The 70493-nt window shown below is 33.4% G+C and overlaps 7 protein-coding genes, 1 non-coding gene and 1 pseudogene across 15 annotated transcripts; 5 read left to right on the top strand and 4 right to left on the bottom strand.

Annotated features, from left to right (window-relative positions):
* Positions 1 to 14594: 14594 nt before the first annotated feature.
* On the top strand, positions 14595 to 18651 carry LOC144562853 (serine/threonine-protein kinase STY13-like). 5 transcript variants are annotated; one of them, XM_078312161.1, is made up of 5 exons: positions 14600 to 14774; positions 15214 to 15734; positions 15816 to 16276; positions 16916 to 17371; positions 17853 to 18651. In XM_078312161.1, exons 2-5 carry the CDS (start codon positions 15302 to 15304, stop codon positions 18126 to 18128), a joined length of 1626 nt encoding a protein of 541 aa, XP_078168287.1. In that variant the 5' UTR covers positions 14600 to 14774; positions 15214 to 15301; the 3' UTR covers positions 18129 to 18651. The 5 variants fall into 5 exon arrangements, with proteins under 5 accessions (XP_078168288.1, XP_078168287.1, XP_078168283.1 ...); XM_078312162.1 differs by having other exon boundaries at positions 14595 to 14774; positions 15214 to 16276; positions 16916 to 17422; positions 17853 to 17990; XM_078312157.1 differs by having other exon boundaries at positions 15214 to 16276.
* A 116-nt stretch (positions 18652 to 18767) lies between these two features.
* Positions 18768 to 20901, bottom strand: LOC144562854 (uncharacterized). The gene is made up of 3 exons (XM_078312163.1): positions 20640 to 20901; positions 20333 to 20564; positions 18768 to 19292 (listed from the first exon to the last, which is right to left on the bottom strand). Exons 1-3 carry the CDS (start codon positions 20808 to 20810, stop codon positions 18886 to 18888), a joined length of 810 nt encoding a protein of 269 aa, XP_078168289.1. The 5' UTR covers positions 20811 to 20901; the 3' UTR covers positions 18768 to 18885.
* A 1607-nt stretch (positions 20902 to 22508) lies between these two features.
* On the top strand, positions 22509 to 24537 carry LOC144562880 (large ribosomal subunit protein eL36x-like). Of its 2 annotated transcripts, none has more exons than XM_078312208.1 (4): positions 22509 to 22651; positions 22770 to 22873; positions 23960 to 24159; positions 24346 to 24537. In XM_078312208.1, the coding sequence occupies exons 2-4, from the start codon at positions 22772 to 22774 to the stop codon at positions 24386 to 24388; spliced, it is 345 nt and encodes a 114-aa protein (XP_078168334.1). In that variant the 5' UTR covers positions 22509 to 22651; positions 22770 to 22771; the 3' UTR covers positions 24389 to 24537. The 2 variants fall into 2 exon arrangements, with proteins under 2 accessions (XP_078168334.1, XP_078168335.1); XM_078312209.1 differs by having other exon boundaries at positions 22624 to 22651; positions 22763 to 22873.
* A 1064-nt stretch (positions 24538 to 25601) lies between these two features.
* LOC144563754 (U2 spliceosomal RNA) lies at positions 25602 to 25797 on the bottom strand. The gene has a single exon (XR_013514421.1). It is a non-coding gene; the product is annotated as a U2 spliceosomal RNA (small nuclear RNA).
* A 10737-nt stretch (positions 25798 to 36534) lies between these two features.
* On the top strand, positions 36535 to 42051 carry LOC144562770 (tRNA (met) cytidine acetyltransferase, putative (DUF616)). Its single transcript, XM_078312042.1, has 9 exons — positions 36535 to 37360; positions 37781 to 38029; positions 38585 to 38801; positions 38898 to 39007; positions 39523 to 39722; positions 39941 to 40044; positions 40309 to 40496; positions 40984 to 41183; positions 41634 to 42051. Exons 1-9 carry the CDS (start codon positions 37075 to 37077, stop codon positions 41838 to 41840), a joined length of 1761 nt encoding a protein of 586 aa, XP_078168168.1. The 5' UTR covers positions 36535 to 37074; the 3' UTR covers positions 41841 to 42051.
* A 2076-nt stretch (positions 42052 to 44127) lies between these two features.
* On the top strand, positions 44128 to 46912 carry LOC144562881 (dihydroorotase, mitochondrial-like). The gene is made up of 7 exons (XM_078312210.1): positions 44128 to 44470; positions 44562 to 44743; positions 45350 to 45486; positions 45564 to 45729; positions 46099 to 46215; positions 46316 to 46476; positions 46563 to 46912. The coding sequence occupies exons 1-7, from the start codon at positions 44265 to 44267 to the stop codon at positions 46755 to 46757; spliced, it is 1164 nt and encodes a 387-aa protein (XP_078168336.1). The 5' UTR covers positions 44128 to 44264; the 3' UTR covers positions 46758 to 46912.
* Positions 46913 to 47278: 366 nt separating this feature from the next.
* Positions 47279 to 48720, bottom strand: LOC144562882 (pentatricopeptide repeat-containing protein At2g27800, mitochondrial-like). Its single transcript, XM_078312212.1, has one exon. The coding sequence runs from the start codon at positions 48599 to 48601 to the stop codon at positions 47450 to 47452; it is 1152 nt and encodes a 383-aa protein (XP_078168338.1). The 5' UTR covers positions 48602 to 48720; the 3' UTR covers positions 47279 to 47449.
* Positions 48721 to 48761: 41 nt separating this feature from the next.
* LOC144562883 (RNA-binding S4 domain-containing protein) lies at positions 48762 to 52503 on the top strand. Of its 2 annotated transcripts, XM_078312213.1 has the most exons (10): positions 48763 to 49069; positions 49152 to 49283; positions 49385 to 49458; positions 49556 to 49661; positions 49781 to 49849; positions 50248 to 50312; positions 50409 to 50507; positions 51042 to 51141; positions 51353 to 51458; positions 52101 to 52503. In XM_078312213.1, exons 1-9 carry the CDS (start codon positions 48824 to 48826, stop codon positions 51413 to 51415), a joined length of 954 nt encoding a protein of 317 aa, XP_078168339.1. In that variant the 5' UTR covers positions 48763 to 48823; the 3' UTR covers positions 51416 to 51458; positions 52101 to 52503. The 2 variants fall into 2 exon arrangements, with proteins under 2 accessions (XP_078168340.1, XP_078168339.1); XM_078312214.1 differs by lacking the exon at positions 52101 to 52503 and having other exon boundaries at positions 48762 to 49069; positions 51047 to 51141; positions 51353 to 51422.
* Positions 52504 to 64311: 11808 nt separating this feature from the next.
* On the bottom strand, positions 64312 to 65612 carry LOC144563206 (VQ motif-containing protein 4 pseudogene; annotated as a pseudogene). The gene has a single exon (XR_013514282.1). The product of XR_013514282.1 is annotated as a VQ motif-containing protein 4 pseudogene (transcript).
* Between the last annotated feature and the right edge of the window lie 4881 nt (positions 65613 to 70493).

Here is a 70493-nt window from a genome sequence, read left to right as displayed (position 1 = left end):
TCAGCCTAACTATATATATATATATATATATACTAGTATCATACCTGTGCGTTGCAACGGAGACATATTATAAGAAAAAAAATATATCAATGAAAATAATAATTATCTAAAAATTAAGACACATGTAAATAGAAAATTTATATGATTATGTATTTTTAATTAACTTTAATCGTGATTTCTGATAACAATTTGATGATGTGATGATTCTTTATTTTTAAGTTCCAATGATATCAAATAATAGCTCGATTCAAATCTAAAATCAAATATTGTACAAAAATTCAATATCGACATATAATATGATATCAAAAAATATAAATAAAAAGTGTTATCGTGTGTGTATATAAGATATATATAGACACACACATACATACTATAAGAGAAATATATATTCACACACACGTTGCAATTTATATTCTTCTTTGTTTCCAATTTATATTCTTCTTCTTCTTCTTTAATTTGTTTCCAATTTATAATACACACACATTGATATATTCTATATTGGAAATATATTCTAAATTGCCCACAACAATATGTATAGAAACAAAAAAAGAGAAATAAGGAAATATAAAAAAAAATTATTTTCCATTGTGATCCGTATAGAAACGAAGAAGAAGTAAGGAAACAAAGAAATAAGAAAATGGAAGGTGGAGTCTTCTCAATTGAAGAGGAGAAATATGGAAACAAATAAATATTTCGCTAAATTTCAGAGTTTATTCAATTTTAATTGTAACGTATCGTGTGACAGAACATGTGGTGAGTATGTTTTTCACTAAATTTAGATTTCTATACATAAAACATATGCATTTAATCAAAACAAGACAAATTATGCAATTTGATGGCTGAGATCTAATCCGAAGTTTTATCTTTCAATCGTAGCCGTTGGAGGATCGGACACCCAACGTGCTTAATAATAGAATGGAGATATGTCGTACAATCCTAAAGAAAATGCATTAAGTATTTTGGGGAACGGTTCACTGGTTTTATGCAAAAACCGGCTGTTTTTTTTTTTGGTTTTCTCATGTTTATACCTTGGCTTTTATCTTAATCAAACCGGATAAGTGACTGAGTACGGTTTCTTTGGTCTATCCGTTCGGTCCGGTTTTAATAATAAGGATAGGAAGAGTAGATATCACACTATCTCATTTAGTCGTCTGTCCCTTTTTTAGGTAATGGTATGGTCCAAATCAATGTTAGGTTTTCTCATTACATATTGCACAATTTCTATTAAAAAGACAATCAACCTAGCTAGACTCCAAGCAAATGTTAGGTTTTCTCATTACATATTGCACAATTTCTATTAAAAAGACAATCAAGCTAGCTAGACTCCAAGCATTGGTACCACGGCCTGTCCTTTTGATTTTTGTTACTTGTTCCTTTCAAAACATAGCGGTACCATCTACAGGCTCCTCCATACAAATCCTCAAGATTTCAATATTCTTTTTTGTCATATAAAAATACAAGCTGCTTCGCTTGTACCTTTAATTAAGTACAACCATTTATCCAAAAGACTTGACTTTTAAACTATATATCATATATGATTACCATGATTGTGTGCATTTTAAAAATATCTAAAACGTAGCTAAATATATATAACGCGTTGAATTGTGGGTACCACATTATGAAACAAATTCATTTTTTTTAATAGTATATCGGTATTATCGCTTTTGTTATTGAAGAACTTCATGCCGGCTGAAATGTGGCAATTTTTTTATTTTTAGAAACAAAAAAAATAAAATTTTGGTGAGATTATTTTTTCGTTCTCATAGATGAGATCGAATCAATAATTTGATCCAACCAAAATGTTTTGACGGTCTCAATAGTTTTCTTAAGTTGCAGTACGTCTTCTCGTAATAAAATCTAAAAACTACTGAGACTGAACTATTGATTCAGTTCTAAACTTCTAATAAAAACTGTGAAATATGCAAGCCCTCTCATCTCCTTGCTCTCCTCGAACTTCCGCTGGGAGGAGACCAATAAAAATATAAGAGTGAGTCTATGGTACTATGCATATCACGGGCTGTTACCGTGCTACGGCTCTATATTTGAGTTTTCAAATCCTAACGGTCGATCCAAACCATTCATCTTGTTCTCCATATTAATATGTGTTTGGAGACCAAATTTTACATTTTTTGAAAAAATTTTACTATTTTTTTAGATATTTAGAAAATCACTTGATCTGAAAATTCTGGATCATCTCAATAAATCTAAAAAAATAGTAAAAAAATTTCAAAAAATGTAAAATTTGATCTCCAAACACATATTAATATGGAGAACAAGATGAATGGTTCAGATCAACCGTTAGGATTTGAAAACTCGAATATAGAACTATAGCACAGTAACAAATCGTAATATGCATATTACCATAGACTCACTCAAAATATAATCTATCTAGTATTTGACAAATTATTTTTTAATTTCTGAAAATAGAAATAATTGAAACTATGGATGACCTTTGTTGTTAAGAAAAAATAATGGAAAACGAAACAAACAAACAAAAGAAAAGTCAGAGAAAGGTCGTTTAATATTCTCTGCTTATTATTTACTTCCCAGGTCAAAACAGAGTAAGGTATTTGTGTTGATCCAACTTTAAAAATATCTTTAATTGGAAACCGATTTAAGTCTTGAGAAAATTGCACAACGGCAACAAGTGGCACGCAGGAACAATTTTCCGAGTCAAACAATTGATTCTCTTTTCCGTGTTGCAGTGTCAACTAAGGAACTAAATCTGCTACGATCCTAAAAGGGATTGTAGGGTCCTACGATTCCAAATCCAACCTTTTATTTGTTTTGAGATTCGTGCATAAAAAACAACTTTTATGGAGATTTGTAATACTTAAAAAATAAGAGGTTGGATAATCGTAGGATTCTACAATCCCTTAGGATAGTAGCAGATTTATTTACGTCAAGGAATATATTGCAGTTTGTATTGCACGTGGTAATATTTATTTTAATAAAAAAAATAGCTTAAATGATTGAAATAACAGAAGAATCTCGGATTATTATACGAGGAGATGCTGATTCAATTTTTATAAAATGCATTTGAAAAGAAACAAATGTTGAAAATAATTAAAATCTTCAGATATAAAAAAAATATTATAGCTTGCAACTGCTCATTTTAAATGTTGATGAACAATATCTTGGAATCGTATAGAAAAAACTATTATCAAGATCTGCAAATTAAGGAAAATATAATAAACTAATATATTGGTGAAAATAAATTAAGAAACAAAAAAAAATGCTACAGCCTTGTTACTTGTTGTTTGTAATATATGATGATATATGTAGAGTAGAACTAGGGTTTTTTTAAGTTCATCAAGCTCATAGTGAACTAAACTCTAAAACCTATCGTAATGACTTTAAACGACGAATTCGAACCATTGAAATCCATCTACTTTACGAGTGATGTGCCTAGATGTGAAAATTTTAAACTTTCTAATTAATTTTGTATAAAGTCAAGTAATCAAAAAACGTTCAAAAATAAATGCGTTAAAATTAATTTCTAAACCTTCTAATTTTGACCATTTGACTTTATACTAAATTAATTTGAAAGTTTAAAATTATCGTATATAGACGCATCACTTGTAGGTTAAATGAGTTTCAACGGTTCGAATTTGTCGGTTGAAGCCAATCCGATAAATGTTAGAGTTGAGTTCATAAAGAGACTTGGTAAATTAAAAAACACCCTAGTTCTACTCGATATATGTAATCATTTTCATAAAAATTAAATCGGTACATATGTTAAATATTTCTTTTTGTGTGGTTCACAATTGCTCACAAACTCAAAGATACAAATACAAATTTCATCAAAATTAATAAAAATCTGCTATTAAATTAAGAACTTTATTAATTTTTGGAATTATTACTATAAAAAAGAACAAAAATCACTGAAAATATCAGTTAAGACGATTAAAAAATCAACGCGCAAATTAAATCAAAATTGAGTTATTGCGTCTGTTATGCATTATTAGTTATACAGAAAGCATTATATTAAATCAATTCGGGGCACGATTTGCATTAAATTAAATCATCGTGCATTGTATATACAAAAATACATTACTTACAATTTAATTTACAGAGAAATTTCATATATCCCCTTCAAATTCTTCAATATTACGTATTTCCCTCTCTAAAATTAATAATTACATATTTATCCTTCAAAATTGTAAAAACTTACATATTTATTTAATTCATCACATTTAACATTAACTTTATATAAATTTTCATTTTACCCTTGTAAGAATTAAAAACTCCGCCCTCATGAATTGGGCAGAAGTAATACTAGAAATGGGTGACTTCCTGGGAAGTCCCTGCATTGTGTTGTGTTGCTGATTCCAGTTGGGTTTCATTTCTAGTCTACTCCAACTTGTTTGGAAATAAAGACTTTGAAGAAGAAGAAGACCCTTGTAAGAATTAAAATAGATAAATTCTTGCCCAGTCCACACGGATGACATCAATTAGTGTTATCTACACTCTATTTAAGCACTTTTACCCTCACAAGTACTCACAAATTCTTGTAATTAATTATTTATACATCAATTTGCATTTGGTACTCTGTGGCTTAGTTGCAAGTTAACTTTATGATGATGGCTGAAAATATGTGTGTAAGTGTGTTCATGTGTTAAAGTAGTATTATCAGGTGGAGCACTTGATACAGGCAGTTGCTATATGCAAAGATGACTTTTTTAGAAAACCAACTCAAATTCAGCAGGTTGTTGAGTAATTATTTGGTAATAAAGTTTGATTCTTTGTCTTATTATTTTTTTATAACCATGAGATATATTTTATAGGCCATTGAAATTAATGGAGAATCTAAGCTTTGTAGTAGGAAGGCTTGAAAATTCGGAGGAAAAAGCCGACAAGGTTCATATACAATAACAGCTTAATTAGTGGGTGCTGGTACAAGCATCTAGGCTATGCTTGTGCTTTTTCAGTGATATTTCAATACAAAAAAAAAAAAATGAAGAGAGCTCAAATGTTTCATTACTTCATGTTTCAATTGTACTTCAATATTTTTTTCATCAATTTCAAAGTTCAAACAGATGATCTGAATTTCTCATCATGATATCCACACTAAAATATCATTGGAGACTAAATTTTATATTTTTTGAAATTTTTGTACTATTTTTTAAGATAGGTACAAAATTATTGTTTTTAAATGGTCCACAATTTCCTGAAGAGCAATGATTTTGTACCTATGTTAAAAAATAGTAAAACATTTCAAAAAAAATATTAAACTTGATCTCTAAGCACATTTTAACGTGGATACCATATTGAACGGTTTAAATCTTTTATTTGGATTTTGAAAGGCATTGGGATACGATTAGAGAATGAAGCAATGGGGGCATTTGAGCCCTCCTCATTTAAAATAAGGTGAGGGAGAGAAAAAAGAGAGTTTAATGGTCTATACTTAAATTTAAGAATATTATTATTCAACTGTTTTTGAAGATATTTGGTATATTATAGAGTTATACAACTTATACTAGATATGTGTGTGTGTGTGTGTGAGTTTTTACAATTTTGAGAGATAAATATATAATTATTGATTTAGAGACGGGGGCGGATCATAGTAATGGCTGGGGGGTGCTAAGCCACCCCGAGTTTTTAAAATTTTATTACTAAGTATATAAAAATCTTACTAATTTGTTTCTTTCATATATATAATCCCCCCTATAAATATAACAAAGTTAGAGGGTCTCAATGTAAATTGTAAAAACAAAAATCACGAACCGGCTGTCTCTGACTTCATTTCTATTTGAATAATTGAGCCATGTGTGAGCAGTGGAAAAAAAAGAAGTAAAGAACCCTTTTCAAATTGGAAAGGTCATACTAAAAAATTAATGATAGCTTTTTTTTTTTTTTTTTTGAGGAAAAAGTCCGCGGGCTTTGAAATTTCATTAAGCTAACAAATGTAAAATTACATGCTAAGTTCCTACCAGCCTGGCAACTAATTTATTAGTAGCTAAGTGATTACAAAGTTCAAATAAGAAAACAATGAAAGATAGTACAAAATCAAATACAAGTTTTAGCTATGGAAATACAAAGGCTCTAACTAAGCAATTATTCGAAAAACCAAATTAATGATAGCTAATCCTCTGGGATATCTCAACTTTTGTGTGACAGACATACGGTGCCTTTCGGGGATAGTGCAGCATTAGTTGTGCTTTGAGATTCGTGCATAATGTATTTGAACGGTTAAGATATTCTAAAAAAAAAGTTTGAGATATCTTAGAGGATGCGAATTCTTATTTAGCCCCCCTATACTCCAATCCTGGTTCTGCCACTGTTTAGAGAGGGGAATATGTAATATTGAATTTTTTTGGGTATACATTAAATTTTCTTAATTTATAATTAGATAAAAGTTGGAACAAATATGACAAATCTATTTACATAGACATCTAATTTATTCACGGAGCAAATCACATAGAAAAATTTGAAACTTTTTATTCAGCTTGATGCAAAGAACTCTTTCATATAAAAAAAATCCAACGCTCGCAGAAAACGTGAAAAACTTTTGTTTTAAGTGTTAAAGATGGACCCTACGGAGATTCGAAAATAAAGAGAAGTCCAATTCCGCGTTTATTTAAATACAATTAATTTAACATGCGAAAAGCCTGCTAAAAGAATCTGTAGGTAAAATATAAGTGGAGCATGATCCATACAACAACCAAGAAATCCACTAGCTGAATTCAGATCCACTGCAGTACCTGACCGTGTAGAATGAGACCTAAGCTGTCCGTTTTAATTTACCATGAATCTCTAATAAGTTAAATTGTTAATCATATGGTCATATTATAAAATGAGGCAAGGGTGGACACAAGATTTTCGTCAGGAGTAAAAAAATATTGAATCAGATTTAAACTCATTAACTAATTAGATACTCGATTAAAAATAATTATTTAACTTATACTTTTTAATACTCTGACTTGTAATTTATGATTCTCTAACCTATAATTCTAATTATCAATCATAATTCAAGACATTTATTTTAATTTTAATCCTAAATTAAACCTGAATTACAAATCAAATATTCAGAGAGAGACAATTTTTTTTTTTTGAAAAAAAATGCAAAGTCGATCAGAACATTCCGATTTCTACTAAAATTAAAAATCCAAAGAAGGACGGCTGACCCCTGACACCATGTGGGTCCACCCCTAATATGAGGATACTTATTTGATGGCATGAGTAACAAAAACAATGAATCCCATCAACCTATGCACAATGCAGATAATACGCAATATATATCTGCTTGACTGCTTGTTAATTTTACCCAGTTATTTTTAAAAGCAAACGTAACAATTGCGTCTTTTATTGCTATCTCAGTGTAAAAGTTTATTAAAAATATAAAATTCACTATGCACTTAAGTATATTTTTACATAATCAATTACGCATGTTCACGTCATCCGTACATCGCGTTAATAAAATTGCAATCAGCTAAAATCTCAAAAAGCAATACAAAAACGAAACCGCAAGTTATTATAAAGTCAACAAAACGGATATTCGAATCATTTCCGCATAAATTACGTCATCATCGATTAAAAATGTAATCCAATGTGCAGTGTTGACAGAGATTGGCCAACAAGAACACTGTTGGTGCTCATGCTCCAATGCAGATCTAATCTTAATCCAGGACTTGTTCAAAATAATTTTCTCAAAAGATTAAGGTGTTGTTCTTCTATTCGCTAGTTGTTGATTTTACCGCAGAGCAATTATTTTATTGATTTTATTTTTCCTGATTCTACTGGGGCTACCTGTTGCTTAATAGTTGGACTGATCAAAATAATATTTTGAACAAGTAAAGCTATGTAAAAAATATATTTTTAAATAGAATTTTGGACGAATTTTGGACGGTGATTTGCATAATTTTCCGATCGTAATCCGACGAATCTCGTGTGGTTCCAACCAAATTCTAACTTTATTTTGCAACGCAAGAAAATCTGTTTAAATGCTGAGGTCTAATAATTTATTGTCTAATTTACAAATTTTATTGTTCATTATGAGTTTGGTTAGTGTGCTATTGATAGTGTAGCGACATGCTATGTTATTGTCTTCAAAGTCTATTATATAATTTTTAAACAGTGTTCTAAATAGCGCGCTATTGCGTTTTCAGATCTTAAACGCTATGCTATGGAATACAAGTGCATTATTTCAGCTACGCCTGCTATAGCGATTCGCTATGTGCGCTGCGCGCTATGCTACAATGACTTTTATATAAAGGCTCAAATTGAAAATTAATTTCAAATATCATTTTTTTCAAGGTCCAGATTGCCGATTTTTTTATATATATCCAAAAAATAAATAAAATTTAAAAAAATAACCAACTAGCTGTTGAAATTGCAAAACTACCCAAACCGGTTAACCAGTAACCGGACTCAAATCAAATTTCCGGTCCTCCATTTCCCGGACCCGTTTTAAATAGTCCGGTTAACCATTAACCGAAAATTTGATTTGAGTCCGGTTATTGGTTAACCGGATTTGTGCATTTTGCTTTCTTTTTTTTTTTTTTTTTTTTTTTAAAAAAACAGAATTTTTTTTTTGTATTAAAATATTAGAAATGTTGAATATATTTCTTTGAAAATAGATGGAATACAGTATAATTTGATTTATTAGAAAGACTGCAACAAATAACCCAGATCAATATTTTTCAGGCCGGATTTTTCGCGGTTGTAAGAAAAATTAATATATTTCTTTATGTGCTATTGGAAAAAAATAAAAATGCTTAGATTCTGAGTTATTGATCCTGGTTCAAAAGTCACTTCTAGGTAATCTATAAAATATTGTGATCTATCTAGTACATTTAATTAATAAAAAATTGTATCTATTTTGAGAATTCTTTTTGAAAAATAATCATTAAATAAATTAAAGTTTTTGTTTTTTTTTTCAAAAATAGATACAACTTTTTATTAATTAAATGTACTAGATGGATCACAATATTTTCTGGATTACCTAGAAGTGACTTTTGAACCGGGATCAATAACTCAGAATCTAAGCATTTTTATTTTTTTCCAATAGTACATAAAGAAATATATTAATTTTTCTTACAGCCGCGAAAAATCCGGCCTGAAAAATATTGATCCGGGTTATTTGTTGCAGTCTTTCTAATAAATCAAATTATATTGTATTCCATCTATTTTCAAAGAAATATATTCAACATTTCTAATATTTTAATACAAAAAAAAATTATGTTTTCAAAAAAAAAAAATGCACAAATCCGGTTAACCAATAACCGGACTCAAATCAAATTTCCGGTTAATGGTTAACCGGACTATTTCAACAGGTCCGGGAAATGGTTAACCGGAAATTTGATTTGAGTCCGGTTACTGGTTAACCGATTTAGGTAGTTTTGCAATTTCAATAGCTAGTTGCTTATTTTAAAATTTTATTTATTTTTTGGATATATATAAAAAAATCAGTCGAGATTGATTTTGCTTTTAAATAGAAAAAAAAATAGATAGTTTATTCCATAATGCTTATGGTTTTTTTAATAGAAAAAATATATAGTTTATGCCATGATGCTTAGATTATTTTGAATAGAAAAATATAGATAGTTTATGATATTATTAGGGATATTTTGAATAGCAATTTAGACTTTGTACTAGTTCGATATGAATATTCTAATTCCTTGATCAATTTTGTGTTACTTATTACTCTATAAGACTTTAGATAATGTTGATAATTAACATAAGTATAAAATATAATTTCTTAAATAAAAAAACGCTATGTAGGATAGCTTTTGTTGTAGCTTTTTCTTTAGCCTTTCCACTACGATGCGATAATCACTATTTAAAACCTTGGTTTTAAATGATGAATTCAAACTGTCGAAATCAATTTGCTTGACGAATGACTTGTTTAAATGCAAAATATATATATTTTGGAATTCATTTATTATAGAGTCAAGCGGTCAAAAATTGATAAAAATATGTATTAAAATTAACTTATCAATTTTCATTTTTTGGCCGCTCGATTTTATACTAAAAGAATTCAAAATTTATAAAATTTACATGTAAACACATCACCTGTGAAGTAGATTGGTTTCAACCGTTTTAATTTGTCTTTTAAGATCTATTTGATAGGTTTTAGAGCATTTATAGTGGGCTTGCTTTTTAAATTTTTAATCTAACATGATTTTTTTTCAATTTCGGATATTTATAATAATTTCAAAATTAGTAAGGTGTCTTTTAAATAAATCACATTATAATTCTTACAATTCTCACGTTGATAAAATCATGGATTCTCATTCACTAATTATTAATTACGAATTCTACATTATTTTTATTTTTTTCATTTGCGACCTTAACAAACAACAACAGCAACCCTTTCTACTTGTAAAATCCAGCCATGGCGGCGGTGGATCTGAGCATCAGCCTCAACACGCTCTGTTGCGACCAAAGTGAGGTTCTTCTTCGAGGTTTCCATCGAAACAATTTGAGCTCGAAAAACAGCTTTTTCCTGGTGCGCTGAGCCGTTGTTCGCCTTCTCAGCAGCAGAGATGTAATTAATTTTAGAAATGAAGATGGTCTAATTAGTTTCTACTATTTCTAAGGTAATGGTATTTAATTTAATTTTAATTTATATTATTTGCTTCATATTCAATTTAGTATTTTTAATGTTTAATTTTGTATACTTTATCTGTTAGTTAAACCGGTTCATCTGAATAGTCAATGGCTACAATATTGCTATTGATGCGTTTCGTAATCGAATTTATATCACCTAAGGTAGCTACGAATCTTAAAAAAGATTTTTGTGCATTATAATTTTTCACTGTATTAGTCTAAATTCTGATCAAAGCAAAATTTGAAATGAAACTCTAACGCTACATTAGCTCGGAAGATCCGGACTCTTTCCTAATTCCCCATCTTGTCCGAGTGCGTATCCTCTGAGATATCTCAACTTTTGCGTGACCGACGTGTTCGGTGCCTATTCGGGGTGATGTAGGGGTCAATATTTGTGTGCTTTGAGATTCGTGCAGAACGTATTTAGACAGTTGGGATTTTCCATAAAGTCACGCAAAGTTTGAGATATCTCAGAGGATACGAATTCCATCTTGTCCATCTCTCAGGAGACCGAGTGTGTTTCCTCTGAGATATCTCATACTTTGCGTGACCGACGTGTCCAGTGCCTATTCGGGGACAGCGTAGGGGCCAGTATTATTTGAGCTTTGAGATTCGAGTAGAAGTATTTGAACGGTTGAGATTTTTCAAAAAGTCGCGCAAAATTTGAGATATCTCAGAGGATGCGAATTCCAAGAGACCCAAGGGACCCGATGCTAACATTATCAGACATGTTTCTCATGCACCGAGACCATTTCCATACGTATCACTCTCTTAGGGCCTGTTCAGGCGAATCACTGTTCACGTGGAAAAAAAAAATTCAGTTGAATTTTTTTTTCCCACGGGAACAGTGTTTTTCAGTTCAATTCCCGTGTCCATGCCCAGGCCCATTTGTCGGCTGAACAGGCTCTTAGGGTCTGTTCGGCGGAGTCTTTGAGAAAGTAAAAGGGTATGGGTTGTAAAAAATTTGAATTGACTTTTACTGTTCACATGGGAAAAAAAAATTCAGTCAGCTTGGAACTATGGTCGAACAAACCCTTAGTCAGTTGATTGGTCTCTAGAAAAATAATCGATCCCTCATCGAGTGCGTATCCTCTGAGATATCATGTATTTTGCGTGACCGACGTGTCCGGTGCCTATTCGGGATAGCGTAGGGGCCAGTATTATTTGAGCTTTGAGATTTGTGCAGAATGTATTTGAACGGTTGTGATTCTCCAAAAAGTCACGCAAAATATGAGATATCTCAGAGGATGCGAATTCCCCCTCATCTCCTCCAAAGGTCCCACCCTATGTACACAGTACACCGTGCGAGAATTGTTTTATGAGGAGGGTTCAAATGCCTCCATGTTTTTGTGCCTCCATCATGCCTCCATTTCTCTCTATCATTTTCAAAAAACAGTCGATTTGAACCGCTCAACCTAACCTCCATACTAAAATATATTTGGAGACCAAATTTTATATTTTTAGGAATTTTTTTACTATTTTTTTAGATAGGTACAAAATCAGTAAATCTGAACCATCTAAAAACAGTATTTTTGTACCTATCTAAAAAAATAGTAAATTTTTTTCTAAAAATATAAAATTTGGTCTCCAAACATATTTTAGTATGGAGGTTAGGTTGAGTAGTTCAGATCGACTATTTGAACTTTGAAAATGATGAAGAGAAATGGAGACATGATGGAGTCACAAAAACATGGAGGCATTTGAACCCTCCTCTTGTTTTATTTTTTTTGAAACCTTGTCCGTGGCCTCCTCTTGTTTTATACTTGTACCAATTTGGTTAAGGGTTTGAATTTTTGAACCGAATATAATCCAAAATAACCGACCCCTCATCTGCTCCCAAGGTCCCAGCCTATGTACACCGTGCGAGAATTGTTTTATACTTTATACCAAATTGGTTAAGGGTTTGAATTTTTGAACCGAATATAATCCAACTAGCGTGAGCGCACGGCGACACCACGAGCGGAGCATCTTCTAGTGGAAACACACGGGCGTGCTGAGCTACTGCTGCATTGGACGGTGCAGCCCAGCGTACAGAGTACAGACACTGTTGTTTTGTACTTTGTAGGAGGCCATTTTGATGTAAATCTCAGCGGTTCAGTACGAATTTTAATCAAATCTGAACCATCAAATGCTGTGATGCTATGTATAGCACAGCAGAGGATCTGATATTCTGAATGGAAGCACACGAATGCGGAGCATTTTATGTCATCCCACTAAAATTGGGCCCCAATTCCGTTTACTTTTAGTCAGGCCCGTAGGCATGGAACATCCTTTTCTGCTTTACTGTATTCCAAGTGCACGCCATAATTTTGTCTGTTAGCTGCTTATTGCTGTAGACCGCGCCTTTAGTGGATTTCTCGACGCAGCTTGGGCCTTGCTTTTCGTTTTGCCTTTTTCCTTCGAATACTGGACGGAACTCTTTCTATATGCCTTTGATTGATCTGGAGCCCACCATCAGTCTAAAAACCCGTGAAAATGGTGGACCAGGTGCAGTCACTTAATCCTGTCTTTATGACTTTTGGAATTGACACGTAACCAAGTCGGGTATTTCAAGCCAAACGGTCACCGCCAGTAATCCGACCGCCTTTCCGAAAATGCCCCCACCAAAAGGACTTGTTACCTCACGCCACCTTCCAATTTCTCCTTTGTTCTTGTCTTTTATTGCTCGCCCTTTTTTTTTAAAGTAAATTTTATATATAGAACCATGCAAGTTTCAGACTTTAGAAATTAGGTATGTTTAGGAAAAGCATTGTTCCAAATTAAAAACCCTTGTTTATCTTCCTCGAGGATTTGTATTATATAACCTGTAATAATAGCCATCTTATGCATTTTTTTGTTTATGTTTATCAATTTCATTGGTAGATAAACTTCTAAGAAAAGATACTTGTCCAAATTTAAATTTTGCTTGATATGGGTAAATGATTTTTTATCTTTCCATGAAATGAGATAACCTTTTGGAACTGTCATTTTAAATAATCAATTAATTATTTGAATGACTAATTTACATTTATTTAACCAACATGATCAATATTGAGAGATAAATTAAACATGTCATCATATTTCTCAAGAGCGCAATCATAGAGAAAAAGGTAATAAAACTGAGAACTTTATGTTTTATTACAAATAGTTCACTTAATAATAATTAAAATAATTATGGAGGAGGTGGTTTTGGATTTTAAGAAGTGCGTAAAATGGAAATGTTATCGTATTATATATCTTTCATTTTTATTATGATGTGCTTCTATAAAAATCACAATTATGTTTAATAATGCAAATTCGATTGACAAACGTGACAAACGTGAATTGACTTTGAAAAAAAAAGAAGTCTCTGACTTGAGTTTTCACTTAATTCCTTGAAAGTTAAAATATTTTCTCATCATGTTTTAATCTTGTCTATGACTGTGAAAATTCATTACAACAATATTTTGGAAATATACAATGCTTTATAAAGTATATGCATAAAAGTTTTGAGTTTTTTTGGACAATTTATTTTTTTGAGAACTAAAATTCAGGCCAGCTAATTAATCGATTGATTAATTATAGTATGTATAATTGGGTTAATTTTCTTTGAACCTTTAATAAAGATCAGTTTTATAATCTATTTTATATTTTCTTAAAAAATCTCATCTATATTAATCTACTTGAATAATATGTAACAAATCGCTGTAGTTAATAAATTATTAAAAACCCAGACACAAATTATGCCATATTTTAGAACAATTATGACTACAAAAAAAAAATCTATGTAATATAATAATTAGTCTTCTACTTTTCAAAATGGATGTCGTGTCCTGCATAATTCACATGTTGAATTTAAAAGTGCAAATTAGGTCATCATCTTTTTCTTTTTGCTAATAATCATCTCATTTTTAGACAGCCATGGATAAAGAACGTTAGCCATAATTAGACGTAATTTCAGAATATTCCAAGGACATGCGTGAAAAATTCCTCTTTATTTATATAAATCGTCACCCTCAATTATTGATCGATAGAAATATAATATGCAAATATGCAATCAAGTTCAAGCCATATCAGCAAATGCATTTTATTGAACATAAATAATAAATTCACAGGGGGGGTCTCTCTCTCCCTCGCTCTCCCTCTCATACCTTACAAAGCCAATTGTACGGAATTTAAAACGATTGCTAGTTGCCACCACGCCTTAAATTTCTATGTCCGTTTCTTTCGCCTTTTTGCTTCTGTTCGCGGGTCATTTGTTGAAGGTGTGCTTTCATCAACTCTTCGAATTTATTTTGGTTTGATTTTGGTATCGTATCTTTGTCTCTTTGAGACTTTTCTATCGATTCATTCCCTTGAGACTCTTTGGTAAGATACACGTGATTTCTGATTATAAAAGACGCGCCTTTTTTTGGTAAAGGAAAAGATTCTTGCATTCAATTCCGTTATTTTCTTTGCTAGTTGCCAAAAGTTCTCAATTTGAAGTATCTCTCCCCGTTTTTTTGAAGTATTCAGTGTATGATATCCAGTTTCTGATCACGATTAGCAACTGGGAAAGTTTCTGAATTGGGTAGTTCGTGGCGCATACTTTCTCCTTATCTATTGCTAAATTTTCGTGAAATTTTCGTTTTTTTCTAAAGATATACTGAATACTAACTACCTCAGACTCCATTAACACAATATCAGCTTATCTTGAATTCTCAGGCTTAATTAGGTCACTTACAGTACAATTGAAGCATCTCTTCAATATTTAGCTTTATAATCTAGTGGAATTGCGTGAATTTGGAGTGAAATGGAAGAAGAAAGCTCCTCCTGGGTTGCAAGAGCAAAATTTTCACATTCACTCGTCCGGTCAAGCTCAGGCCGAGAGCCGGGTGTTCAGCATGGAGCTTGCTTTGATCCAAATTCAAGATCCAATTTTCAGAAGTCGAATCAGGAATCTCAATTGAGAACAAGGAGCTCTCTTTCAAATTCATCCATGCCTCCAATTCCACTTCCCTCCCAACCCAAAATGAAGGTTTCAAATCCAGAATTGGAATTGAAGAATCCAATTGCCTACTTTAAACAAACTTCTGTCAGTGATTCAGGCTTGGTTTGGCGGATGAAGAGACATAGTTTAGAAGCACCTAATTCTAAAAAAGTAGATGACCAGAGAAGCTCCAAATCAGCACACTTTTCGTCTGATTCAAGCCGATATCCTAATTCCAATTCAAACTCACAAAGAGGCAGTTCAAGAAGTTCCAAATCAGCACACTTTTCGTTTGATTCAAGCCGATATCCTAATTCCAATTCAAACTCACAAAGAGGCAGTTCAAGTACCAGTTCCATATTTCCCAAAAGCCCCAAATCCGGGTCAAGCTCCTCCAAAATAAAGCCAATGCGCCGATCAATTTCCCCACTTCCGACTTCAATGGTGTCAGATATATTTAGAGAAGCAAGAAGTTCAAGCAAGAGATTTTCCACCCCACCTCCTAGTAGAAAACCATCGGTGAACAAAGCAAAGAGAGACTCCGGTAGAGTTGCTGCACTGGAGATGATGATGGAGAAATGGACGGTGGATAGGTCACAACTGTATCTGGGCCACAGGTTCGCCTCAGGGCTTTATAGTAAATTGTACCGTGGCAATTACAAGAACCAACCAGTGGCCGTTAAGCTTATTCGGCAACCAGAAGAAGAAGAAAACGAAGAGCTGTCTGCTAGGATTGAAAAACAGTTTATGAGAGAAATCATCAATTTGTCTCACCTTTATCACCCGAATGTCATTAAGGTAGCTTTTACTTCAAACTGATGTAATTTAATCTTTGAAAAATCACACACTGTTAAGAGCCTGGTAAAGGGAAATTATTGGAGGGAAAATTCTAGGTATGGAATGGTTAAAACTGGCACCTTGAGGCTCATAATCTATAGTACCTTGTTTTGGTACAATGTAACCTTTCTTTGACTATCATGCCTCCTTTTGCAATATTGCCTTGTCTCGTCTTTCCCTTTCTTCTTTCTTTTTAATTTAAGATACCTTTTGTATTACTGGCATATTTTTCTTATGATATACATATACCAAACTTTGATGATGGACCCCTTTACATGCTGCATTCCTTTTCTTTCTACAGCATTCCATAATGTGACAGTGTTAAATTTATTTAGCTAGTATAGAAGCATTAGTAAAAGGCTCATAAACCAATAGTCCTGTAACAACACTATCAGCCATGAAATTCCCACTACTTAGGAACATAAAATTGATGAAAAAGAAAGTTCTGCAAAGTGAAGTCATTCATTGATACCAGGTGTGAGTACTATAGCAGTACCAGAGTTGCTGTGATTTTCAATTTGGTCTCTCCAATAAAAAAAAAGAAGAAGCTGAAAATCATCATGGCAAAGCTAATTCTATTTTTCTAATATTGTTACACAGCTAGTGGGTGCATGCAAAAACCCCCCCGTGTATTGCATCATTACTGAGTACCTCTCAGGCGGGTCACTGAGATCATTCCTCCACAAGCCCGAGAACAGATGTCTGCCGTTAAACAAAATAATCTCAATCGCCTTGGAAGTCGCACGTGGGATGGAGTACATCCACTCCCAAGGTGTCATACACCGGGATTTAAAGCCCGAAAACATTTTGTTTGACCAAGATTTCTGTGTGAAAATAGTTGATTTCGGTATTTCATGTGAGGAGGCATACTCTGATGTGCTGGAGGAGGAACCTGGCACATATCGCTGGATGGCACCAGAGATGATTCGGCATAAGCGGTACGGGCGTAAGGTAGATGTGTACAGTTTCGGGTTGCTTTTGTGGGAGATGGTTGCTGGCAGGACTCCTTATGATGAAATGACACCTGTCCAGGCAGCTTTTGCAGTTGTTGACAAGGTATGATGTGTGTTGTTGTGCGACTGCCTAGGATAGTACTGTGCCAGAATGGTATGGTGTTGATTTCTATTTTGGAATTGAACCGTAATTTTAAGCAAACCATGTGCTAATTACTTTGCCCCAATATTAGCCGCAGTGGTGCAATTAAGCCCTATAACTAACACATGCTTATGTAATTAAGCCCTCACTGTAACCCAATAAAATTGAGCTAAACCTAACTGCCTAAGATGTACGAGTTTGCATGATACGAGTATCAAGTGTCCCTTCTGTTCACCATTTATAAAATTCCCAAAATGCACTCCTTTCCCTCTTGTATAGGATAAAGACGGTCTATTCTTATAAAAAAAATGGATCAATTTACTTCGAAAAGAGACGGTCAATAATTTATGGAGATGGATGTGAAACCAACATTATTTGATGATATTTGCTTAATACATGCATTATTATTTCTTCTGACGTCTTTAGTTGTTTTTTCTTATAGGATTTGAGGCCTCAAGTTCCAACAAACTGTCCACCACCATTGCGGGCCTTAATAGAGCAATGTTGGTCCAATGTGCCAGAAAAGAGGCCCAAGTTCTGGCATATCGTGAAGCTTCTAGAAAAATTTGAATCTACTCTGGCCCGAGACGGGTCCCTCAATGGGATCCAGAACTCAGTCTGTCAAGACCAGAAGAAGTGGCTGAAGAACTGGGTCCAACGGCTAAATATCAGCGTTCACTCTGATCCTCCGGGTCCTTATGTACCCAAGTTCTCATAACTTTAAATCCACAGTGCTGTATCAGGATTACTCTGTGAAAGCCAGAGATTGCATTGGATTACTCTGGCCTGGCCCTGTGTTGCCAGCTTATTGATGGTTCAGTGTGGACAATACCAATGTGCAGTTTACTGGAGATTGTACCAATGTGGTACTGTTTATTGGCCGGTATGATTTTGTAGAGAAAGTACTGTAATTATCATACACATGCCGGAAAAAGGAAAATTGCCAATACACTTGTTCAGGAGCATTTCTTCGGCTCAAATATTCAAATATTCCCTATATATGTGTAATTTTTGCTCATGATGTGCCGTTTTAGTTGTTACTTTCTTTAGTATCGATTGGCATGTAGAAATTAACTGCCTAAGTTAGCATGTCTGTAAAATAGGGAGATAGTTCTTTTTTAGAACTATCATATACTTGGAGATTTTTCGTCCTTGTTATCTTTCCCTTTTGTTTTTATTGGAGAGGGGAAGGGGGGGATCTACTTTTACCTTCGAGACTATTATTGAGATGAAGCAATCAATAGCATTTCTTTCTTTTGGGTCACTTCCCACAGCTTTAACAGAAGTGGTTTTATTCATCTATTCTAAATTACATTATCTCCTCATCTTAAGATTAAATGATCAATCATTCATGGTATTCTTTAAATAAACCATAAGCACGTGATAATTAAAGCCTCAACCAAAATTTAAATTTAAAAGAACTCTACTTAAACTAGATACTGGAACAATAAACTGTAGTGTGCACAAGGTCTTTTTCACGCAACCTCGACTGCCATACAATGCAAATCAGAAGTCAACATAGAAGCCCTTCTCATCTTATTGGGCATCTCAGAATCTGGCAACACCACTATTGCTGGTACCAACCTCTCTGGTGTCACATTCCACTTGGATTGCATGTACTGGTACTTACGCCATGGTGCCATATGCATTTTGTTCTCCTTCATGCATTTCTTGGCTGAGTCGCACATGACCTTGACGATATTTTTGAGTTTCTCTGATTTCCCGACAAACATTTCGGGCAATGTGTTCACTAGTTTTCTGTACTCTTTGTTTGCACGTGCCATCTCGAACTCGGCTCGTAAATTGAGCTCTATTACAAATCGGATCGGCTTCTTGTTGCGGTGTTTAGACTCCACCACCACATCTATGTAGCTGTGTTCGCCTGTCAGAATTATCAGTGAAAACTAAGGAATATACTATCAGAAAAGTGACATCAACACAAAAGATATTTTTTATTTTAAGAAGGTATATTTATTTTTTCTTGATTTCTCACATGGGAAAGCTACCGACCTAAACTAGTAATACTTGGTTAGAATTTGCTTCTCTATGAGGATATTTTGTGGTGCTTGGATTATGAACAAATGAAAAAGAAATATTAACAAGACAAAGACCACTTTGGATTTTTGGTTTGGTCATACCTCATAAGTCATAATCTAGCTAGCTAACAAGGTAATTTACATGGTGAAAAGGAAACTATTGTAAATTTAACCAATAAATTGCTAGGTGATGTGGCACCACTGGGGACATTGAAATGATCGCCTTTAGTAATATTAACCCTAGTAATTTTTCTTTGCATGTTTTATTAACTTGTACTTGGGGGACCACCCAAGCAAGACAAATTAGAGCACAAATTGCATATATATATATAGTACAAGTTTAATTATTAAAAGAGCTACAATATTTTCTTATTTTTCCAAGCAAATATAATATTTCCACTTGCACATATGGCTGGTTTCTGTCCCTGGATTAACCAGCAAGTGATTTAATTTCTATAGAGATCTTTTGTGCACTTGAAAGATATGTGTACCAGAGTACCAGACTACCAGGTGTCACCAAATTCCACGGAGTGACAACGAGGCAATATTACAAAATTAGACCTTTATACACACAATTTTTGTTATAACCCCTGAATTCCATACAATACTGCATACATAATAGATTGTTTTCTATTACAACATTTTCACCAAATTACACCTATCTGGTATACTGTGCTTTTCTTGTGTGATGCAAATCACCAATTTTCAATGTTTGGTTCTACAAAACCAAGTAGCTGGAGAGGAAACAACCGTTTGTTGGTCATAGATGGAAGTTATTGTAGCTATAACAGTGATGAATGGATCGTGTATTCTTTTTTTCATTGATCAAAACTATAAAATCAGAACTATTATTTTCAAATTTTTCATTTTTTTTTTCAACAAGTACCTGATGGAATTTCAGGTGAATGCCGCCATTTCGACTTGCAAAAGGCACTGTTATATCCAGCCTGCCGCAAAAGTTCTGTTATTTGAGAAAGCATACAATTCCTACAACTCGCAATTGCCAAAATGAGATTGGAGCAACTGCAAGTTGAGTTGCCGGATTTTAACTTCCTCATCACTTCTTCTGTGTCCATTCGTATCCTATTCTCAGTTGCACTGCACTTTTCAAGTGCTTCCTGTAACATACAGTGGAACTTCTTGTCAGATTGGCAATGATAAGAAAAATGTTTTATTTTCACGAAGAAGCTTACATGAAGAAGCTTGTTTTGTGCCTGCCAGAAATCCTTGTCCTGCTTCGCATCTCCGATAGAACTCTCTCCATCATCATCTCCACTCTCCCATTCATTGTTTTTTTCTCTCTCTTCTCCTCTTTCTAACTCTTCCAAGAAATCCAGAACCATTTCCGACAAACTCATCTCCATTTCTATCGTTTCTCTCTCTCTCTCTCTAACTTGTTATTATCCCCTTCCCTTCTTGTTGAAGGCTTGAAGCTTTCAGTTTCTCTGATCCAGTAAGCATATTTTTCTCGGATTTATACAGAATTTTGTTTTTGCTGGTCCCACTTGATGACTTAAGGCACCAGCTGATGTGTCGAATTAGCTGAGGCGCCGAAGGAGGGTATTGGAAATCACAGGTATCTCACCGTTTGAGTTTGATTCCAGTCCGTTCATTATACATTAGCACGCAATTTTAAAGGGATCGGTGCATTACAGACTTGGACCGGGTTGACTCGGATTCTAATCGAACGGTAAGAAATTAAAACTCAAACAATGCGCGAACTCTTCAAGCCAAGCCTGATATCAGCTAGCTTTTTTTTGTCTTTTGGTGAAGCCCTTGGACAATATTGGCTAGCTTAGCTCTGGACCTCTGGTTTGAGATTTTTAACAATTATTAGTTGCACGTGTTACACACTAAGGGATTTTTAACAATTATTAGTTGCACGTGTTACACACTAAGGGCCTGTTCGGATGTAATTCCGAAAATACTGTTCACGTGGGAAAAAAAAATTCACTCAGGACGTGTTCGGCGTTTAAATGGGATGGGGAATGGGAATGGGAATTGAACTAATTTTTACTGTGCTCATGGGAAAAACAAAATTCAGTCTGAGTGAATTTTTTTTTTCCCACGCGCACAGTAGCGCACCGAACAGGCCCTCAGACTGAATTTTTTTTCCCACGTGAACAGTAAATTTTAGTTCAAACTTTTTCTATTCCCGTTCCCATTCCCATTCCCACTATGCAGCCGAACAGGGCCTAAGGGTCTGTTTGACTGTACAGTGGGAATGGGAATGAGAATGGAAATAGGAATAGAAAAATTTTGAACTGAAATTTACTGTTCACGTGAAAAAAAAAATTCAGTATGAGTGAATTTTATTTTTCCCACGTCAACAGTATTTTGTGAGGATCAGCCGAACAGGCCCTAAATTTTAGTTTTTTTTTTTTTTTTCTTGGAGAAAATTTTCAATTTTCGGTCTTAATTTTGCACGGCATTTAAATTAAAGTTCTAGCTATCAAAATTTGAGAATAAGACGGACATACCATGAAATTACATCCTCAACCTATATTATCTTATATGAACTAAATGTTTCCCCCGAGATAAAATATGAAGTTAGAGACGTAATTTGATAAAGCAATCTGTACTGTTTTATATATTAGTGTGTTAAATTCTAGGGACATAATTTTAATGCATACCCATGTAAGTGACAGAATTATATTTTTACGAATTTTCAGAATTTGTCCTTTGATGATCCAAATGCACACAATATCTTTGATATGCACAATTGATGACTACCCTGGCAATGAGGTTGGCATCCATGTACTTGTACATTCAATCTATAAGTCGAAGAGATGAGTACGATACTTGTACATTCCATCTATTAAGTCGAAGAGATGACGGTCACTTAATAAGGTTTGTCGATCCATTGAGTAGCCGATTACCTCGATCACGCGATCCCTATTACAAGGTGGTATCATTTCTATACGTACATGTCACATTCTAGTATACACATCTATCTAATTGGTAGTTGGTACGTAAGGCATACTTGAACCTATTTTCTATGTAAAAGAAAATAAGTACAAAAGGACCGTGGGCCTACGATGGGCTTTTCCATAAACAAAAGGCCTGGTCCGAATTAAAAATGGGTCTCTCTATAATCACGATAAAATCAAGGGCCTATATTTACCAAAGTTGAACTTATATAAAAGGAAGTACCGAAACACACCTCGCGACTCCCAGTCGGCTAGGGTTAGGTTTTGCGCCTCAGGTCTCTCTCTCTCTCAAGCTCTCTAAAGGCTTATTTGTATGTCTATTTGGTTGGATTAGATCTTTCGATTTACTTTTAATTTTAATATTTCTGTTTGTGTGTATGAAATCGTGTGTAGAAATGGCACCGAAGCAACCAAACACGGGATTATTGGTGGGGATCAACAAAGGCCACATCGTCACTAAGAGGGAGCTACCTCCTCGCCCCTCCAGCAGGAAAGGGGTAATTCTTTTGTCACATTTTTTTCTCGGTTCGTTCATTTCGCATCTGAGGATGATCGATTGCTATTTTTTTATGAGAAGACAATATAGCCCAATTTATTATGTAACAAAAGTGATTCCTACAACTGTTCACAAAAATTTAAAAGAATATAAAAATTCCTCCTATATAAAAAACCCATTGTCTCAAAGGTCTCTGTACATGACACTATGTTCATCGACAGGGCATGGTAACTACTTGTTCAACTGTACCAGTGCTGGTACAGGAGCTAGAAGGTGCCAGCTCAAGTCTCACAACAATTTGACATCATTGACCTTTGATTCCTAAAAAACAAACCCTGCCCAAGTAACTCTGCATCTATTTGTCATCTTTTACAACTGTAGCTCAAGGGACACAACTATTACAGCCAAAATACTTGTGACATTTGGCAGATTGTGCAACAAGCAGAAATTGCATTTTAGTCATAGCTTGATCTACTGCCCAACACAATACCAGTAAGCATTGCTGTAGTGGTAGGAGGCACACTTTTAACCAAATCTCGGTTTTGTAGGTTTAATATTGCCCATCTGGTTAGATTGTTACTTTTAACAAAAGCTGGCATGATAGAATAATTTCTGTTGTATTAGTCAATTTACACTGTTGTTGTTTTAGGTAATCTGTGTTATATATTTTTTATTTTAAAATGAATTTGTGATCTTATTGGATCACATCTGTACCTCTGCAAAAATGACGCATTATGTGTGTTCTCTGAGTTGTAGATGGAACTTGCCTTGGCTAACACAAATATTTTGTTAAAAATATGCAAAGCTGAAGTATCATTTATGTTCCTTATACGAGTTATTAATATGATATGTTTCCAATTGAATACATAGGATGTATGTTTTATCTAACCTGTGAGTGCTTTCTGGTAAATAATTTGTTTCTGATTAAGTTATAATTTTTGAATAAATTTGTATTTTGTGTCTGAACTGAAGACATTATTTCTCCCCTGTGATGTCAAACCTATTATTTATACAAGCATCCCTGCCAAGAATTCAGCATTTTCTAATGTAGTTTTCTGCCATCTCTGATTGTTTGAAATGTATTCAGCAAACAAGCAAGAGGGTGCACTTTGTGAGGAACCTGATAAAGGAGGTTGCCGGTTTTGCCCCTTATGAGAAGCGTATCACTGAGCTGCTCAAGGTGGGAAAAGACAAGCGTGCCCTTAAGGTTGCTAAGAGAAAGCTCGGGACCCACAAGCGTGCCAAGAAGAAGAGAGAGGAGATGGCCAATGTTCTTCGCAAGATGAGGTCACTTCTGTCTCAATATTCTCAATTTTTTTCATATTTATGTATCATTGCTATCTCAATTTCATTGAAGGTCACAAATGAAATGATTGTGTACATTTTTTTTACCTATTTACTTTTCTATAAGAGGGAATAAATAGGCTTGTTCAAGTAGCTTGACCTTGCGTATGTTTTGACTGTGGTGTGCAGGTCTGCCGGGCATGGACATGGACCCACAGATAAGAAGAAATAAGTTACTTTTCTAAATTGCTTGGTAGAGAGACAGCAGTGTTTTTGTTTGAACTAGTGTTGAGAAGTTTACTTTTTGTAACCAAGACATATGTACTTCTATTTCGGCTTTTTGTTGGCCTCTTTTACCTTAATCAGTGTTAATCTTGAATATTTTTGCTGTTCTATGTTTGAGTATGGAGATCTCTTATCTGTCAAGCCTTGGTCTCTATTGGCCTGAACTCTGATATGGGGTCAAATTTGATTGGCATACCTTTTGTGGTTGATATCCGCAATATTCTTTGATTACTGACGACCTTCCTATTGTACTAGCCAAATGCCTCACTTTGCTTCGGCAATAATAATAATAATACAATGTATATATATGCCAAATTAACACTATATGCGACAGCATTAGTTTCATGACCAAGAACAAAATTAGTATTGTGATTGAAAGAGGAATAAGTGAGATATAGTTGTAAGTTATACCTACACCACAATGTTGTTACACAATTATTTAGTATACATAGTTTCAGCTAAATAATTACAATTGTCCTCCGTAGGGGTTAATAAACAAAATGTTATTTACAATGAACAAAATAATTCCAATTGTCACTCTTCCGTTTCTTCTGTCTTGATGTTTTCATGACTGCATAAACGAGGATATAAATGGTTGTATGTTGATTGGATGGCTGTTAACTTTTGTTTCATAAATCACCATGAATTCAATTTGTGTAATTTTCTCAGTATAGGTCATGCTTGATTATGTTTTGTTTGCTAATTGGTTTATGACAATAAGGTATCGTTAATTGGTATTTACAATAAAGTTTTCCTTTGAAAAATTTATTGGAACCAAACAACCCCACGCATGTCTGGTTGATTTACAATTTGAAGTTCTTTACTCTCCAAAGTTACTACTCTCCTACAAATGATAATTTAGTAATTCCTCTTAAAAAAAATATTTTGTACTACTAACTGGAGTTACAAGCCCATGCAAATCAATCAGACATGCATGGGATTATTGTTTGGTTCCAGTAATTTTTTAATGGAAAACTTTGCTGCAATCCAATAAATGATAATTTAATAATTCCTCTAAATGCAAATTGTAAATCAATCAGACACGCATGGGATTATTGTTTGGTTCCAATAATTTAATAATTCCTCTACATAATCTTATTTTGTACTAACTGGAATGGCAGTAAAGATAATACACAAGCAATTTTCAAATTTAGAATTGATAGGGGTGCGCCAGGCCCATGCAATAGTGCAGCACAAGGGCGACGCTTGAGGGCCCCAGTAGCAAGCTACTGTAGTGGACCCTCCCCACAAAAAATAAATTTAATATCGTTGTGAGCACATGGCCCACATATCAGATATTAAACTGATAAGAACAGATACTACACTTGATCTTAGCCAAAAGGCCGAGAAAGGTATGATTTGAACAGCTGGCGTGCCTGCTCTTTTATAGGATCTCAGGAGACTTGAATAAGATAGGGATGCATTGTGGGACTAAAAGAGTTATCTGCTTTATTGCGAAGCACCGGTTGTGCCAGTTTACCCTTCGTCTCATTGCCTAGCGCCTACGAACCTTCTAATTAAACTGGGTCCTTCCTGGGCCACTGGATCGGTCTTAGTATGGGCCTCAGTTGGAGATTGCAATTGATCTTAGTTTTTTTTTTTTCCTTTCTTTTATCTTTTGAATTTACTATTGGATATACACTTTAAAAAAAACAGAGAAATAGTCGGTACGAAGTAGTATAAGCTGTATATTTTGGTGATCATAATATATATACATAGGGATTGTCTAATTAATTGTCGGCAGCACTTCGGCGAGGTGCTTACGGGGTCATATTAGCATATTTGATGTTCAAACAACAAATTCAAACTGTTAGATGTTCAATCTATATTAAAATATACTTGGAGACCAAATTTTACATTTTTTGAAATTTTTTTACTATTTATTAAGCTGATTTGAAAACCGTTGTTTTCAGTAATAGGGAGGTAGCCGAATCTATGACCTGACGGAATCAAAAGATATGTATGATATATTTTGTTTTGCTATTATGGTTCTTAATGACTTTAGTTTATCTGGATGTTATTATAAATTTGTCCGGTCCGATAAACATAATTTTTTCAATTACTAATCTCTGACACTTATTTCAATATGGTTAAAATGCGGCAAGGAGGACAGATGGAAGGGGTGAGCAATAATGCTCCCTTTTTCTTTTCTTTTTTAAATGTTCATAGATCTCGTAGTTTTTTCAGAAAAAATTCCATTCCTTTTAAATGTAACTCAAACATGTGCCATCACTTCGAAAATACGCACAATTTCCTTCCGTGATTTTCCGTTCGATAATTACTGTATGTAAATTCTGCGACTACTTCTAATCCATATATTTGTGTTTTTACATTAACAACACCAGCACAATCAAGCTGGTATCAACGCACAACAGCTTCATAACAGTAGCCGCAACATGAAGCATCTAGTTCATATATACAGTTAACTCGGCTCAAAATAATTAACAATCATTTCAACGACATAATAAGTTGCTCAGGGATATGAATTTTATCTTGAAACATTTGAAAGACAAAGTGTGTCTTTAGTTTGACAGATGTTTTCATTTTCCTACTCTCTTTATATTCAAAGGAATGAGCAGATTCAGAATTTTTGAGAGAAAAAAAAAATAACGAATTAGATTTAAATAGCTAATCAAGTACTTGATAAAAAATAATACTCTCTTCTAATTTTCAATGCTCTAACTTCTAATTCTAATTATCAATCTAAAATCAAGGAATATATTTTAATTTTAATCTTAAATTTAACTCAAATTAAATATTAGAAATTCAAAGAAGGAGAAGTTTTTTTTCAAAAAGAGACAAAATTGGTTCGGGCTTCTACCTAAGTCCGCCTTTGACAAAAGGGTGTGCATCTTTATCATACAGTTAGGGGCGGATCTACTGTAGCAAGGGAGCGGGGGGGGGGGGGGGGGGGGGGGGCGCCCCCCTGGATTTTGAGTTTTAGCGGTGATCTATTGGTACCGATTGACTTTGCCTCTCCCTGAAATTTTTTTTGCCCCCCCTCCCCTCTGGATGTTTGATTTGTAATTCGGGTTAAATTTAGTGTTAAAATCAAAATAAATTTCTTGAATTATGATTGGTAATATTAATTATAAGTTATAGGATTAGAAATTATAAGTCAGGGTATTGGAAAATATAAGTCAAAATATTATTTTTTTTATCGAGTACCAAATTAGTTAATGGGTTTAAATCCAATAAGCTATTTAAAACCGATTCGATATTTTTGTATCCCCCTGACGAAAATCCTGGGTCCGCCCCTGCATACAGTTATTTCATACACATTGTTATTGAATTGTGTGGTTTAGACTTTAGACTTTAGACACGAAATATGCATTCAAAGTAATAATTAAGGTAACTAACTTATGTGCATGGGTAAGCTACCAAGTAATAAGTTATGCATAAACGTCAGACAGTTGTTAACACAAAATTCTACTATTGTTTTCAATTTGTGATATCGATTTTATTACTTGGACACATATGTTAATCATACCTTCTGCGTTTCTTGGATGACCTACTGAGGGAAAACGGTGGGTGGGACAGTGGCGGAGTTAATTATCTGAATTTAAAAAAATAGATATAGGTCTATGTATAATTAATAGGGATCGACTAATTATCCCCCAGTCAATTTCCCCCATTCATCCCCCAATCAATAACTACTTGTGGGGACCGTTAACTAACTGAACTTCATTAATTACTTGGAGAACCACCTAATATTTGATAGATTTTATAACTGACACGTGCAAATATGAATACCTATGCGCGCAAGTGTTAATATATAATATATCAAGTATTCATACCTAAGATACCAAGTGCTTTGAAAAAAAAACTGAACATATGACACACACATCTTTTACACGTTTTTAGAGTTTAATTTTTTTTCTCCATTCAATCTCGTCAATATTTCTGACGATCTGTGAGAAAATTTGCAAATTTAAAACCATGGACGTCATCTACGTAATTTTCTCTTTCAAATGAGATCCATGATGACATACTTTCGGATTATCTGTCGTGCAAGTATTCATACCTCGTCATGCAAGTATTCATATCTTATAATGCATGTGTATATAATTCATGTCTGAAGTGTTTGTACCTAATATATTTTATCAAATTTTTTTCATATGACACAGGATGACGTCTGAAAATATTAATATTAAATAGTGCAAGTATTTATACATTGTCATGCAATTGTAAATAGTTCATATGTCAAGTGTTAGTAACTAACATAATCTATGAAATTTTTATTTTTATTTTCATATGGCATAGGATGATGTATGAAAGTATTAATTTCAAATATTACAAGTATTTATACCTTGTCATGCAAATGTTAATAGTTTATGTATAAAACATTTTATCTAAAATATTTTATCAATAGTTTTTTCTTTTCTTTTGGCATCAGATAACGTTTGAAAATACTAATATAAAATATGCAAGTATTCATAACTCCTAATGTAAGTGTAAATAGTTCATGTATCAAGTATATGTATCTAACTAATTTTTTTTTCATATGGCACTGGATGATATCTAAAAGTATTAATATAAAGTATTGCAAGTATTCATACATCGTCATGCAAGTGTGAATAGTTCATGTTTCCAGTATTTGTATCTAACAAATTCTATCAATTTTTTTACATGACATTAGATGATATATGAAAGTATTAATATCAAGTATTGCAAGTATTCATACATTATTATGCAAGTGTGAATAGTTCGTGTATCAAGTGTTTGTATCTAACATATTCTCTATTTTTTTTTGCTTGTGGCACTAGATGACATTTGAAAGTATTAATATCAAGTATTGTAATTATTCATACCTCGTACTGTAAGTATTTATACTTATAATTGAAATATGAATTGTTACGTTGAAAAATATCTTAATTTAATATTTTTTTACAAATTACTCTATTTGGTGCTTGATTGTATTAATACGTAATATGAAAAATATTCACATATATGCATTTATGTACTAATATTTACGTTGTAGACTATGTTACATAGATATAAGTACGGATATCGTATCAGATACGATACAAATACAACGATACTGTAATTTTAAAAAATCTAGAATACAAGTATTCATACAATATTGAGCAAATATTTTTACATTCGTAATGCAAGTATTCATACCTAAGATATCTAACATATTTCTAAAATAACTGGGTGAAAGTATGAATGTCTATATGCACAAATATTAATATATAAAAAATCATCTATTCATATCTAAGAACAAATGTGTAGCTGTCGGATGCAGTGGATCCGTCTAGATTCGTTTGGGAATTTTAGCGAACGCCTTGCGTGCGTGAAGGGACCAGTGATGGTTAGTACACCATTATATCCCATGTGTGGCCAGTACCCACAAAAAAGAGAAATTGCCCAAGCATTTGATCGAACACATCGAAAACAAAATAGTGCCAAGCGTGCATGTTGCAGTACTTTAACTCGAAGTAGCACAATCTTGTAGAAGATAGCATGGCACCGATCGATATCCAGAAGCATTAACACTGGTTGGATACGGTGATGTATTGGTCATATCCGTGTAGATTCATTCAGGAATTTGAGTGAATGCCTTGCGTGACACAAAATAGTTTTTTTTTTTTGTCTTGTATCCCAATCTGTCTTCCCTCGCATGAGATTCCTAAAATTAATTTAAAGCCTTAGCCTAAACAGGATCAATGCTCCATTTAAATCTTTACATTTTTCAGCCTAACCCGAAAACCCATCAAGTTCTAATCCCAATTTTCAGTTTAAACTTTTTTTCAGCCGAGTCTAATTTTAACCTGACAATTTCGCAATACGAGCTGTAGCCTTGCAATTTCGGTTAAATTGCGATTTAGTGCCTGGCAAAACCGAAAATTGCATTCAATGATGGTACTGCCTGGTACCAGTGTACAGAGAGGGTAAAAGAGTGTAATGCAAGGTATTTAGACATACAATTAGCATAACCAGGAAGTAGAGATTCAAGCAAAAGAGGATGGTACGGCCTAGTAAATTCAAGCTATTTGGATAGCAGAGATTCAACCAAAAAAGGTGGTTACTGAAGAGAAAGGTAGCGTTGGTCAATGAAGAGAGGAGTAACGACATGAGAAGAGATCAGAGGTCAAAATAGGAGGTAGAAAGGGCGGGGAAGAAAGTTATGAGATTTATAAAAACAACTATATGATTTAAATCAGAGGTTCTAATTTTGGTAGTTAATAAGTTAGTTATAGAAAGGTAGTTAGATGGGGGATAAATGGGGGATAGGAGATGGGGGATAAAAATCTTTATTCTAATTAATAATTAGGTTGATATCTATTTTTGAAGGAAATTTTGTCTACTCGTGAACAATATGTAGTTTGAATTAGTTAATTTACGGCAGTCTGCAACTCTCTAGCTGTATCAGTAAAAGAAATTGCGTAATCTTGAAAAAAAAGTCCTAGCTATGCCTCCAGGTAAGACTTTGTTGATAGGGGAAATATTTTGTTCATGATTTCTTTAAGTGGAAAGGCAAGTAGGATCACTAGAAAATTTAGCTTCTAACATTAAATATTGGGCTGAGAATAGGCTATTTTTGGGGTTAGACTATTCGGAATAGCCTATTCGGTGTTTGGTTGAGTTAGAATAGCTAGAATAGGGAATTTAAACTTTTTTGTCTTATTAGAATAGGCTATTCCTATTAGAATAGAGAATCCAAACTTTTGGGTATGTTTGGTTGCAATGAGAATATGTTATTTTTTAGAACAAGCTATTCGGTGTTTGATTGTATTAGAATAGTTAGAATAGGGAATCAAACTTGTTTGTCTTATTATAACAAGCTATTCTCACAAATAAATAGAACAAGTTATTCTAATAAGACAAATGTCAATTTTCCTATTCTAGTCAGACAAATGACAACTATTCTTAATTAGCTATTTTAACTATTCCTGTTTTTGCAACTAAACATAAATAATTTGGATGTCATTTGAATGAGGAGTAAGGCTATGGTGCTATGGGTTACATAAAGGGCATTTATGCAACGGCTCAATATTCGAGTTTTTAAAATTTTAACGGTCGATCCGAACGTTCAACATGATCTCTATATGAATATGTACTTGCAAACCAAATTTTACATTTTTTAGAATTTTTTTACTATTTTTTAGATAGATAGAAAATCAAATATCTTAATGGTATAAAAAATTTTAGATCAAGTGATTTTCTACTTATCTAAAAAAATAGTAAAAAAATTCTAAAAATTCTAAAATTTGGTTTGCAAGTACATATTCATATGAAGAACATGTTGAACGGTTCGGATTGACCGTTAGAATTTTGAAAACTCGAATATTGAGCTGTTGCATAGAGATCCTCTATGCAACCTGTAGCACCGTAGCCTTACTCTTGAGTGAGAATATAAAACTTTGGGCAATCCAAGAACCAAAAGATGTACTTTGGTATAAGATGAGTGTCCTCCAGCATAATCAAAGAGAAAGTATAGAGGAGAAAGAGTAGCAAGGGAAAAAGAGGAAAACAAGTAGAGTTTATGAAGACATTTTGTTAATAATTTTAGAAGAGAACTATTTTATTTGATGGTTAAAAAAAAATAGTAGTTTGTAAGGATTTCTGTATAAGCAAGTTAGAAAAAAATTTATATAAAGTTGCTTTTTTGAGATAAAACTTGGGTAAATTTAATTTTTCTATCGAAAGTATAAGAAGATATCTGTGACTCTCTCTCCTCCAGCGGAGTGCAAATCATCTATAAATCATCTAAAAAATTTTAGCAGCTATGATGTGCATAATAAAAGCTGACGTTAACTTAAGACATAATTTGAGTTGACTCGATCAAGATTTTATAATACGGAAACAATAAAATTAAAGTTTCTAATATTTTTAAGAATTCACCACGTATTACAATAAAATATTTATAATTTTAATAAAATTCAGCGATTAAGACAATATGAAAGGTTAGCCATCCTTTATATGATCTTGATAATTTTATATATCGCAATCTTATTATAACTACCTATTAATAAACAAGGTTTAATAATATTTAACATAATCTCATGATAAAAACATGAGGAGGGTTCAAATGTCTCCATTTTGTGTGTCACCACCGCTTTCATTTTTAAAATATTAATGACTCAAAATTTAAATTATAAACATCAAAACTAAAACGTTAGATGTCATCTATATTATTTTCTCTATGCGCTCATAAAAAATTAACAAATTTCAATAATATTTTTATGTAAATCAATAAGTTAAAAAATCAATGTTTAGAAATTATCCATCATTAGTACGTTTTTGCAAACTCTTAATGACAACTAAAACAAAATTGAAATATAACAATTTTTTACAAGTGCATAGATAAAATAATGTAGATCATATCCAACAATTTTATTTTGACTTTTAAATTTTAAATTTTGAGTTGTGAAAGTTATAAAAAACAGAGGCATAATAAAAACATTTAAACCCTACTCTAAAAACATATATTAAGTTTTCTATTTAAATTTGGACTGTTTAAAATAACAACACTACATTAAAGATCGTACATTCTACTTCAGACTAAATTGATTTAAATTTTGATCAGACGGTTCGAATTCAAACTCAAAATTTGAATTAGATCCTGACCTTCCAAGTTGGGCCTCAAAACGGATAGGATGTATCGTAATTGGACCAAAACACAAAAAGACGATCTCATTTCATAGTATCATAACAAGAATGAGAATTGAACTGGGCCCAAAAAAATTTTCAAAAATCTTGCACTTGAAGGACCTGAATTAATATTATTAGAACTTAGTTAGATAATTAAATATTTAATATATGAAAACCACAAAGAAAAGCACTCTATTTTCAGAAAACAATGATTCCTTATGGTTTGGACCCGTAGCGGTCTATTATCTTCTACCATTTATAGAAAAACATTCCAACAGAGGTGAGTTGAATCTTAGTTGGGAGGGTAATCCTGTCATTTTCAAAATTAATACACTTTCAAAAAAAAAAAAATAGAACTCCGTCCATTTTTATATGTTCAAATTCAGATTCTAACATCTCATTTTAGTTTTGAACATGTTCCAAACATGATTTAATAGATATCTATTTTCTCTCTTCCAAAAACAATGTTCCTAAAACTATCACTAAATATTTGATATTTCTTTTTATCTATTGCTCTTTCGACGCGCGCGGATGAAATTGAAATGGGAGATGAGAGATCAATTTATTGCATCACCGTAGAAACAATGAATGGATCCTCTTTGGGTCTTAGATCATCGAGCTTTGGTTCGCTACAACTAGCACATAATGGAGGAGCTGCATTGCAAATTCAGACGCAACCTGTCTCCGTCTCTTTCTCGGTGAGAAAAACAACTAAAATGCTTTTGCCGGGGTTGAGGGACAAGGATAGATTTATCTCACGCATTTGCAAGATGGTTTGTCGGCGACGTATCGGTATGCTGCTTCTCATTTTGGTCTGCATTGGTGTGTTAGGCTCGCTTACCTTCTTTTGTACAAAAGGTTTGATTTCAACTTCTTTTTTTTAATGTCAATGGTTATGTGCTCAAATTGTTTCATTAAAACTGTTTGCCAAAAGATTTGATTTCAACTTTTTTTTTTTTTTTAATGTCAATGGTTCTGTTCTCAAATTGTTTCATTAAAACTGCCAAAAAAAATTAGCAAAATGATTGAGGAATTTAATGAAATTCTTTATGAAGGATTAAATTGAAAATCGAATTCTGGGCACAATGGTGAATTCTAGGGCTATTGGGGGAAATTGAGATTTTGAAATAGTAGAAGGGTAATAATGGAAATTAAAGCCCAGTGCTGATTGTTTTCCCATGATTATTGTATTCCTTTTAAAAAGTCCGTTAGTTCATGACTTCATGTCAACAAAGTTATTTTCGTTTTTCTAGCAAAATGCATGTTAATTGTTTCTGACAAAATCTTTAATTATGACTTCTCACCAATTTGGTTGAGTCGTCAAAGCTTCATTGCTTCAATGCGTTCCTTTATTTATTTTTATATTAAAAAAAAAACACTTTTTTTATTTGCTACCATCCACTTAAAGGCAGAGAAAGTGCCATCGTGCCACGTGGCATCACGGATTGATTCTCCTACCATTCGATACTCCATTAACATAACCACCAACTAATAATCAACAATTAGTAAATCATGTCCAAACCTGTTCCACAGCACTCGGTTCACGGCACTTACTGGGGGTCCCATTTCTCGCTGGTTGGTGTTTGCTCTATGGTTCATGAGCTTGGTTCACTCACAATCAATGACGATCGGAAAAGTTATTAGGCAAACTTGCTCTTCTCTTAGACCGGGTCACCTGCTAGTTGCCCAGTAGATCTCTGGAGAATGATTGCAACAACCTAGAATCTTTATCATAGAATGCATATAAAATACAATTTTTGATCAGCCACTGTTGCTTATCGCACCTGGTAGAAAAAGGGACAGGAGTTTGAATAAATTTTAAAAATTAGTTTTGTGTCATATGAACATATAAAAATCTTACGAGGAGGGTTCCAATGCCTCATTTTTTTATACCTCATCATACCTCATATTTTATATCTTCATTTTCTTCATATTCAAAATCTAAATTGTCGATCCGAACCGTTCAACATAATATCCATACTAAAATATGGTTAGGAATGAAATTTTATAATTTTTGAAATTTTTTTACTATTTTTTAAGATGGATAGAAAATCACTGTTTTTTGAACGGTTCAAAAACAGTGATTTTGTACCTATCTTAAAAAATAGCAAAAAAATTCCAAAAAATATAAAATTTCATCTCCATGCATATTTTAGTATAAATATTTTGTTGAACGGTTCGGATCAATAATTTGGACTTTAAAAACGAAAATATAAAATATGAGGTATGATGAGTTATGAAAAAAATGAGGCATTGGAACCCTCCTCAAATCTTACTGAGTATAAAAAAAAACAAAAATTCTCGTTACTTGAAATTATAATGTGAATTGGATACATCATATATGCAAAAAGGTGCATCAATTAACGCAAAAATTTATTTACAATATTCAACTTTGTAAAATGGGGAGCTAAAATAATAAGTGAATAAATATTTTTTTTTAAATAAAGAAACTTTTTTCAATATTTAATGCAAATTAAATACCAGTTGATGTCATGAACATGCAAATTTCAAATTAGTTATGCACATTTTTAATACGCATAAGTATAGGTATGCCATACAAATAAAATAATAGTGATTAAATATATATTTAATAATCTAATGTCATGACTATGTTTGGATTTTTTTCTCTCTATTATAATTGAAGAAAACTTGATTGTTTTTAAGAATATGTAAAGTTGTAAACACATAAATATTTTAATATTTGACAATAATGACTTATTAAAATTGTTGTGGACTTGTGGTTACAATTATAAAATGTAATTCAAATTTAAATTTTGTGATATCATTTTTTTATTTAGATGTTTAGTTATCTAAATAAAATAATAAAATAAACTGAACAATTATTAAATAAAGTGGATGGCTGCATATTTAGTTAACTTTCTTCTAAAAAATATATATCTAAATAATAACAGCGCTTTTGAAGAGTTGTGTTATTAAATTTGTATGCAAATTTAAAAGAGTTTTTGGAGGAATTAGTTCAAAAATTCTGATATATATTGGTTATATAAGTATTTAGGTTCATTGTAACACAAAATACATCATTCAAAAGATTTAAAAACACCCTTTAACTCCACTAATATCTATGGCAATAATTTTTTGATGAAAGAGTTAAAGACTGTCAAATTCAATATAGTTAAAAAAAATTATAATATAACTTGTGTGTCAAAAATATTAACTGCAATAATTTTCTAAATCGAGAAATTCAAATACAAAAGACTAACTATTATAAACTTATCCAGAAAAAAACTTATTCATGAATAGCTAAATAACTCTGAATTGTATTAGAAATTCTACTGGAACAATTCTTGAGGGAACGCCTGTAAAAGAAAGGACCGTCCGACCGAGTCGAGACTCTGATGTACCAACTATCATAATTATAATTATAATTATAATTATAATGCAAGCAAGCAACTAATTTTGGTGACTTAATACGACCTGTAAAGAAAATTACATTACTACTATAAAATTATAAATTTCTTTAATTATCACTACATCTTCCTCTTTAGTTCACAGTCGTTTGGTGCATTCCGTGTGCATGTAATGTATATATTACCACTCAAAAACAAAATTGCGTTCCATTTCACAATTAACTTCTTCAAATTGAGAGGAGAAATGAAGGCGCGGATCTGTGATCTGTGATCTCTCCATACATGCCCTAACCCTAGATTTGGAAACCGCGGAAGATGGAAATTCATACCAATTGTGCCATTCTGTTGTAGTTCCGCCGATTTTGTGCACTTATTTTTCGATTGATTTTCCACTTTATGCGATTTTTTGGACATACAAGTCCGAGGTAATTAGATCTCGCAGACAATTCCGTTTCGGGTAGCTTATCATCTTTTGCTTTGATTGAGGAAGATTTTTCCTGTTTGGGATCAGTTGCCATCGTCACCAGCTGAATCGATTGTTATCGAATTTCAAAAATCAGATCTCCTATTTTTTGTCCTATCCTTCTTTCCCCGTTTTGAATTAAATTGCCATCTAAAACGAACTGGAGATGAAAGATCGGATCGCATTACCATCACTGAACAAAAGATGAGTGGTTCTTCATTGGGGCTCAGATCTGCGAGCTATGGATCATTGCAGCAGCAATTGCAAAACGGAGCTGGTCTCGCGCAATTGCAAATCCAGATTTCACCCGTATCCGTACCTGTTTCCGTTAGAAAGACGCCTAGCAAGATGGCACTGCAAGGATCTAGAGACAAAGAGCGGGTTCTCAATCGAATCTGTAAGGTTGCAGGTAGAAGGCGGGTCGGAATGTTCCTACTGCTTCTTGTTTCAGCAGTGGTCTTCTGTTCTCTCTTCTCATTTATTACTAAAGGTTAGCTAATGAGTTTCAGGTTGCTAATTTTGATCTTGGATCAGTAATGTGCTTGGATATTGTGCAATTTTCCAACTTAGTGCAGGAGTTACTCGCTCTTGGTACATGTCATAGTTAGTAGTTCAAAACTTCAAATTATAATCATTTAAAATCATATGTTGATTCGCTAAGCAATTATGAATTGGGAAACGCCTGACGACCCCCCCTCCTCTCTATCTCTGTCTCTCTGCAAAAAGACAATAACATGTAGGATAAAATAAGTTATTGTAGAGAGGATTCACTGTCAACACCCCTTCCAAAATCACTTTGCATTGGTATGCGATATTCACAAAGAACACAAGTAATGTCATTTCAAAATTATTGATACTGTGACCATTCTTAAATATTGAGATTATGACTGTTTTCTTCTATAATTTTCAGATGATGATACAACTCCTGGTATAGAATCAAGTTTGGGGCTCTCAAACCACAATACCAACACTATCACTGTTAGAGAAGAAATCCCCCTGAATACAAGAACACCGCCAGCAGTTCCATCGCCTCATTTGAAACTAAACATAATGTTTCCTGTACCTATTTCTGATTCAAGTCAGATGTTCACTGAACATCCTTGTGCCAACTTCTCCTTCATGCCTCCTCCTATCAGTCCAAAGCGCACAGGGCCCCGCCGTAAGTTTTCTAACTATTTAGTCGTGATTGTTTACCAGTAATGGGTTTGGTGGTTTCAGGGCCTTACCATTAAAGTGACCAGTGATTTCAAGGATTTTGATTTTTGCTTGAATTATGAAATTTTGGCTGATGTGAGCTAGTAGTTGACTTTACTGGGACATCAAGCTGCTTTAGGGTAATATTTTAGGATTTACTTGGGTGCTTAAGCAATCAATTGAGAAATGGTCCCAGAGAACAAATGGTAAAAGAAAAAAACCGTTGATGTTGTACCAGATTTGACAAAAAAAAATGTAGCAAAATGTATTTGCATTACCATTTAATAGCATCCTAACTAGTTATATGCAACCACAGCACAAAATTTATGGAGTATCACTAGTCTTGAAGAACAGAATTTTTATTTTCTAATCCAGGAACATAACTTAGTCTAGTTCATGATTTAGCTCATTGTCATACTGAAAAATGCCTGAAATTTCTCAGAAGTTTCTTGTCAGTATTAAGAATACATTTTTGAGTTTGTCATCTCTTTTGATTAATATTATTTTTTTGACGTGGCAGCATGTCCAGTGTGTTATGCATCAGTTGAGCAGGCCATGTCACTCATACCCGTTGAGCCATCTCCATCTCCAGTTCTCAACACATTAGATTTCATTTCAGATGATAATTTGGTGGAGAGAGAGACACTAAATGGTGGCTCTTCTTTTGGAGGTTACCCGTCTCTACTGGACAGGGACTTGTCTTATGATATAAGGGATTCCATGAGGGTACACTGTGGGTATGTTGCTCTCCTTATCAGTTCAGTTTTTATTTGTTTTATCTCTTTTGTAGCGCCAATTCTTAAACGTGTCATCCTTTTTTTCACACCATTTAGGTTTGTGAAAGGAAGGAGACCTGGTCAAGGTACCGGCTTTGACATAGATGAATCTGATCTCTCTGCAATGGAGAATTGCTTTGGCGTTGTGGTTGCTTCAGCAATTTTTGGTAATATCTTGTTACATTTAATGTGGAATTAGACACATGCCCCTATAATACCTAAGTCACAACTTGTTAAATTGTAAGTATCCCATAAATCAGGGAATATATCACTCGTTCCCTGTTTGCTTTCTTTATAGGATCCCGAAACAACCCTCTCTCTGTCTCTCACTTATAGAAGGTGGTTTGGGTACAGAAAAAATGGGAGATGAAGTGTGTAGAAGATATTTATCCTGTTTAATAGAGTTATGTTGTAGGGGTATGGTTACTATTTTCTCCTCTTGCAATATTAAAACATCATATTTTAACCTTTGATAGAGTTTCATTTGAAATTTACAGAAGCACAAACCTTGGATTTCCTTCTGATAGATTTACTGTACTTCAGCCCTTTTAATTTGCAAAACACTGAAATTACATCTCTATACTGAATTCTTAGAGGGGGAAAGCAAGAGTATTTTGTCCAACATCTTTCTTTTTTTTTCTATTTTTTTTTTAATATTTTGTTTATTTGATGCACTTAACAGGAAATTATGACATTTTGCAACAACCGAAGAATGTGAGTGAGCAAGCAAAGCAAAATGTGTGCTTCTTCATGTTTGTTGATGAAGAAACAGAAGCCTATATGAAAAACTATACCACAATCGATGAAAATAAATATGTTGGTTTGTGGCGGATTGTTGTTGTACGAAATCTTCCATACCGTGATGCTAGGCGCAATGGCAAGGTATTATTTCATTTATTCTTTTAACAAATGTCTAGATTTTCTCTGGGGGACAATATCATGGTTAACCTGCAAAAAGCCTACTCAGTCCCTCTATTGCCGTTGCATGGATAGGTGTGCAAAACATACATCGTTCATTTGGTCTTGTACCCTTCATATATATATTGATGCTTTTATTTCGAAATGATTCATTTTATAACCTAATTATTGACACATGTCAGGTGCCAAAACTTCTCCTTCATAGGCTTTTTCCAAACGTGCGCTATTCTATCTGGATTGATGGAAAACTTGAGCTTGTAAGAGACCCCTATCAGATTTTAGAAAGGTAAAGTGCCACTGTTCATGCTTATGCCCTGTAAGTTTCAAATTGTTTGTATTTTCACTGTTTGGTGGGCAATAATTTAATCCATTTCAAGTATTATTATGCATTTATGCTCAGTACAACCTCAAAACAAGATGGAATCCCTCATAAGTCATAAGCTAACATATAGTTTTAATACAATTCTTTATAACGTGGATATTTTGGTGTATTATGAATTATACTTCCTTACAGATGATCCATCTTTCTTATTTCTATTATCTCTAACAGATTTTTATGGAGAAAGAATGTAACTCTGGCAATCTCGAGGCACTATAGAAGATTTGATGTGTATGAAGAGGCCGAGGCGAATAAGGCAGCTGGAAAGTACGACAACTCCTCTATTGATAACCAGATTGAGTTCTATAGAAGGGAGGGTTTGACCCATTACTCTTCAGCCAAACTCCCTTTTACCAGTGGTGAGTGCTTTTGGTAAAAATCCTGAGTTTGGTACTGGCTGAATGTAATAACTTTCAACATCAAAATTCTTGTATTTTCCCTTGGAGTTCCATCCTAGTGTCGATAAATTAATTTTGAAATGCCAATTTGCAAACTCACATGTTCCGCTCTAAAACATGTTAAATATGATGTAGTTAACATCAATAACTATATCCTCTTTCATTTTCTTTGGAGCATGACCAAATTCCCAAGCTGTGTCCTTCAGCTAAAATAGTGACGCTAAACAGGAAAGGATGGCATTTTGGGAATCCTTTTGTGTTAAATGTTACTTGAAAATTGAAGTAGAAGGCAGGGGTATAGATATACATCCCATGTTATGTAATAAATCTGCATGATTGCATGTGAAGTTTTTAAAGTACGTGAAGTTTGGCAATCAAGCTGCCAAAAGTAAATGGTAATATGTAGTTTGCTATTATAATCTTTTCAATGTTTTCTGTTTCATGACAGACGTGCCAGAAGGATGCGTGATAATAAAAGAACACATCCCTATAACTAACTTGTTTACATGCCTCTGGTTCAACGAGGTTGACCGGTTCACAGCCAGAGATCAATTGAGTTTTAGCACAGTCAGAGACAAGATAAGGTCGAAGGTTGGCTGGTACCCTGACATGTTTTTAGATTGTGAAAGGCGTGATTTTGTTGTTCAGGTATTCAATTTTTTTAAGTTCTCCCTTCATCACTTTTTGAAATGTCATGTCTACCACTGCAAACAGCAACATATTACCTTGCATATATTACTCTCTCAATCCTTTGAATAAAAAGAAAATAATTACCCTTCTACTTCCCTAGTTTTAATGCAATTTATGGGCTTATGGAAGCTTTTATTCAAGCATTACAAAACAAAAAAAGGAAATGCATATTGCTGAAAATTTTGGAAACAGCAAGGCATGTCTACCCCCTACTGAAACTGGGAAAATGTCACTTGCTACATTTTCTCTTCTTATTGCTACCAAATTTACCAAGTTTTTTTTTATTATTTATAAGAATCATCAGCATAGGCGCATAGCTATTGCTTGGCAGGCGAGGCATGCAATTTTTATTGTATAACAGTTTTGGATGTTTGTTGTAATCCTATTGGAAATCTAATGCCATTCCAGGCCTACCATAGAGAGTTGTTAGAGCAAAGACAAAGGGCCATGAAAAACCGGCAGACTCCTGCACTTACTGAAGCACCGTATAAGAAACCTGCTGCAAATGAACTTACGAGAAATCCTCCGAGGAAGCTAGCTCCAGTGAAACGTCCAAAAGATAGGAAATCTGGTTCAAAGAGGCATAGGCAGAAAGCTACAAATTCTTTTCTATAACTTTTATTTTTTTTTCAGTAAATGTTTGGACTATAGGAATTGAGCAAATGTTTAGTTTCCTTAGTACTTACCCAATCATGCGGTGCCAAGGGGTCTGAAAATTTTTGTCGGCAATTGTTGATAGAAAAATTAGCGATTCATTCTGTTGATGTTGTTTTAATTGTTCTTGTTGTACATAACCGAGTAAAATAAATAGAATTTTATTACTCTCCTCCAGTAATGTGTTTATTCTTAGCCTTCCACATGGGAGGACAAAACATGAATCTTAATTTCTGATCTAGTTTCTCAATATGTACTCGCAAAACATGGCATACCTTTTTCTTTCTTTTTCTTTCTTATGTAGGGTGTCAATGTCTCAATGAGCATGATACGGTCTGGATGAAGACATTTTCTTACAATATCTACTTAAAATTAGTCTTAAGCATATTCTATCTTTACATGTCATTTAGTCTTATCCATACTTAACCCTTGAGAAGTAATGAAAGGAATAATTAATAGCTAATATGAAATTTAAAAGGTATAACAAATAAATAAATAACACATAATGTACTATAAAAAATATACAAATTATAATTTTTAACCCCATTATTTTAAAATTATAAATTATTAATCAAATAAAATTAATATAAAATGTTGTATCAAATAATTTGTCATGAAGTGCTAATTAAAAAACTATATAAGATGTTGGATAAATCAAATTTATCATAAGTTATTAGATAAAAAAAATAATATATAACATGTTATAAAAATCCACCTAATCACCGTAATAAAAAAATATAATTATATATATAGATAAAATTAATATTACATATAATTTCATATTTATTAATCGAGGAGGGTTCAAATGCCTCCATGTTTTTGTGCCTCCATCATGCCTCCATCTCTCTCTATCATTTTCAAAGTTCAAACAGTCGATCCGAACCGCTCAACCTAATCTCTATACTAAAATATGTTTGGAGACCAAATTTTATATTTTTAGGAATTTTTTTACTATATTTTTAGATAGGTACAAAATCAGTAAATCTGAACCATCTAAAAACAGTATTTTTGTACCTATCTAAAAAAATAGTAAAAAAATCCCTAAAAATATAAAATTTGGTCTCCAAACATATTTTATGGAGGTTAGGTTGAGCGGTTCGGATCGACTGTTTGAACTTTGAAAATGATGGAGAGAGATGGAGGCATGATGGAGGCACAAAAACATGGAGGCATTTGAACCCTCCTCTTATTAATTACTCTATAATTCAATTATCTATTTATAACGAATACGAAATAATTCTTATCCGTATTATTATACAAAAAGCTAATGAAAATTATTTCTTGCTCATACTTATACCTATTAAGTTAACGAAAAAAAATTCTCATCAGCACTCATCTTATCAAATATGATATTGATTGGATAAACGGTTATAAGGATTTTATTGACACCCATAACTGCAATATGCATTATAATGATTCTGAATTCGTGGTTTTTAGTATACGGCATACCTCACTTGGACTAGCCGAGGAAACAATGAGCCGTTGAACAATCACACCCGATTAAGTGCGCATCCCGTTAAAAGGATTTTATTCGGCAATCACCTCAGTTTTGCACAAGGCCCATTAACAATAACTTTAGCCTTTCACTTGGCGGAAACAATCACAAGTTCACAACCGTTGAACAGAAAAAGAAAATTATAGCCTTATAATTCCCTTCCATTCTTTTTTCAGCTTGCTTCCCGGACTCGCCTCTGCCGCTCCTTCTCAACGTGGGTGTTTCTACGTAGGGGTGGAAATAAAAAAAAATTGTAGCTTGTGGGTTGATTGTGACTTGCTTGCTAACAACTTGTTCGTTAATAGATTGAACAGTTAACGAGCCAATTCGCTATTAATTTAATAAAGAATTAATGAATTTGAGTATATATTTATGTGAATTTGATATGCATGAATTTATTTTGTGAACTATTTTTATATGAATTTGAGAATTTAGTATTTTGATATGTATGAATTTAATTGTAAACATAATTGATGGTCATTGATTTGTTTTGTTTGATGCGTTTTATTATTATTTTTTTAATTTGTATTATAGTGATCTAATAAAATTCAACAAGCTAATGAGTCAGCTCAATCAAGCTCTGAGCTGGCTCGTGATGATCTTGAGCTAAGATTCTAGCTCGAGTCCTTAATCTCAACTCGCTCGTTAACTGTGGCAAACTAATTTTGAGGTGGGCCCAGCTCATTGCCACCTATACTTCTATGTAGAGCACAACTGGAAATACGACCCACTTGCTTTTATGTGGACAGTGACCCGGTTCATGGCCTGATGTGTTCGTACAATCCACAAAGAATCCGAGCACTACGAAAGCTGGATCCTGTTTGCTCCGAAGTCCGGCTTTGGTTCAGCGCCACTCTTCGCTGCGCGCTCAGGTGTATATTAAATTGCCCATGCATTCCGTGCGCTTTTCTCCTTCTCTGAAGGTACCATTCTCCAAGGACCTCGCCTCCATTTCATCGCCGCACGGGAGAAGCCTGAGAATCAGGAGAAGTGCTGTGGTTGCGCAAATGGAGACGACCATTGCCATCACTCGACCCGACGATTGGCACCTTCACCTTCGCGACGGCGATCTTCTCCAGTCCGTTCTTCCTCATAGGTCAGTTCCTTTTATCTCCTGCCTATCACACTTCGCTTTATCGGAGCTATTTTATTAAATTTTTTTAATAAATTTCTTGCTCTAATTAAAGTGCAAGGCAATTTGGGAGGGCGATTGTGATGCCAAACCTGAAACCGCCGATCACAACCACCGCTAAGGCATTGGCTTATAGAGAGTCTATATTGAAAGCACTTCCTCCTGACTGTGATTTCAATCCTTTAATGACACTTTACTTGACTGATAATACCAGCCCAGAGGAGATTAAAGTTGCCAGTAAGCATTTACATTCTAAATTTTTAATCATGTTGCTGCGAAAGTGAAAGTTTAATGCCCTCCTCAGAACACAACTGAGGATGAACTGGGTTTAATAGGGGGCATTATTACAGATTTTACTAAATATTCTTAAATCTTAATGGTCATGTTTGGTTGCTACTTAAATTTAAGAAGGATTACATTGCTTACTCCATCGTACTCTTATCTTACACCTCGTTTGGCAGCTTTAAGTGCGGAGTAATTAATCCGTGGAGGAGTAAGATGTTGGAAATGAACCTCTGTCTATGACATGGGCCTTAAAGGCATAGTAAAAGCAAGAGTGGAGTAAGTTAACCCGTCTAGAGAGGTGGTTTAACTTATTCCGCCTTTATTCCATCTTATTATTCATGTTTTAAGTGTGGAGTAAGAGGTTTACTCCACCTCTTACTCCAAACATAACCAATATTTGTGCTTCCTGGTCTTAACTTTAAACTTGTATGTGCCTGTGTGCCTGGAAATTCCGAGTTCTGATTTAGAATCAATGAACTGAAAAGCTCCTATGTATGCAAGTGCGTTGTTGTATTAGTATTCTAGGTTATAAATTGTGCGACAAAATTGTGTCTCCAGGGAACAGCGGGGCTGTTTTTGCGGTCAAATTGTACCCAGCTGGTGCAACTACGAATTCTCAGGATGGTGTGACTGATGTTTTTGGGAAATGCTTGCCTGTTCTAGAGGAGATGGTGAAACAGGAAATGCCATTGCTTGTAAGTTATTGTTATATTATTTATTATTTTTTAGATGAATAAAAACTTGACTGCCGTTTCTGTGAAATTTTGTTTAGGTACATGGTGAGGTAACCGATCCTAGTGTTGACACGTTTGACAGGGAGAAGGTGTTTATTGAGACAATTTTGTCACCTCTAGTGGATAAATTACCGACATTAAAAATTGTAATGGAGCACATCACGACATTGGATGCAGTCAACTTTATCAAATCATGCAAAACAGGCAAGCAATTGTTATAAGGCTACGATGATGTTTTTTTCTTTTAAATAAGCCCCTTTTGTTACAGAGAAATGCAATAATATTGTACCAATGATGGTTTATCTACTGGTTCAGTTGCTGTTATGAGTACGTTCATCATTATCTGCTACTTAGTTTTGTTAAAGTATTACTTCTAATGATGCTAGAGGCTAACTCATTGACGGAATTTTTTTTATATATATATCAAAAGTGTTGCACTTTTATGCAAGTAATCAACAATGCAAAAGTATTCTGCAGAGTTGTTTTCTTCTGTTACCTTATTTTAAGTCTTTTTTTAGATAGTAAAATTAACTTGTTGTCACTTGCTTACCCATGCAATTTAATATTTTTCAGGCAATGTTGCTGCGACAGTGACTCCGCAACATATGCTCCTAAATAGAAATTCTCTTTTTCAAGGTGGTTTGCAGCCGCACAATTATTGCCTCCCCATATTGAAAAGAGAAACTCACAGTATGTTCATATGATCCCTATGCCTTAACAAGTTTTTAAGATTTGAGTTACCAATCTCAACTTAACAAATGTTTTCTTTTTTTTTATTTTTAAATAAAAGGACAAGCTATAGTAGAAGCAGTAACCAGTGGGAGTACAAAGTATTTTCTTGGTACCGATAGTGCACCCCATGATAAAAAAAGGAAAGAGTGCTCTTGTGGTTGTGCTGGCATATTTAGTGCACCTCTAGCTCTATCTCTCTATGCAAAGGTTTTTGAACAGGTAAACTGGGGAACTTGTTTGTCAACATAGTAAACAGATTATATTATCTATGATTGCGTTAACATTTGTCTATATTTTTGTGGTAGGCTGGAGCACTTGACAAGCTAGAGGCATTTACGAGCTTTAATGGCCCAGATTTTTACGGTCTTCCAAGGAATACTTGCAAGGTAGTATTACAAAAAAGCTCCTGGAAAGTACCTGAGACATATAGTTATGCATCGGGAGATATAGTGCCAATGTTTGCTGGGGAGACTCTCGAGTGGGTCCTATGCGAAAAATAACTTTCATTTTCTTTTCCTTCTTTTTGCAATTGCCTTTTAAATTTAATTTAGGTACATTTGTTCTAGATTACAGGAAATAAATAGAGTATTGAAATTAATTGTCTTGTTTTATGATTGCTGAGAAGTTTGTTTACTAAACTTTTGTTCTGTGATTAGGCTTTAAAAGTTTGCATGCGGTACATAGAAACCACCTAGGAAAAGACTACAATGCAGGTGTGTGTCTATGCACCCGTACTGGTTTACCTGTCCAGATTTCTTTTTATCAGATATGGTAGTGTTTAAAATTGGGTGGCTTTTTTTAGCAGGATTTATGAGTTGTCTTAAAAGCTGTTATTGTAGTGAAGATGATGTTATTTTAATGGAGATCGTGTTATGATAAGAGTTACATCTAATGATGATAGAAGAGAGGGTCCAGGGTTGAAGTAACTCTTATCATTAGATGTAACGGAGGCGAACGGGCTTTTAAGACAATAACAGCTTTTAAGACAACTCAGAAATATGAAGAAAGATGAGACAAGAGCTGAAAGTCTGAAACTCCACTTCTTTTATAAACAATTGCTAGTTTTTCCTCAAAAACATTACTAGTTCCATCACAAAATGTTCTTGACCTAGTTTAAATCAAAATGAAGTATTCCCCACAAATGAAACACTTGTGCCTCTTTGATGATGACGTAATTTGAACTGTTTAATCCTCATTTGATGCTCCTGATCTCGTTCAAGGAAGAGTTCTCTGCAAACTCATCTTCAATCCAAATCAACAGCTCCCGTCTCAATTTTCGATCCATAACCCCCTTTTCTGCCATCTCCTGCACCAAAGTCTTAGCCTCTTTTTGACTCTTGAGCCGACCCATCTCACCGATCAAGGCCCGACATGTAATATCATCCATGACCCGCCCCATGCTCCCCAATTCCCACATGACCCTTGTCGCATCCTCAACCTCCCCTCCAATTGCCAATGCACTCACAATAGAATTACTAGCTCTGCTATTCAATACCAATTTCTTCTCCTTCATTTTATCGAACAACTCGAGTGCATTCCTGGTACGTCCTTGGGCACACAGCCCGTGAATCAGGTAACTGTACGTGCACCCATCAGGCTCTAGTCCATAAATCGGCCCCATCTGGTGAAAGATCCGAAGCGCATCATTTAAGTGCATTGACTGTACATACCCCTTAATTATAGAATTTAAACAGAGCAAATCAGGTTTAATGCCCAATTCGATCATTTGTCTGAAGAGTGCCCGTATATTGTCCATGTACACATACTGAATGTATGAATTCATACTGCAGCGGTTTAATAATGCAGTAAACAGTAAATTGTAGGTGTGTGTGGTGGGTTGTGTGCTTGGGTCTTGAGACTTCAGCATGACTGTGTACACATGAAATGCCTTGCCGAGCCGACCTGCCTCAAGGTAGAAATAGATTAGTGTATTACACAAAGAAGAAGAATTAGGCAATGAAGGCAGAGATAGAGCCAGTGAGGCGACTGAGTCCATTTCACAGAAGAGACGAGCGGAGCCTAGCTTTTTTATGGTGACGATAAATGGGTTCAGGTCGGGTCGGAAGCGGGGGTGGTGAGTGAACCAGGAGAGGAGGCGGAGACAGAGAAACGGGTCGGATTGACGCGATAGGAGAGAAGAGATGTCGTCTGGAGTGAATCGGGGCGGGAGAGAGGAGATGGTGGACTCGAACCGGGTCTCATCGATGACAGCGGACTTGGATTTGAGGCGCTGGCGCTTGCGATGCGAGACCCGTTTACCCGAAGTGTAGGGAGAAACGGGGACAGCGGCCATGCAACGGAGGCGAACGGGCTTTAGAGAGAAATGGAGAAGAGATCGGATCATCGCCTCTATTGAGAGAACCGGAGAAGGAGGCTGATTAGAAAGAAATATTGCTGTGGGGAAGAGACGAGACGAGAAATAAAATTTCTTTTCTCGCACTTCATATCAGATCCAATAATTATTGGGCTTTAATGGGCCTGATCATGATCCGTTCAAATTACATGTTTCTCTTTAGTCCGCAACAACTGAGAAAATAAGATCCGTCGGAGCAGCGCGAACCAAACGATGGCCGCCACGTCAGCAGCTTCGTTCTCCGCCTTCCCATCCCTGACGAGATCACTGCGCCACCACCTCCTCCCATACTCTGCCTCTCTACAACCCCTTTCCGTTCACCCTCCTTCCAACCCTTCACTCTACTTATCTCGAGGTTTTTGCCACGTGGCGGCCGCAGCGAAGCCGAGCACTGAACCGGTGCTAAAAGGAGTAGCGGATAAAACTGTAGCTGAAGCTGTGAAGCGGATTCTCGAACTGGTATCCCTTTGAGGAATCAAATCTTATTTTCTTTCACGTTAATTTTTTTGTAGTTGTAAAGGTTGTATGTTTGTTTTAGTAGGCGGGGCGTGCTGCTTCTAGAAGAGAGGTTTTAAATACGGGGTTTCTAACACCACCTGTTGTAAAGGAGACGATGCTAACAATTGAGAAATTCACTGATGTTAAAGCTATTGCGCAAGGTGGCTATCCACAGGTTTAATGATTTTTTCATGTTTAGTAATGCTTGTTTGTACTATAATTAGCACAGACTAGTTTAATTCCATATTAATTTTGCTCTTTTTTGTCATATTTTAGGCTGAGAGGTGTCGAATTTCAGTTGGCCATCCTGATTTAATGACAAGCGATCCAGATGTCATTGCTGCCTTGAGGTTTTTAAGGATCTTAATAGAACAGTTTTGTAATGCTTATTCAAGGAAAAGACTATAAATAGTGAATTGATTAAAATATACGCAAAAACATGTCTAGTATCTCAGGGAACTTCAAGTTTGAACCATGTTCACATGGTGACTTTCTTGGTGCAATCCTGGGGACGGGAATTGAAAGAGATGCCGTTGGTGATATCCTAATGCAGGTCTCATTCTTTATCAGATAATTTGATCTATTATATTATACTTTGGTTTTTCAAAATCTTACCTAGGTTGAATGACACTATGCATATTAATTTTGCAAGTTGTTAAAGTGATTTTTCAGGGAGAGAAAGGTGCACAGGTACTTGTTATTCCTGACATGATCGAGTTCATTACAGGCACACTTGACAAGGTGAAATTTCTAATTTTCTCTTAGTTATTGGAGATATTTCATAAGTTGAAAAATAATCACGCATAGCATCACAACATGAGAAATACAAATACTACCTATGAAATTTCTGCACCCTGCTAAGCTTGAATTAAAAGAATAATACAGACCTCTTTCCTGACCAATTTATAAAGGCCAGAATTTGTCCTCATCCTAATTTCTACAAAATTGGGAGAGAAAGGAGAGTTTGTGTTCAGTATTTTGAAGGAATTAGCAGAGAAGGGTTTTTAGGGACTTCACATAGTTTCATAGGAATATGTGATGTTTCATGTTTTGCATGGCAGATATGGCATTTTGAGGTTTTTATGGGTAAACATGAATTATTTTCATAGCAATAATTCATCTATATTTTCTTGTTTTAGGTTGGGAATGTTGGTGTATCATGCACTCAGATACCATTACTCGCATTAGAATATGAACCACCAAGGTAATTCTTCAATATTGCGACACTTGATGGTATATTTAGTTTGCTGTTCTTTCACAGTTATTAGAGCTCTTGCATAGATTCTCATTTTATTCCCAGGACGAAATCATTTAAAACAGTAGAAGCTTCATTAAGAGTCGATGCACTGGCTAGTGCTGGATATAAAATATCACGCTCTAAATTGGTTAGCCTCATTAGGTAATTTCATCCTTGTTTTTTCATATATCCTTATTTCAATTTCTCTTGATTTTTTTTTGTTATATTGTTAATTATTTAAAAAAAAAAAAGTTAATTACTATCAGTGTTACCTTTTCTTCACATTTTCTTCCCACCTTCAGAAGAATAAAGCATATATAGCTCTTAAATATATTCTTATGATTTTCTGAGAGGTAACTATCTTGTTTTCATATAGGAAATCACTATAGAATCTTTGAAAAAGAATTTTCTCCCTAATAAAAAAGACTTACTATCTTTGGGATCTAATTCTACATCGCTGCTTAATATCATAGTGGATCAACTTTATTACATAAGCGGATTCCTAACTTAATGTCCCCTGCCATGGCATAAGTAAGATACACAAAGCATGAAATGTATCTCTGCTATCTTCTGTCTCCTATTAAAAAGTTACAAGGATTGGAGGCATTTTGGGCACTCTATTTAGATAAGTTTTTATCTGTTAAAAGTTTGCAACTTAAAAAGTTATTTAATAATTGTTTTCTTCCTTCTGTGAAGTAAAGGAGATGTGCGTGTGAATTGGTCAACAGTGACGAAAAATGGGGCAACACTCAATGCTGGAGATGTTGTTTCTGTAAGCGGTTTAGGGAGGTTAAAGGTAAAAGCGATATTCTGTTTTTCTTTTCTTTTTTCACAATATACAACCTAATTGTTCTGGTACCAATTCCAATTGGTATTGCCACTTTATAATGGGCTGATGCTATTTGTAAAGCTGGTATCATAAAAACCCATATGAAATATAACACCTATTTAGGTATTGAGGTTTATTTACTAATGTTGGGGTTATTTAATTTCAATTTTAATTACAGATTGGTGAGATCTCGAAAACACGAAAAGGAAAATATGCAGTTGAGTTGATCCGGTACTTTTAGGGTTTATGTGTGTCTGGAATGAAATTTAGGGTGAATATTGGGCCTAGGGGTGAGTAAATTGCTCATAACTCGTGAGCCGCTCATAACTCGCTCATTAAATGCTCACTTAAACTCACTTATTTATCAACTCGCTTAAACTCGCTCATTTATTAAATGAGCGAGCATGAGCATGCCCCAACTCGCTCATTTAGGATTTGTCACATATAATCCCTGCCACATTCAATCCCAAATAAATTTCTGTCATATCTGCCTTGCCTCATTAAATCCTGTGTAATATTCATAATTTTTGTCACCATAGCTGTTGGATTTTTATTAGTGCTGTTATTAGTTTATGTTGGATTATTCTATTTTTGTAATATGTTGATTGTTGTCTATTGATGTTACCGTGAAAGTATTACACTTTGTTGGATGATACTATTGATTTTTGTTATATTCTATTGTTGTTTGTAGGACGATAGTTGTGAAAGTATCACTGTTGAAGTATTGATGATACTGATGATTTTTGTAATATAATTCTATTTTTCTTGGAGTTTTTTTATATTTTATTTAAATGAATTATGACAATTTATTAAATTTTAGTACTCATAACTCGTGAGCCGCTCATAACTCGCTCATTTACTAAATGAGCGAGCATGAGCATACCCTAACTTGCTCATACTCGCTCATTAATCACTCCTAATTGGGCCTATGATTTGGGCCCCACAAGAAAAAGAGATATAGAGGAGAAACACTGCCCACAGATAGAGAGAGAACTGCCCACAGATAGAGAGAGAGACTGGTGTAGTACAGAATACAATACTCAGAGGGGCCTCTGATGATATGGAAAATTTGTAAATTTTTTGTGATGAGCATTTCCAATTGCCAACTTGTTCAATGTGAATTGTGTTTGTTGATTTGCACCGAATTTTATCATAATTAACATTAGAATTTTGTTAAATATAATCCAACTAGATGGCTTACTTTCTCTACTTGGGTGAACTTTTGGTCTGTGTCACTTTTTGTAGTGAGTGGCTTTCCTCAAGACTCCACTCTCTTTTGTAAAAGAAATTCATAAATCATATAAGCTTTCTTTCTTTATGTTTTCTGAATTGAATTTGTTTTGAACAAGTATGAGCCATGTGCTTTTTATTAAATATGTAGCTTTTCTAAATTAATCTTGAATAAATGCACGGTTCTTTTTTTGGTATTATATGAATTGCTCATACTTGATCGGTAATTGCAAAAATTACTGTAAATTTTATACCAGCAAAAGGAAAAAGGATGAAATCAATAAAATTGCTGGATTGAGTGCAGATCAGATTGTCGGTCTTAAAAGAATCACCGAAATTGGGGACTTTGATTTGTTTAGTGCTCCGACATTTGCTGGGCCTGGATCTCAACCTTCCAAGCAATTTCTCTCTTTTTCAATTTTCTTTTCTTTTAATGAACAGTAAACTGCCTTGCAATTTCTCAAAGAAATGTGTCAGGGTACACATGATCTATGTACATCAGAGGTGCTGTATGATGTGGCGCAAATATAGCTCACTTGTATAGTTGTATTAGGCTACCGGTATCATTTTTTTTTCTGGCACATGAGTACAGATTGAATTTGTGTGTTTGGCACATATGGATAAATGGATGCAGTGCAAGGATTCTATCTTTTTGATGAAATAGAGAGCACCGCTCATTCTTTGTACCGGGGTTCTTTTTATGGGTTATAATGATTTCAAATAGTTTGTAGCTAAACTGGTTGTAAAAGAAGCATTTGAAATAATTTGTTGTGCTATAGAGTATAGATAAATAAAATTTTACATTTTTTTTTAACAACAGCTTACAAAACATATTTACATAAAAATATTATTTGCCATAAATTCATGAATCATGATTAACGTGTGTAATGGGTCCCACATCCTTAGTTCCACGCCTGACTTAAAGAGGAAAATATGAAAAGATCGAGTAAAATTAGCAGATAATGTCATATATATAATTAATTATTTAATTATTTTGAAATACAAACCACTGTTAGAAACCAATTTGTTGTGCATGTATCCAAAATCATTTTAAATGGCGCATTCATAAAAGAAAACCAATTATTTAGAAATGGGGGCGTGCAAAGGTTTCCAAGTTCACATGGAGAGAATCAAATTAAATATCGCATTCTTGTTGGGGGCTATAAGCAAACCCTTTTGGACATTTTCGCATCAAACAAATAATGCCAAAGTGGCTTGGTTTGGGACTATGCACCCCTTAATTAATCCCAGTAAGCAAACTTTTGGGTTTTTCCTCCCATTAAATTAGTCTCAATTAGATCACTGTTTGACCTTATCTGCCATTAAACAATCTAATAGAGGGCAGCTGGTTTTGGTACTTATCTGAAAATGCAATTGCAAGGAAGATTCAATCAAAATTTAATCAATGATAGAACCAGTCGCATCTTTGTATTTACGCCATTGGGTGAATTTTTTATAGAATTAAAAAATAAAATATTTGGCAAAGGGATTGATTTTTTTTTTATGTGGTTCCAACAATTTTTGAATAAATATGCGGTTAAGATGGGACGTAACGTCTGAAAAATAATAGAACTATACCACTGGTGTGTTTTCATAAACATGCACCCATTCAAACCGTATCATTAATGCGGTTTCATCTATTTTTCATCGAGAAAAAAAAAACAAATCATTCACTTTCCCGAATAATAATTTTTTTTAATTTCTAAAAAAATCATATGAGCAACTACGAACATTTTTTTGTTGTATTGCGAAAATTAAAGCCAATAATAAGAATTTTCAACATTCAGAGCTATCTGATTGGAAATAATTAAAATTTAAAATTTAAAAATGAATAAGCGTATGGTGGCTAACCAGCTCACGAGAAATTGGGTTTGACTAAGTTTTTGTCTTCTTTGGTTGATGGTTACAATTGAAAAAATAATTGATTCTGCACTCTGAATTTTATTTTGTTTTAAGGCCTGATTTGGACCAAATAAAACATGAGGTGACATATTATTCGAATTAATATTCTTTTTTTTTTCTAGAACGGTGCTCAAGTTCTGACCAGACCAATTCGTATCTTTGACATTGAGTTAATTAAAAAAAAAAATTCATACGAAAATGTTTGCTTATCTGTTATTTGAAAACATGCAATTCTAAGGACAAGAATTTTATCAGAAAAAAAAGTGTAGCTTGTGTTCTTGACAATTTGCGGCATGATATACAGAGCAATTAACAATAGAAAACCGACATATTTGAAAAGAATTAAATAATATAACAAATGCAAGCAAATTTATGAGTGAGTTTAAATCCGAACCGTTCAATTATAATTCAGACCAATTCGATCTAAACCCGTAATTTACGAAACTTCTTTAAAATTCGTACTAATATATAGCGAACAAACCAGATTCAAACTCAAAGAATGAGTACCTTTGATGATATGAATTCCAAATTTACACAATCATGTTTTTTTTTTTTGTCAGATTTACACCATCATAGTTATCCATATAGAAAAATGGCAGCTTCTACATGAAACAGGTAACATGCTGATGGCAATGCTCTGCCTAATAATCCTGTCAAATATATATAAATAAATGACAATAATAGCCCTCTCGAAACCTCCAGTTCAAGAAAAAAACACATCATACAAAATTTGTAGTACAAAGGTGGTATCACATCATCATCATAAACAAGAGTTGGAGGGAAGTCGCTTGATATGATATTTGTTCTTTCTCAGCTCTGTTTTTTTGCATCAAACGGATTTTTGTGATATATAGTGGAGAATATGGTGATAAAATAATTCAATAAATAGCCGCAAAAATAAAGGCAAAAGATGAACTTACGAAAATAATTTGCGCCGACTTTAATAGATGTAGGTAAAAAATTGACAAGATAGTTTCGAATATATTAAATAACGAAGGATGTGAATTGCTTTGTTTCATCAAAAAGGGCAAAAATAAATAAAGGTGTCAATGTATGATTTAAGGTACCGGTTGGTTTTTACTTATGAGCGAATCTAGTAGAGGTTTTATTTTCAACTTGAAAATTCAAATATTACTTGTTTAAAGTGTAGTCACATTAAAAAAAATACCGGATCTCTTATTTTATTTGTACAATAACAAAATAGACCATCAAACATTAGACAACAGGCCTCTATTTTTTTTGTCCAACTGTTAAGCATTATTTTGCAAGTACTGTCAATTTACCTCTACTTTTTTTTCGACGTATATAATTACATACCTTATTGATGATTTTATTTTAAATTGTAAGACAAATTAGTGAATAAAATTACGATGGATCCTCAAGCAACTCACAAAAGTTGTGCACTAAGCTATTTTTTTTTAATTTATTTAGACGTACAAATAAACTAACATTTCTTATTATTAACCTTTTATTTTCAACTGAAAATCTTTCATGTTTGATTTTTTTTTTATCATGCGTCCACATGCACCGCATGTTAAAACAATGTGTGTGTGTGTGTGTAGCAAGCAAAGTGGTGATTTATGTGCTTTAAGGTGTCTTAATACGACTAATTAAAGTGATTTAGAATGCTTTAAAATAAAATAAAAGTTAAAGCATCTTCTTAAGTGGAGTAAAGTTAATTTTTCAAATTCTTTAGTTTTTAATACCTTTTATCCTAGTACTATTTTGTGTTTGTACTAACATGAGAATAATGTGATTTTTTTTTTCTTTAATACTGTTTTCTCTACTTTAATATTGTCAAAAACTACAGTTAGTAGCGTTGAATGGACGTCTCCATTTTCTCTGAGAACTGCAGAGGAAACAAAACTTGGCATGAGGGTTTGTTTTGACGGTTGGTGGAGTCAAAGAAAGACAATTAAAGAGGGGAGAAGAGTACTTGTATTTTGTGTAAACAACAAAGGCCAAAAGCGGTCGCTTTTAATTTGGGACCCAATCCATCAAACGAAAGTGATTAGTGAGTCTCCTTTGATTGAGATCGGATCGTCTCCAGTTTATGGAAACAATTGAGAAATTAATCAACGGTAAGGGTTATTTAAAATTTATAAATGATGAATTCTCACTTACCTGAACTAGCTTGTGTCAATTCAATGCCACTTTGTGATATAAGTAATGTATCATGAAAAGGATATGAGATTAAATCACATGCATCGGTTGATATTTCATGCAGTGAGCAATACCAATCAACTAACTGTCCTGAAAATATGTATACTATTATGAATCATTTTATTTTGTATTTGTAAAACTCCACATGTAGGTTGATTTGTCCATGGTAAAATTATTTATTATGTACGATTATATTATTAGTAAACTTAAAACTTTTTTTTTCAAAGGATATTGTTTGGTAAAATACTTGCATGTTGTCTATAATTTAAATTTGTCATGTGTCAATTTTGATGCAACTCACGAATTGTTTGGTTATCGATCAAAAGCCGATCAAATTTTAACCATTAACTTTACAAATTGTTTAATGGATGAGCAACTAGTTCATAATATTGTACTAACCTGATAAAAGAATTCTATCTAAAGTACAAAATATACAATTTATCCATCATAAGTCACGGATCATGTCCTTATCAATAAGATATACATCCACTTTAGCAAAAAAAAAAAAAAAAATTTGAAAGAGCTGACAGTAGCTGTCAGTTGTATTCACTTTAGCAAAAAATAGTTGCCCGTACTAGCAAAAGAGTTGTTCATGTCATCAAAAATTGACAATGTTAACAAATGTATATCTGCAATATCACATTAGTTTTAATTTAAGATTTAACAACTTGTAAAAAAAAGAAAGTAAAGCCGACAGCTATTTAACAACATATGACAAAATTAAATGACCTCTTCTGAAGGAATTTATTTACCTCAATTCCATCTGAACTCAAACTGAGCTGCCTGACTTATTGTAAACAACAGGAAGAGTTCGTCTCCAGTAATAATTAAACTGGAGAGAAGGAGTACTGCACCTGCTACTCTGCTAGAGCTCTCGCCATTGAGTGGCTGTTTCTGGTCTCCCTCGTGCAGCCTTTGCTGACTGAATTTATCTAAACATTGATTTGTAGAGCAAGATGGGCCCACTTAACACATCATTTCATATTTTCATGTCCCCGCGACAAATTTTTCTTTTTCTTTTTTTAATAAAAGTTTTATACCTTCTTAGTCTTAGACCATGAGAGAGAAAGATGTGATCAGGCGCCTAACCTGTACCTGTACCAGTACCCATCATTTTTTGGTGTTTTCTTTTTTCTTTAACAGTCAGGAGAAATTCTGATTTATTTCTTTCTAATAAATGAGCAAGTTCCGTATGTCTGCACTGCATCCACAGTTGGAGTTGCACATCTCTTTTCAAAGATATTTTTAATACCTCATAAATCATAATTAGTATGGGATACTGTATTGGTTGCATATATTAGAAAATACATAAGTTAAGTCTACGGTTACTATTGTATATAACACATTTTTTAGCCCATATCCTCTGCTACTTCGATACATGTTGTAAAAGTAAACATCGACAGGACTCTAAACGAGTCGAACTGAGTTGAGATAGGCATAGTTCGAACTTAATTCATGTCAGAACGAGCCAAGTCGAATCTGATTTTAATTGAGACAATCACGGTTCAAGTCAACTCATAAATAATTCGCTTTGTGCCGTGAGATATGCATAGATCAAATTTTTTCTGTTGATTTTATGTTGTGAGCCGCGTATAGATAATGGATGGAAAAATAATTCTAACTTCTTATAATGATAGTGGATATGTAATAATAAAAGGTAAAAAAGAATTATTTTTTTTCTTGCAACGAGCTCAAAAACGACTCAAACTGTGATAAGTTTGAACTCACTAAAATAATAAGTCAAAATCGAGTTAACTAATTATAATATTTTTCAAATTGATCTCTAACAAATTACGAGCTACATATTTTTTTTTGCCTGATCAAAATAGTGGCACAAAGCATTAAAACTTAAAAACTTAAAATATCTAGGTTGTCGCATCGTTAAAATTCGTCACGGGCTTATTCAAGGATCTGAATCTGCTGTAATTCGAGACCGTGAACAGTGACATTGAAATCTTTGCAATCCGAATTCAGCCGTTGAACTATTTCGAGATACGTGCACTAAAAAATCAGTTGTTTCGAGATGCGTTCTAAATAAAAAAAATTCAACGGCTGAATTTAAGATTGCAAGAATTTCAGGTACTTTTGACCGGATTCGGAATTGCAGCAGCTTTATTTTCCTTAATGCCTTTGAGCACAATGCTTTTGTATTTTTGGTCAAATAGATGTTTTTCCAATTGAATCAGTTCGTTTTAAATTAAACAATATAAAGTTTAATAAGTATACCTTCCAGGAAAAAGTCCGGATCGAATAGTCAAATAATCGTAGGATCCACTTGTCTTTATTTATTTATTTTTTGTTTTTTTGGATTTTTTTTTCTGGCAGCATTGACGCTGTTTGTTTTGGTGGTGTGATGGTGTCGCACAACCTTTTTTGCAGAATTTAGGTTCACTTTTATAAAAGAATAACGAAATTGAGAAAAGTAATTAAAAAATATTCGTGGCATTGACGAGTGACGACTTACTACCTAATTGTGTTTTCTCACTGTTTGAGTTTAAATCTGATCCGTCTAATTAAAATTCGGATTAATCCGATCTAAATCTGTAATGTACAGGTTGATTTTAAGATTCGTACTAATATGCAGCTAACGGATTGGATTCAAATTTGAACGGTTAAGTAATAACTTAGATTATATGAATCTAATGTAAATGTTTAGTTAAAAAAAAAGAAATTGAGCATTAATTTATCAATTTTAATCGATATTAGTTCTACATAGGTCCACAAAGATAAAATTGATGTTTAAGTAATATTTTCCCCTGACATCGAAATGAGCATATATCGTTTTTTATCCTCAAGAAACGAAAATAAATAAATAAATAAATAAATACGAGCATAAAGATGGTAGAAATTATAAATGCCTGTTTGAAGAACCGCAAAATTAATTAATTTTACAACCTATAACTAAAGAGGAGAGTTTCAATGTCTCATGTCTTTCATGCTTCATCATACATTATATTTTATATCTTCATTTTCAAAGTATAAATTGTCGATCCAAACCATTCAATATGATATTCATACTAAAATATGGTTAGAGATAAAATTTTATAATTTTTGAAAAGTTTTTACTATTTTTTAAGATGGGCATAAAATCACTATTTTTTGAACGGTGAAAAAACAGTGATTTTGTATCTATCTTAAAATATAGTGAAAATTTTCCAAAAAAATATAAAATTTCATCTCCATACATATTTTAGTATAAATATTATGTATGTTCGGATCAACAGTTTGGACTTTGAAAACGAAGATATAAAATCTGAAGTATGACGAGGTATAAAAAGTATGAGATATTGAACCCTTCTCCTAACTAAATAAGGGTGAATTTTGCTAAATTTTTTCATTTTTCATTTGTAATTATATGGGTTAACTAGAGTTATCCATTTCGCATTTATTTCAGATTGTATTTAGTCCGTCTATTTTCAGGTACCGATTAACAAAAATTTGTTCAATAATGTTATGAATTTAAGTATAAAATTCGATGACTTATTCCAATATCATTTTTCACTTTAATCCAATTTCTTAAACGAAGCTTCAAATAATCATGATGTTGATCTTTTCCGAGAGATTTTTTACCGATTTTTTTCCAGTTACCACACTAATAATTCAAAATTCACACATTACCACTGAAATTGGCAAAATTCAGTTTTTGACACCCACGCAAACTGAACTTGTGCACCAAATTGAGTTTGTGCGCAAGCTAGGCTGGCGCACCAGTCCAATTTGATGCGCAAGCTACCAATTTTTTTTTTAAGTTATGTTTTGTTGTGTTTAAAATTTTGTACTATTTTTTTTTTGTTATGTTATGTTGTATTTAGAATTATATGTTTGAATCAAATTAGACAGAGAAATTGTAGAAAATAAAACACACATGTTTAACAAACAAAAGATTGTACTAAGTTTGAACTAAAAATTACTACAAATTATACGCACAATTTGATCAACGTCTTGTACTAAGTAAGTTGGTGCACAAATTACTATAAATTATACGTACAATAGAACATAACTTAAAAAAAGATGGGTGTCCAAGTTGGACTTGCACATCAAATTGGTGCACAAGTTCAGCTTATGTGGGTGTTAAAAATTGAATTTTAATAATTTTAGTGGTAGTGTGTGAATTTTGAAATATTAAAGTGGTAACTAAAAAAACATCGGAGATTTTTAGTCGAGCGGAGCAAAAAATTTAGAGGCACAATTTTAGAATTATTTTTAATATCAAATATATTTTTTATCTTTCCACGGAAAAAATATAAAAACAGAAGTATATTTAAAAAAAAACTGTGCTTGGCCTAGAGAACAAGTTTCTCTCTGGCTCTATGTGATGATGTTCTTTGTGTTTATGATATATTTTGTTCGTGCGAAATAAATTTTGTCTTGGACTCAATTTTTGTGGACTCATCATCCACAAAATCACAATCCAAATTTTGTACTGATGCGAATTACATATGATAAATATGTAAGCCACGATACAAACAATATTTATATCTTTGGACAATGTGTTACGTGCAAGATTTTAAATAGCGATTATAACGCTATAGCTTTTTAAGGACTGAAAAGACTATAGCACAATCATAGTTAAATATTTAAAGTTATTGTAAAAAAATGATTAATAATATTATAGCTTCTGAGGTATGATAAGATATTGCGTAGGTATAGCTAGCTATTTAGAATCATGCACATGTGTAGTAATCGTCAAGTCAAATCCTTCACAATATTACGAGAGCCTCTTGCGTTTGGCCAGCGAAGGAATAGTAAAAAGATTGTCTTTATGTGTTTGAATGAAAAGGTAATAGTGCTGAACTCTTGAGTTAGTTATTTCGCTATTTTATTAAATAGTTGGGTTAACAATGATTTCAAATTACAAATTAGCTGCTAATATTGCTATTTTAATTATTCATCCAAACAATATTATGTCCATTGATTTTAGCGTGGGAAGTAACTCAGCGGTGTAGTTAGGATTTGAATCAGGGGTGAGGAAAAAAATTAATTTTTGAAATCTAATTAAAATATTAAAGTTCAAATTCAAAAACCTATAAATTGCATTATGCGTTAGAAAATATGTATTTTACAGCGTAAGATAGCAATCAAATACAGTATGAGTTTTTACAAGAAAATTCAAAATCCAACATAAGACAGATGTCTAAATCTGAACAGTAGTGACTCTGCTACTTAAGAAACTTGAAAGGAGGAAGTGAAGCCTGGACAATTGAACAATTAGAATCGTTAATATTATTAACTTATTTTACTGCTGTTAGCATAATTAAAGTCCTTATTAGTTTGATAAAAATAGAAAAATGGTTAATACTATAAATAAATTCTCCAAGTTGGTGAATTTGAAAATTTAATTACTACTAAAAAAAAATTTGCTTCAAGGAACAACAATGACTTACAAATAAGAGTCGGCTCAGAGCAATCTTATTTTGTTCTCTCTTTTAGACGGTCCGATCTTATATTTATACCTCTTTCCGACATATTTAGCTATCGGGTCGGATTGGAATTGACAATTTGACACTCCTAGTTAAAAAATAAAAACAATGAAATGTGTAACCCACCACATATAAACCCATAAAATACACAACACAACGAATCCGTCGCACTCTTTCATCTGACAAGTCCCTGGACTAGTCGACTGTCACTAAAAGCTTTTTAACTCCCCAGTAAAATTTCAGACAAACGCGCTTCCCAGTTTTATCCGAATTGTTACGAACCTAGGTTGACGCAGTTTTTTTTTTTCTCTCTTTTCTTTTTACAGTCTCGCATTCACTCTCCCCGCACTCGCATTCATGAGTCACAATTACACCTTGAAAAAGTTCAGAGCTTCGCAAAGACTTTCTCAGACCTGTTGCTCTCTGCCCCGGTCTATTTAATTAATGCCCTCCTCTGACCATATCTTTCATTTTTTACGTCTTCTCACTCCGATCGGCTGCATCGGTTTGGCCATTAGGATGGATGAAGTGAAGAGTAGTAGAAATTTGTATGTGGAGATGGTTTGAGGGGTTTGAAAATTTTGCATTGGGATGGAGAAAGGCCCGGCCCAATAAAGGTGCTTGTCCCCTCTTGGTTGGCCTACCTTTGAATTCACGAGACTCCGTAGAAAAAGGGTATTAATGGAAAATAAAATAAAGAAGCAAAAGAAATTTTTTGTTTTGGGAATGTTCAATTAGACCCTTCGAAATTGTATATTTAATGACTTTATCAACTTGTGCAGTGCTTATTTTTTATTTTCTCAAAGCATCAGTTAGAGAAAAGTTCATACGAAGAGTTTCAGTTTACAATTGTTCATGCAAGATTGTGTGTAGGGGTGTTCATCGGTTCGGTTCGGCTCAAACCGAAATAAAATAGATAAACCATAGTTTTATTCGGTTTTCAAAAATAGAACCGAACCAACCGATTTAAACTTATAAACCGATTAAAACCGAACCAAAGTAAATTTTGGTTTGTTCGGTTAAACCGAACAAACGAAAGTATATCAAATATTTAACAACCACTATATCTTTATAGTTCCCTAAACCAATATTACATTTTTGAAGCGGAGGGATTGCACGAACAGTGAAGACTTGATTTGGATTTTGGAGAAGTTTGGATCTTTCAAGCGGAGAGAAGAGGATTAGAGGGGGACGGACGGGTCAGATCTAAACTAGGGTTATGATATTCGGCCGGTTCGGTTTCTACGGTTTTCTAATATCACAAACTGAACCAAACAGAAAAAACCGAACAGTAATAAAATTTAAACTGAACCGAACCAAATAAACCGAAAAACAGATAATCAAGTAGCATTACAAGGTCAATCTATTTAACAACATCTGGAAGCTTTATACCTTTCTTTGCTGAATTATTTTGGAACTGAGCTTATTACAGTTGAAAAACTATAACTAAATTTAGCCGCCAGATAAAATAATGAATTACATGTTTTGAAGTTTGGTTTTTAAAAGAGTTTGCCATCGATGTAAATGATGGCACAAGTTTTGCCAGATTAAAACTTTTGGAAGGGTGTAAATGAAAAGTTTTCAAGAGAAAGATATTCGTTTTGGCCATTTCTTCCCTTCCAATCTACTCCTGACAGCTGTCCCATGCTGTCCCTCTTGAGTGCAAAATTTGCAATGACTCTATGCAATTGGTCGTCGCTTTTCCATATTTTACTGTCAACTTCTTTTACAAAATTAAAATTAAATTATCAGCTACAGTAACCCATAATAATTATGTGCACCAATCTAGAGATATTGATTTTTGTATTTTATGATTAAACGCAAATCCCATTTTTTTGTGGACAACGCTTTGCTTCTCAACCGTAGACATTAATATTCTACATTCATAATCGGATCAATGGCGGTGTACATTGCATCATAGTATTTTTATATAATATTTATAATTGCATCATTCAATGAGAATTCAGAAATAATAGATATACATCAAATTCAATATTCAGAATAATAGATATACATCAAACAAGTAGGCACCTTATGAATATTTTACATCCGACTTTATGTAACATGATTTTAATTTTATTTTAAAAAATCAGTTTTTTATTAAGATATTTCGTTTTTATTTTTCCTTCTACAATATAAAAGTAATGAAAATCACAGGTTGGCATGGTCAAAACTTGGCAGAAAATAATGTGGAACCACCTTTTCTGAATATAGCCATTGTTCTTTATTAACACGCCAGATTTGGAGAAGAGAAATCAAACTATTTCTGAAAGTATGGTATAAAATTGAACAAAAAACCAGAAAGTTCTCTAAGATGACAACAAAAAGTTTTCAACCAATAGAGGCAATTGACCATATAATTAGATTTGGGGTGCCTAAGAAAGAAGGAATTGGTGAAAAGAAAATAAAAATGAGAAAAGAAGAATTAAGTTAAGCTCAAATTTCACAATTTCAATACATCTCTGCTTTACTTCATAAAAACCCACACCTTTCCTTCCTCAAAAAAAAAAGGAAAAATAAAATAAAAGAGAACACTAAATAGTTGCAAATTTCAAGAAGAAAATTGAAGCCAAATACAACGAGTACTACCAAATCATCACATGATCTCTTGTGCAAGGATTAATTCTACCACAAATGAGCAGTAGAAATTGACTCAGCATATAAACATGGCACAAATTCATGTTAACAACTTGATTGACTTGGTTGATACCATGTTAATTGGAGATTGATCTGGCACGAAACAACTCAAATCAGTCTGAAGAAACCCTAGGAGATGTCACTGGAAAGAGCGGTAGCAATCGAGGAGGCTCAGCACCTCTCGGCGACGGGTGCAAGTAGAACTTTTTCTCAGCAATCGCCTTCTCTTCTTCCATTGCATTAACTGCCTCAGCTGGTGAAGACAGACTTGGGCTCAGTGGAGTTACCGGGCTTAAAACAAGAGAAGGGAAATCCAATATGCTCGGGGAAAGCACGTCAGGTTGTGCACGAGGTGAGAAGAAGGTGGGTCCAGTAGGCACTAACGGGCTAATGGATTTGAGATTCTTGATGGAACCACGACGCTCGTATAGCTTGAAAGATTGCTTCTTCGGTCCGGTGGGACCCCGATTGTTAATTAGGGGAGGAGATTTGCATGAAGTGGTGTTGCATGAGGTGGAGCCGGTGAGCATTTGCACGACTTGCTTAAAAGAGGAGCTGTCGGCTTGCACGAAGGTGGTGGGATAAGGGGTGGTTTCAATTGTTCTTGGGATGGCAGTGTTGGGTTTCGGGGTTGTCGGATAAGGTACCGATCCGGATCCGGTAGTGGAGCCGTTGTTGGTGCTGCTGCCTGAGGAGGAGGTGGAGGAGTTGGGGGAAGGGGGGAGGGTTAACGGGTTCTTCTCGGTTCTGGGCTCCATTGAAAGGAGCTAAGGGTCTCAGCTTTGCTCTCAGAGAGTAGATCAAGCTTGAGAGAACTTGAATTGGAGATGTAAAATGCCAAATTGAAACCTCTATCTGTCTTTCTCCCTCCTTGACTCCTCCTCTCTCTCTCTCTCTCTTTATCAGTGTGCCTGTGTTTCTTCTTTCTCCTCTTGTATTGGTGTGAAGGGAGGGGGCGGAGAAAGTGAAGTTTGCTTTGGAAATAGGTTTGCAAGAGGATGATGGATTTAGACTGAGAGGAAAAAAATGGGGTATAAAGGGAAGAAAGAGAAGGTGCGTGTTGTAGGATTTGTGGAGGCCATTGACTTGAAAAATTGATTCCTTGACCCGGTTTTATATTTTATTCATGAACCGGAATTTTTCAAATTAACTGAACCGGCTATGTTTGCTCGGTCTGTTCCTGTTATGGTACGGTACAGACTCGCTTTTACATTTGCATTTTTTTTCTATATATGCGTTCGCTATAATTTACAGGTTATACTGACTATGAATTTATTTAAAAATGATGATCACCATTCACCAGTGAAATAATAATTAAATGTTAACAAAAACACAGTTATACATGTGTTCGCTATAATTTAGATAGCTTGTTTAATAAATTTAGTTCAATTCAATGATTAATTGGTCAGTTGATAGTCAATTGACGATCAAATAATTCTTACATTTATCCAATTTTGATATACAACATATCTAAACTATATAGTTATTAGACAATTTAATTTCTTATGTTTTGATAATTGTTTATAGATTTGTCAAAATAATCAAAATATATTTAGTCATCAACATATTCCTTTCAGTGTTAATATGTTGATGACTATCTATTTCTTCACTTCAATGTAATATTTTTATGAGTCAATTTAGAAAATAATAATATTTGGTTATAAAAAGATAACTCTTTTAAGATAAAATGATGGCTATCTATTTATTATTGTTGTTATATCGCTCGTAAACATGTAAAGATATTAACAGAGATATTTTGACTTCACGCAGCATATGATAAACAGAAACAAAATGAAAAAGTATATAACTGATGGACCGTGTGAAACCATGATAGCTAGGGCAATAATTTTACCCTTCTTAAATTTGCCAAAGATAAACCAGTATTTTTAGTAATATGTGGTATTCGGTGGTTTAATGAAATATTGACAGGTATTTAATAGACTTTTTATCGACTTTATTGCAAGCATCTATTATCTAATTTTGTCATTTTTAATAATGTATAAATAATGCTAAATTAGTAGGTTTTAAAGTTGGACATTTTTTTTTTCAAATCGACGGTATATTCAATAGATTGAGTCTATGGTACTATGCATATCACGGGTTGTTACCGCGCTACGGCTCTATATTCGAGTTTTCAAATTCTAACGGTCAATCCGAAGCATTTATCTTGTTCTCCATATTAATATGTGTTTGGAGACCAAATTTTACATTTTTTGAAATTTTTTTACTATTTTTTTAGATATTTAGAAAATCACTTGATCTGAAAATTCTGGACCATCCAAAAACAGTGATTTTCAATAAATCTAAAAAAATAGTAAAAAAATTTCAAAAAATGTAAAATTTGGTCTCCAAACACATATTAATATGGAGAACAAGATGAACGGTTCGGATCGACCGTTAGGATTTGAAAACTCGAATATAGAACCGTAGCACGGTAACAAATCATAATATGCATAGTACCATAGACTCACTCATATTCAATATATTACGATGAAAATCAAGTACAGTACTTTAAGAAACCACAAAAAAACATTCATTAAGCAATATTTTTAATCAATATCATAGCAACATATGGGAGCAGATCACCTGCCCCCCGGGGTGCAGGATTTTCCTGCCCCCTCAGTCACTGTGGGGTGGGGTCGGGTTTAGGGTGGGTGGGGCCCACTAACAGTGACTCTGGGGGCAGGAGATTCGATCCCGCAACATACAACAGTTCACATCGTTACCAATGCGTGAACTCTTAAATGATCAGAGACGGAGGGAATAAGGCCATATGGGGGTAAATTGATCTCCATCTTTTTTTTTCAAATTTTTTATATTTATATAAAGTTTTCTATATAATTTTAAAAAAATATTGTAGTTACTATAAATTGATCATATTCACAGTAATATAAAAATATCATATAATTGACTTCTATTCATATTTGATCCCTATAGTTTGAAGGTTCTAGTTCCGTCTCTGTAGACAATGTATGATACTTATCATGCCTCAATGTTTCTCTTGATCCCCTGTTTTTCTTTGTTGAAAATTATTAAGAGAATAACTCGGACTTTAGTAGGCAGGCCCGTTTATTTTACCAACCCTATTGTAAGTTTTGTTATCATTTAATTTGTAATTTATCACGGAACATTTACAGTGTCAAATTAGCAATTACTGAAGTTTGACCGTTTATTAAATATTTAGTTCGTTTACAAGTTACCATGATTTTTCAGTAAATCTTTTCAGAGTTTAAAAACCGTTTCATAATTTGTTATTATAGAAATTATTATAAGTTAATGTATGGTATTAGATGGATTATATTCATATTTTCATTATACATAAGTTATAAAAAAAAATTCCAAAGAAAGGTATTAGATGGATTCTACTGTACGATCCATAGGTTGCTGGAGAAACTGAAAAATATATTGGTTTTTTCCATGAGATCAAAATATGAATGCAATCTATTTAATAGTTTATTAGTATCGTATCCGTATATTGCAACAGAGACATATTGTAAGATTAAACATTGAAGAAAAAGGTAAATAATAAATAACAGTAACAGAAATAACAATAAATGACTGCTTGAATTCAACAACTATGTATATCAGTGCATACACATTTTTTTTTCAGAATTATTTACAACACAAATGAAAAATATACACTGAATTTGAAGATGAATATAAACAAATAATTCTTTTATTTCTTTATTCAACATAGATGATGAAATTATTGTACATACTAGCAAATTGGATATGAAGTTATTGTACAAACAAGCAGATTGGATCATCAAACTACATTATTCTCTAATTGTCCTAATATTTATGTCATCATGCTAAGGGATGCATGAGAAAAATATATTTATGGCAGGGTAAAAGTTTTTGTAAGCTCCGATGTAACTTAAATAATTTTTTTTTTAGAATATTAAAGATTATTAAAACCGCAAATAATTTAATTCTCAATTCTTTAATATCGTATAAAAATTGTGGCTCTTAACTTAGTTGTGACATTTCGTTAAAAAGTTAAGTACAACTTAAATGTAGCATTAATGTAATAAAATTGTCTAGCTATAATTTTCAGTTCATGGCATGTAGAAAAATCTAAGGATTATCTATTCTCAGTTTCATGGCACGTAGAAAAATATTCTTTGTTTTTTAGGTTATATGTATTGAATAAATGATTAGGAAATCAAAAGAAAAATTGAAGGAGAACAAAAAAAAAGTAAGATACCAATAACTTTCTCACTGCAACACCGCTAATTTAGGTTTATTTAATTTTAGTTCTAACAATATCGTGTGCACTGTATGTGTAGTGAGTGCATCTCTAACTAGATTTAGACTTCTACACGTAAAAAATATCAAAATGATACATTGAATCTAAGGAAGACAAATTATTTAATTGGAGACTGATATTCAATCTGAAATTTCATCATTTAATCAGAGCCGTTGGTGAATCATGACGTCTCATGCTTAATATAAGAATAGAGATTTTATTATAATTTTCGTAAATAAAAATTCTGAAAACCTTTTACCGTCTTACCGAACATGATTTCAATTCGTATCCTCCGAGTCAACTCAAATCTTGAGTTAATCTCTGAACCGTCTGATTAAAATTTACATCAACATTAAAAGTTTCGTACGTTATAGACGTGAAACAGATTGGTCCGAACTCTTATCACACGGCTGAAAAAATTAACTCAAATGGTGCTTTAATGCAGAGGATATGCCGGCCATTTTTATTAATAACCCAAAAAAAAAGTTTTTTACAAAAGTAACCCCAAAATCTGAGTTTTTTCAAATATAACCAAACCGCCAGGCATGCTGGCGGTCCAGTTCCATACCAGATCGCCAGGAACCTGGGCGGTCCAGTAGGGACCAGACCACCAGCGTTCTGGGCGGTCCGCTTTTTTTTTATTTTTTATTTAGAGATCTGTTTTTTTTTCTTAATATTTTCATTTCTGAAGTTTTAGTTTTTTTTGCTTAGAGTATTTGCCAAAAAATAAAACATTTGATATATTTATAAGTGATGTCGTAACTCTTTATAACTTTCAATTGATTTGTCAGTTGGATATCACGAGTCTAAAAATAACACTAATTAAGGACTTGGTCTTGATTCACAACTTTTTTTTAAGAGAATAATTGGATTATTCACTAGTGGAGAACTTGGAATTAGTGTCGGCTGTTTATGGATATTAGTGTCGGACATTAGGCGACACTAATCGGGCTAATACTAATACTTTGTAAATAGCTGACACTAAAAGTAAGGCATTAGTGTCAGCTATTTATTAAAAAGCCGACACTAATGTTTTTTTTTAAAAAAATTTCAAAAATTCACTATAAATCATAGAAAATTCTCAAAATGAAAATTTTTGTTCTGGAATACTCATATATTTTTGCTGAACTATATATAAAACAAAGATATCAAATAATTCATCATAATTTACAAATAACACTCACTAAATAAAATATCATCCAAATTGCTCATTTATTGTTATTCTTATAAATGGTTTGTGCGAAAACTTAAACTGCATTTTTGAGGCACTAAACGATGTTTTTTTTTAAATTCTGATGCTTCGGATGCTCAGGGGTTCTCCCTAAATGACGTTTTTTTTTTTAATTCCAAATTGTTAGATGTTTAATCTATATTAAAATGTGATTGGAGACCAAATTTTTCATTTTTTTTTCATTTTTTAAGATGGTTTGAAAATCGTTGTTTTTTAATGCCTACCATCGAACGAAAACTTCAAATGGATTTTTGAGGCCGTACACGACGTTTTTTTGAAATTTTGATGCTTCCGATGCGACGGTGCCAGTGTGCCACCCGGGCAAAATCAACAAGCTGTCAGAGCTTTAAATTTTTTGAATCAAGGCCAAGTCCTTAATTAGTGTTATCTTTATACTCGTGATATCCAACTGACAAATCAATTGAAAGTTATAAAGAGTTACGACATCACTTATAAATATATCAAATGTTTTGTTTTTTGGCAAATA

This window comes from Carex rostrata, chromosome 12, assembly GCF_964058835.1.
Source record: "Carex rostrata chromosome 12, lpCarRost1.2, whole genome shotgun sequence".
NCBI classification, from domain to species: domain Eukaryota; kingdom Viridiplantae; phylum Streptophyta; class Magnoliopsida; order Poales; family Cyperaceae; genus Carex; species Carex rostrata.
This window is presented reverse-complemented; position numbering and strand designations above follow the sequence as displayed.

Excerpts from the sequence above, each read along its gene's own strand:
- LOC144562853 (XM_078312157.1), top strand. The coding sequence starts at position 15,302 with ATGGAAGAAGAAAGCTCCTCCTGGGTTGCAAGAGCAAAATTTTCACAT. Across the intron at positions 16,277-16,915 it reads ATCACCCGAATGTCATTAAG|CTAGTGGGTGCATGCAAAAA; the intron begins GTAGCTTTTACT and ends ATTGTTACACAG. Across the intron at positions 17,372-17,852 it reads CTTTTGCAGTTGTTGACAAG|GATTTGAGGCCTCAAGTTCC; the intron begins GTATGATGTGTG and ends TTTTTCTTATAG.
- LOC144562854 (XM_078312163.1), bottom strand. The coding sequence starts at position 20,810 with ATGGAGATGAGTTTGTCGGAAATGGTTCTGGATTTCTTGGAAGAGTTA. Across the intron at positions 20,565-20,639 it reads CACAAAACAAGCTTCTTCAT|GAAGCACTTGAAAAGTGCAG; the intron begins GTAAGCTTCTTC and ends TGTATGTTACAG. Across the intron at positions 19,293-20,332 it reads TTCACCTGAAATTCCATCAG|GCGAACACAGCTACATAGAT; the intron begins GTACTTGTTGAA and ends TAATTCTGACAG.
- LOC144562880 (XM_078312208.1), top strand. The coding sequence starts at position 22,772 with ATGGCACCGAAGCAACCAAACACGGGATTATTGGTGGGGATCAACAAA. Across the intron at positions 22,874-23,959 it reads GCCCCTCCAGCAGGAAAGGG|CAAACAAGCAAGAGGGTGCA; the intron begins GTAATTCTTTTG and ends AAATGTATTCAG. Across the intron at positions 24,160-24,345 it reads AATGTTCTTCGCAAGATGAG|GTCTGCCGGGCATGGACATG; the intron begins GTCACTTCTGTC and ends TGTGGTGTGCAG.
- LOC144562770 (XM_078312042.1), top strand. The coding sequence starts at position 37,075 with ATGAGTGGTTCTTCATTGGGGCTCAGATCTGCGAGCTATGGATCATTG. Across the intron at positions 38,030-38,584 it reads AAAGCGCACAGGGCCCCGCC|CATGTCCAGTGTGTTATGCA; the intron begins GTAAGTTTTCTA and ends TTGACGTGGCAG. Across the intron at positions 41,184-41,633 it reads GGCGTGATTTTGTTGTTCAG|GCCTACCATAGAGAGTTGTT; the intron begins GTATTCAATTTT and ends ATGCCATTCCAG.
- LOC144562881 (XM_078312210.1), top strand. The coding sequence starts at position 44,265 with ATGCATTCCGTGCGCTTTTCTCCTTCTCTGAAGGTACCATTCTCCAAG. Across the intron at positions 44,744-45,349 it reads AGAGGAGATTAAAGTTGCCA|GGAACAGCGGGGCTGTTTTT; the intron begins GTAAGCATTTAC and ends TTGTGTCTCCAG. Across the intron at positions 46,477-46,562 it reads ATGCAAAGGTTTTTGAACAG|GCTGGAGCACTTGACAAGCT; the intron begins GTAAACTGGGGA and ends TTTTTGTGGTAG.
- LOC144562882 (XM_078312212.1), bottom strand. The coding sequence starts at position 48,601 with ATGATCCGATCTCTTCTCCATTTCTCTCTAAAGCCCGTTCGCCTCCGT.
- LOC144562883 (XM_078312213.1), top strand. The coding sequence starts at position 48,824 with ATGGCCGCCACGTCAGCAGCTTCGTTCTCCGCCTTCCCATCCCTGACG. Across the intron at positions 50,508-51,041 it reads AAATTGGTTAGCCTCATTAG|TAAAGGAGATGTGCGTGTGA; the intron begins GTAATTTCATCC and ends CCTTCTGTGAAG. Across the intron at positions 51,142-51,352 it reads GCGGTTTAGGGAGGTTAAAG|ATTGGTGAGATCTCGAAAAC; the intron begins GTAAAAGCGATA and ends TTTTAATTACAG.